Genomic DNA, 72,089 nt, shown 5'->3' on the forward strand with positions numbered 1-72,089 from the left:
GAAGAGGTAGGAAATTAATTTCACCACATTTTCCTCATCTAAGTAAATTCCTCTTATGAACGGTTGACATTATGGTACAAAACATTTCGGCATTGTAAACCACGCTTGGTTGTCATCTGTCTACGTCACTCACTTTGAAAAAGGCTGCATGTGGCAAACAGTTCGAAAGTTTCATTTCACTGTCACATGCCGCATAGTTGTATCATCTCTTCAGTATATAAAACCTCGGTAAAGTGGCGTAGTATAGCTCAAGTACAACGCTAGCTAGGACGTCTAACGGCCTTCAGGTCGAGATAATGCCCAGATACAATACAAAAAATTACTCAGATAGCGGGCTGATCTGCGTGTATTATCTTCTTACACTTCAGTAACTGAGCCAATCAATGAGGTGCCGCACACGAGTGTTATGTGCAGTTTTTGCTGCTTCTAGTGGACTTTGATTTCTAATCTATAGAGCAGGATGGAGCTTCTCACGTGCGACGCATAGTCACACTTCACAAAATTCTGACCCTTATAAAATTTAAAGAGAGATTCGATGAGATAAAGAAGAATCGTATTGACTGTTCTTTTTAATCATCAGCAGCAGAAAATTAGTTTTCTGACACTATAAATCGCCAAATCAGAAAACAAACATACTATTTTCAGTATTTAAATTTTGGCCAGTAATTTTACAGTGAGGGATATTACACACCTGTTTCAATTTTACGTTTCACAAGGAGTCCTGTATGCATTTCTGACAGAGTGTCCAACAACGTAGCGTTGAACGATGCAACTTAATATCGCAATTCAGTAAGTGTAATGCTCGTGTAAAGATTGCGGGATGTAGATGAGAACTTCAGAAACAATGTACGTTCCAGCAGCGATAGGCTATTATAACCAAATGCGACGGTATCTTACGTTAGTAGTTTAATGAGCTTCCACACTACTGCTCTAAAAGCGCTTCAGGCCACATAACACTTAGTTTCTTGTTACTGGGCGACATTTATCAAGTCTCAGCACTTTTGTGACAAAAATAGAAGTACAACTCGGGTAATTGTGTTCCACACAAACAGATAAAATTATTGAATGGAGTCAAAATGAAAGCATACAATAAAGAAAATATCTAGAATTACTGCCCTTGTGAAATATTTTCACACGTCAGAAACAGCAGCATCGTGCGTTAATATGTTATTAAGTAAAATGGACTTAAGCTAGATTTCACGCACAGTATTCGTATTTGCTACTACACAGTTAGGTAATAAGATTCAAATAATAAAAATTATTGAATATTTTTGTTATTATTATTAACAAAAAAACTGATTTTATGCAATGACATGTACGTATAGTAAGAGTACCCAGGGCAAACAAGAAACAAAGACGTCTGTTCTACATCACTCGGGAAAAGAAATAATTCCCTCTTAAATAGCCTTTATGTTTTAATGACTAGTTTCTTATGTTTACGAAAACTATATATGCCCGCAACCGTATTGAGCTTTCCATTAATTTTCTTATTTTTAGCCACTGATTCATTACTCGAATGTATTAAGTTTGATACACAGACTGAATCAAAATAACTACGTTTTACAATCATAGGCACCGAAATATGTAAATTCCTTATGAGCTAACTTGTTGCTTGCTCTACGAACGTTGTTTCTGCACGAGGTAACTCGTTTGGGCAGTATCATTATAATAAAAATTTATTGAAAAGTGAAAATATAAATTCAAATAAATATGTTGTTCTGGCTCAATTAATTTTATGGATCTGAAACTAACGCAATTTCGCATGAAATAATGCACATAAATAAGGCAGAATGAGTAAATGATTCAACAGCATTTCCTTTCAGTAAAACATATTAAATGTAATGTACCTTCGTTCATTTACAAGTAAATTCTATTAACAGCCGTTGGCGTTTATATCTCGGACACAAATTTGTCTTCCTAATTAACTGTAAGCTCTTCATGGTAATTTCCATTTTAATTGTACATTAAGAAAATGTTCCCATCCCATCCATCACCTATATATTTACATGACGTTTTCAGTGTCTGTATCTTTCGACAGAGAGCCCGAAACTCCGCGACTTATCGTACAATCCCTAACGTAATAGAAGAGCCTAGGGAGTGATTCTCAAAGTCTAAGTCTGATGTTCATAATGTTTTGTGGAGTAAGACGTTAGTTACATTTGCCTCAACGCAGTTTTTCACTAGGCAGAACATACGATAGCGAACGAATCAAAACATGGAGAACATGCCCACTGAGAAGGCTTCTGGAACATAGTAACGGGATTCCCACATTTTACTCTACACTACCACACAAACTAAGGAAAGGCACTTTTCTTGTTTATCGACTTCAATTACGTCGTTCTACACAATGAGTAATGAGTGAGCCTTGTTTTAAAATGATGATTAAAATTTAATTTCGCAACTATTTTATATCAATCATTTTAAAGTATTTTTGCGCGTTATTTGAGATTTCACCACAGAGTGAAAATCGCCAAAAATTGACAACCAGTTTTCAAGAGGTGCTCGAAATCATTGATATAGATATCTGTTACGACGAAAGCTATGATCGTAGGGACAAACACAAAGCAATACAGTTGACTTTTGAGTACACAGTTCATCTGCTGTATCGATGGCCTAATAGCAAATTTTTGGTAACGTTTACCATGGTCCTTCTCACGACAGTGCAATCTTAAAGCACGGTCGAAAAGTTGTCCGACCGTTCGAAGGCAAGCGCAGCAGCGCGCGGCCGACTTACCTGGGCGGCGGGCGTGCGGAGGGACGTCTTGCGCGAGGTCGCGGCGCAGCACAACTGACCAGCGTGAGCGCAGCGCAGTCCATTCAGTAGGAGCCCGCACCGGCCTGGACGCCTACGCGCAGTGCTTCTCCTCGCCGGCCTCCATTCACGGCTGGCGTTCCTCCCTCCAGACTGGACTCACTGGACCAGACTTGTCCGAGCGGACAGGCGGAGAGTGGAGGCGCCCGTCTCAAACGACGCGCGGCAGACGAAGGTACGCAGGGCCCAATTATGTCTAACATCTGGAATATTAACATTTAACGCTTTTAACAATACAAAGGTTTGATGAAATACACAAAACATATTATTACTTACTCTCGTTTAAATCACTGGATACCAACTGGACAAAATCCAGAAAATGACTGTCGAACTACGTATCATATAAAAGTGATGCTTCCATCACCCGTCAGTAGACGCTTTCTGTGACCTAATGAATGTTGTCACTGGAACGGGCGTTATGTCATAAGTTTTAGTCTTGCCTCCTCCCTTACATTGTGTTCAAACTTTGACTTGTTTTTTTACAGTTCAGTAGCCATAGGATGAATTTCACGTCGGTTTTCCTTGGAGTGCTCTGAATCACTCAAGTCATTTGGCAGTACGATTGCTACTAACAGGACGTGGCCATTTTCCTGCCACAATCTTGAGTTCCGGTTGTAATGATATCGTCATCGAGGGGAGATGGATGTCAAACGCTTCCTTCCTTTGCTCTTGTTACAAACGTAGAATAGGCGAAATGTAATACACTGACAGTAAAAGCCAAGCAAAATCGGGAAGACTCTTGCCATCAAAGTGATATCGTTGCCTAATAATTTGGTCATCAAAATAAAGAAACAAACTTAAGGTGATGTGAAATAATAAACTGATCTGTGTTCGTTATGAAGTATAATTTTCAAACAATACAACAAAAGCTTGGCAAAATACATCGAAATTTTAAAGAATACACTTCTATGCACAGCTGTAACTTCCGCATTTAGTTTTGTTTTTAGATCTTCTGTCAATATGAGAAACATTACGCTTGGAAATGTGACACTGCATCATTAGAACACGGTTACTTTTCCACAGAAGCAATTTCGAATACTTTTACTATGTTTTAAACCATAATTTTATTAAGAGCTGAATATGATGAATTCAAGTTTGAAATCAGTAGTTCAGTATTAATTATACTACTCATGACTGTGTTGCTGGTGGCACGACATTTTTTGTAGTTAGAATATTAAAACTATCTGTATTTTGACTTTATCACTTTCTAATTAGGGTTTTCCCTCTTTTTTTATATGCTTTTTAATTTTCTAAATGCAAATCTGCCGTGTCAAAGAAAGAGCCCAAATCTAATACGGATTTTTACGACGGCAAAAATCATTCTCATTTTTCACTCTATTTTCTCTCTGCTAAGAAAGTACAGAATTACGATGTAAGTGAGTCGATAGCGGCATTCAGAAGTTAAAGTGATTATATAGTAAAAACATTTTATCACTGCTTGTTGTGCAAATTAACGTCTTTGTCCAGCTAAAATTACCTTTGTCACCTCTTTCCTACATTCCTGGCAAAGTACAGCGGATGAAAGATGCGTATACTGAATGATGATGATGATGATGATGATGATGATGATGATGATAATAATAATAATAATAATAATAATAATAACTCGATCGGTAATACGTCTACAGCAGTCCATTCCTAATGACCATAAAGTTAAATTATCACGGATCCTATTACATAGCTATTAGAGATAATATAGGCGATAACAATAGGCTCAGCGAAGGAGATCCCTCTTGCTAGTGCCCATCATTATCATGTGTCATCCGAGGCCCATTCACAAATCAATCCAAATAATCCATAACACGTGCATTATTACTGTATAGGAAAAAAAATGACCTTTCAAATGACTAAGTACGATGCTCAATATGCAAGTTATCAATAAGAGCACCAGTGTGACAGGCAATTTTGCAGAAAAATTAAAATGCTTTCCGACAGAAGAAAAACCGTTCATACACCTAGCGTTATTTTAACTGCGTGTTTTTTACAACTTGATGAATTTAATCTTATAGCGTGGATGATAACAGCATTTCAAGTCTGCGTGTATGCGTAATGTCAACCTTTTCTGATTGCAAACTGTAGACACAGTTCAGAAAACTGAATGTTCTCACACGAGACATGAGATTTCGTCCATCGTAGATGAAAACTGGATTTATGAAGCGTATTACATCATACAATTTCGCATATGATTTTTAATAGTTTTTTGATATGTTAACATTTGTTCTTATCTGCTCTTCATTAACTGCAATAATAAAAATAAACGAGGAGAATCATTTACCTATTCCTGACAGCACGTTTACTGTGTTAAGTGCGAATGGGAGTTATATACTCTTCCGAAACTAATATATGCAGTAGTACAAATAGAATTTTTCTAACCCTAATATGTTAACGACTTACCTCATCTTAAACCTTCCTTCATTTTGCATACTTCACTCTTAATTCCCTTTGGTATCCAGATAGTTTTAGGAATCTTATATTGCTGGTTTTAAGATATTGACGAGTCGCTGGTTTCTCCTACTTCAAGCAAACTATCTTCCGTACGCGGACACTTGGGCACAGTTTCCAGCGTGATCGACTACCAATAGGTACTAGTAACTTTCTCTGTTATTTAATCCCACTGTTATCAATGATGACTAAATGTTAGGACCTCTTACCTCTGCTATGAATCATCAGTGGTATAACATGAAACGATATATTCCTCAGTTTTATTGACTTCATTAAACACCAGAAATCAAGACTTTTCAAGTGCAAGATTTTCTTTCCTCGGGGAGGCACTACATACTAAATCACCACAAAGAGTTCTGATCATAGTCCATTTGTGACACAAATAATCACACAGATTCAACTTTTTACTCTCGTTTTCTCTACACTCGCTCACTGTGTGCAAGGGAAGAACCACCCTGCACAACGCCAAAATAAAGTTGTAGAGGAAATGCCATAACAAATTTAGTCTTCTACAGCTTCATCTGTACTAATCAAAACACAGTAATGAGTAGCTTGTAAACAGTGACAGTGAAAGTTTAAAGTAGTGATGTCTTTCACCGCAAAAATAATGGGGAAACCAGAAAGTGAAACATACTGCATTCACAGAAACAGAAAACAGACACACACACACACACACACACACACACACACACACACACACACAAATTAATTAATGTTAAATGTAACATTCATAGTCGGAAATTTTCGATGTAAATAACTTTCCTACGTTAAGTTTTATGTGGTTGCAGATGACAAATTGTGAAAGAAAAACAATTGTAACGCGAAACATAAAAACATCACAAAAACCTCAGCATGTGGAAACAGCGTACGTACAAAAAAATTTCGGTTTTCGCATTTGTGAACACTTTCTTAAAAACTAGAATTTCTATATGTGCAAGAAACGAAGAGTTAGTTTAATAGAAAGAAACTAAATATCCATTGATGACGCTGTAACGTCAGTGAAATGTGTCTCTACTCCATCTTGTGCCGCACTCTTCATCTCTGAGTAACTACTGCAGCCTGTTTCCATTTGAAACTGCGTACTGCATTCATCCCTTGGTGTCCCTCTACTATTACTATCCCTAACACTCCCCTCCAGTGCATAACTGCCTACTTCTTCATGTCTCAGGATGTTTCCTATCAACGGATTTCTTTTTCTCGTCAAGTTGTGTCATAAATTTCTTTTTTCCCTGGTTAGATTCAGTACTCCCTCATTCTTCAGTAGCACCATATATCAAAAGCATCTATTCTATTCTTGTCAAAACTCCCGTACATGGCTACGCTCCAGAAAAATACATTCAAAAAATGTTACCTAACACTTAAAATCTATATCATATGCTAACAAATTTCTTTTTCAGAAATGACTACATTCCAGTAAATACCATCAGAAAGTACTTCCTAACACTTCATATTAGACGCTAACAAATTCCTCTTTTTCAAAACTGCCTTTGGTGCTATAGCCAGTCTGTTTACTTTGGCCTTCGTCAGTCATTTGCTGCCCAAATACAAAAAGTCATATACTTCTTCCATCGTCTCATCTCTTAAATGTAATTCCTTCAGCATCACCTGATTTAATTCGACTACATTCCATTACCCTTGTTTTACTTTTGTTGATATTCATCCAACAACCTCTTTTTCAAGACATTATCCATTTCATTCAAACTCTCTTCTAACTCTTTTGCAATGTGATTGAATAACGGTGGAGACAGGATACAACCCCGTCTCACGTATTTTTCAACTACTACTTCCCTTCCATGTCATTCTTCTCTCGTAACTACCGTATGGTTTCTGTACAAGTTGTAAACACCTTCTGTGCTCTGTATTTCATCCCTACCACCTTCAGAATTTCAAGTAGTGTTCGGTCTTCATTTCAATCACTGTCTACTAATTCCCGTCGTGGCTGGAATGTGAGGTTGAAATTTACATTTGTGTTCTGGTGGATATGTTTTGATTCTTGCTCGCAAAAACAGAATTATAGTACAACGCCAGTTGAATCAATCGCAGAGCATGGCCTACTGATAATGTGGTTCCCAACAACAACTTACACTGAAAGACACAGAGAATGACCGAAACTGAAGTAGTAATATGCCATGCTGGGAAGCGGAAAATATTGTACTTTAGTTATCTGCGAACATTATTTTCCATTGAAAAATATTCGAGTATGTGAAATTATAATAAAGAAAACAATAATTACAATGATGATAGTCTTGCTCTTAACATGTTCTACCATTCCATTCATGTACGAAGTAATTTCCTTTGTGTAAGCCTGCTGTGGCGCTCTAGTACGTATACACTCGCACAATTCGTGGAGATTGTGTTTAATAACAGTAAATATACACAAAAATAAGTAATTCACTAATAACACAAACTTACAATCTCTACAGGTTCTTTAGAAACCTTACGTGGAGAACAATCCAAATAAAAGAATTCTGGTAAATGGTTGCACATTTATTTTTAATGTGGTATGTAAGATAGCAGATAAAGCATACTATCGTCATGGCAGTCAACACGTGTGGAAAAGTTATTTCCTTGCGACTTGGTTTGGAAACAGCAAATGCTTAATGCTTTAATAATAAGCACGATAATTTCGACGACAAAATGTCGAAAATCGTCATCATACGACGGTCGCCTTTTACGTTTTTACACGCGACTGCTGGACGGCGTTACTACTGTGTTCAAAATTGTCATTTGTTATTGTTAAATCAATGGCAGTTTAGAAATTGGCGAAGAAATTTGCTTAAGCTGGGCGTTTAAGGAAACAACGTCACACGGCAGGGAACTGAAGTAGCTGCGATACTGGGGAGCGGGGGAAAAAATCAAATTGATGTTCATCTGCTTTATCACCTAATGACTTCTCTTTGTTCTTTTATACGAACAAATAATGCGTGGAAACTTATTGTCACCACCTCAAGAAACTGTAGAATCCTTCCAAAACCGTGTTTTTCAGAACTCTAGACCAGAGTGGAAAAAAAATGTTTCCAGAATTGTTCCGAACACACAAAAAAGTATATTAGTGTAGCAGCGAATATTGGGAGAAACAGAGAACGAACTGTAAAAAGAAAAAATTTTCTTTATTTGGTTTCGTAAAAACTTAAAAAAAAGCAGTGATCCTCATAGCGAGTATTCGAGAAAGCTGTGAAGCCTGAGCAGGAAACTTTGAGATTTTCATTTTGCCCACCCACAATAAAATCGAATGTAAGGCTAATTAAGGCCTTGACAGAATCCTGAAAATACTGTACTCGTTAAACTATGAACAAACGTAGCGAAGTGGGAAACAAAAAAGGAATGTGCTGGAAGATTTCCTTATCGACGTCAACAGTATGACGCCAGCCGTTTATGTGCGTCGAGGGCTAGTGTGTACTACATTAATACGACGACCTGTGGCGAGCCTAATGACCTTGCCCTCCCACACACCAGCAGGCCAGGTAGAAACTGGTTAGCGATACCATCGTCGCGCGCGGTCAGCAGCAAACTCAAACAAATTATCTTCCGTGGCGGAGCTGTTTCAAGACAATAACGTTAAGTGTAGACATTTCTGGCCAGATACATTCCATATAATTGGTGGCAAAAATGTCAATGTATTCACTGTGCTAGAGAAGAATCTACAGGGTGACAATTATTGAACTATATGAAACAAAACTATATGAAATAAAATCGTTTTAACTTCTGAACGTGTTGCGTTAGGACGTTCAAACTGCACGGTTGGCCGCGGGGCGTGATTGGAGTGTTGATATGAATATCGCTTCGATTAGCGACGAAGCCCACTTCCATTCGGATGGGTTCGTTAGTAAGCAAATTTGGAGCATTTGGGTGACTGAGAATCCGTATTTTGCGATTGAGAATTCTACTCACCCTCAACAGGTGACTGTGTCCAGTGACGGAATAATCAGTTCGGTATTCCTTGATAGCCCGGAGACTACCGAACTGTACGTGGAGGTTTTGAAAGATGTCTTCATCCCCATTATTCAAAGTGACTCTGATTTCGACAAGACGTGGTTCATGCAAAACGGAGCTCGATCCCATCGAAGCAGGAGAGTGTTTGATGTCCCGGAGGAGCACTTTGGCGACCGCATTCTAGCTCTGGGGTACCTAGAGGCCACTGGCATTGCCAATGAGGGCAGGCATATCGAAAATGTCATAACCTAAATCCGAATATGTACAGTGACGTTTACATATTGAATAAAGTGTATGCACGCCTTAGTTTGTAACTAATTTATGTTTTTTTCATATAGTTCAATAATTGTCACCATGTATTATGTGAAAGTGTCTCATATTCCGTTTTTTCTTTGACTGCCTCGAACAACGAACAGCACAACTCATTTCGTTACCTTATTTGTGGCGGGGAAAAAGAAAAAAACTGTTTTAACCAATTAGAACTGCGGGACAACGAGAGCAGTCCCTCAATAATGCTTTGCAGCTACCTGAGTCTTCTCATTATTACTTCTTCTCTATCTCCTAGTCCGGATAGCTTGGTCGAAAGGAGGTTAAAGTAGCGGTGCGGCACACATTTTTAAAGTGTCGGGATAAGGAAGTTTCCAAACGCGCACATTCCTCCGAAGAAAGAAAGATCAGCTCTCGCGGTACTTATAATTATTTATGCCAGTCAAATGTTCCATTTATTACGCCATTACAATATAGTCTATGCAACAGATTATGGAAATCCACAACACACAAAGCAAACAGGAAGTTGTGCTGACTGATTTAATCCTTTGTCTCTGTGTGCAATGCAGTGAAGGCAGTGTCACTAATACTGTCAAAGTTTGTCTTCTATTCTTTTATTATGTGAAACTTAGTGACTTAACTGTGTTTAGTTCCTATGTAACTATCAACTGCGTGGAGAAATCTTTATGTGTTACTTATGTTGCTTTATCAATTATGTTCTTTCTTTATGTGTACTTTAATTATGTGTAGTACTATATTGTATGTAAGTCTTAACTTGTCAATTATACATTATAAAACCTCTTGTACATTACTCATGACGACGTTGATTGTATTGCTTAAAGATGGATGAATAAACACACATAAAATAAATAACATTTATCTCATCTGTTTGGAGCTTGGGCGATCACTGTGGTCCAGGAATAGTGGCTTTACTAATTATACGATTGTGAGTTCTAGAGTCAGAGCAATCGAATAGTTAAATTTCGAACAACCATCATCAGTCATGATGGCCCAGGACTTCCTTCATAAGGAGTCACCCTTATTCTGGCTATGACCTCTTAAAAGTGAGAGGAACAGCGATAGAAGTTCAAGTGAACTATCTTTCTTTTGCAATGTAAGACTGTTCCAGAAAGCTGAAGGATCAGCAAAAATCAACAGAACGAGAGCAAAAGGGAATGAAAACCACTGGATTAAGGACGCATAAACCATCCCGATTTATGTTTTCCGTGTTTTCCGTAAATTATTTCAGACTTATGCTAGGATAATTCCCAGTATAAGTCCGACTAAATGTCCCAACCTTGTCATTCTGTAATCGTCTGTATATGCGGATTACTTTATTTTTGTTCTTAAAATGTAAACCAAAACATGTCGAACATCTTTGTAAAGTAGATCTACGGATAAAAAAAATTACTACTACTACTACAATTATCCGCAGCAAATGCGGTCTGTTATTAAAGTGTCATGATGATCTCCTCTTTGGAAAAAGATTCCCGATCAGTGCCTCATACGGATTTTCGGGAGGGAACTGTCTAGAGGTAGGTAACTGTAAGAAAAAATTGAAAAAAAAATTAGAAACATTCTACGAATAAGAGTGTGGAATTCCAGAAGTTTGAATGTGGTAGGAAAGATTAAAAAAGTCTGCAAAGATCTAGCTACAGCAGAAATCAGTGAAATAAAATAGAAAGAAGATAAGGATTTCTGATCAGTCGAATACACGTCAATATCAGTACCAGCAGAAAATTGTACAAAAGAGAGGGATACGTTAAGAATAAAAAGGGAGATCGAAGAATGAGTAAATGTAAACTGTTTAGCGATATGATTATTCTCATCAGAACCGACAGAAAAACATTAACAGCAACTACGGTCAAAGTATACATGCCTTGAGCAAAAGCAGATGACCAAGGGACAGAGACAGTATGTAAGGGCATCCAGTGGGTACCTCAGTGTGTAAAGAGAAATAAAAAATTAATAATCACGGGAAATGGAAGACTGTAATAGGAGAAGAAATAGAACACAAAGTTGCGGGAGTATACGACCTCGGTAGTAGGAGAGAAAGGGGTGAAAGACTCCTTGAATTCTGCGATAAATGTCGGTTTATAATAGCAGATACACTTTCCAAGAATTACAAGAGGCGGGGTATTTCGAAGACGCAGAGCACCCACCATTGGACTAACAATTTGAAAGTTTTTGGAAGAATTGCAATCAAACAAGGCAGAAGGGATGGAGGACATTCCTTCAAATTCCTAAAACCATTGGGAGAAGTGGAAACTAAGCGAGTACACAAATCAGTGTTTGGAATCTATGAGACAGGAGACAAGAGCAGATAAATGTGAGAACAATCACACAGTCAGCTTAAAATCTCAATGCACACAAGTTGCTGACAAGAAATATATAACTTACCGAAGAATGGAAATGAAAAGTGAGGGTCTTTACTGAAGGTAAATAAACTAGAAAAGGAGTTCTGATGTTGTATCTGGTAATGGAAGTAGCACTTAGGAAAAATCAAGAAAGGTTCACAGGATTTGTAGACCCAGAAAAAGCACTTGACAATGTAAAATGGTGCAAGATGTTCGTAATTCTGAAGGAAGTGCTCGGATTACAAAGGGTGTACGAGACTAGGATGCACTATTTCGACCCTACCGTTCAATCAATACACTGAAGAAGCAATGACAGAAATAAAAGAAAGGTTCAGAATAGGATTTAAAATTCAGAGTGAAAGGATACCACGGATAAAATACGCTGATGACATTGCTATTTACATGGAAAGTGAGGAATAATTAAATAACCTGTTGAATGGAATCAACAGTCCACTGAACACAGAAATGGACTAAGAGTAACGGAGAAATACATAAGTTATCTAGAGCAGCAGAAATGAGATTAGTGATAAACTTGACATCAAATGTTGTGGGCCATCTAGTAGACGAAATGATAGAATTTTGCTACGTTGGATGCAAAATAACACATGACATACAAAGCAAGGACATAAAAAGCAGGGCAGGTGAGACAAAGAGGGGATGTATCTGGCTACAGCCCACTTCACACAGGTCGGCGCTTCTACGCATAGGGGCGGAGCGATAGGGAGGCGTGGAGGGGATGAGGTTCGCGCATGCGTGGCGGCAGAGAGAGGGAAAACGCAGTCCGTGTTCCTGAACTGTGTTGCTGTGGACAACAATCATGCTTGTTTCCCTTCGGTACATTGTATTATACGTACAAATCGATGAGGGAATAATGTATTTTACAACCGATTTCGATCATTCGTCTGCATGAGAGAAATCTTACTTGTGAGTCTTGAGGTTGTGTCCATTGCTCTACAGCAACTATCTGTGATGTTGGAAGACAACAGCTAATACAGCTTTGTGAAGAAGTCAAGAACAATTTTTCTTAAAATGATGATTGTCTAACGACAAGATCATCGAAAATAGTTGCAATAATTGCCATTCATTGAGATTTGGACCGCATTATAAGTAAAAATGCAATATATAACAAAAAGCTTCAAATTTAAACCGAAATCATTATATTCGTTTGAAAATTGCTTCTACTCCGTATAATTTTGTAAATGTGAATACTTCGCATATGTGGGTGTGTTTCACTGCTGTTGAATGTAAATCACTATGTGTAAAAAAGAATTACTGGTAGTAAACGCTAGTGAAAAGGACTATCGTAAAAAACTTTTAGTATGGCATCACATTTTTTGGTGTCAACAGGCATTATGAGTTTAAACTAACTCGTTTGACATTACAGTGGAAGAACACATTTTCAATCCATTGAACAAGCTAACAACGGAACATCTTCTCTGAGTAACTCAACGGAATTCTAACCGATAACGTCCAAAACCACCGATATCTCGACAAGTAACCCTCCCTTTCATTTTAAGGCATTTTGCAATTCGTGCCATGATAACGACGGTGGTTAACGTGTCCAAATACTGGATTTTTTGACGAAGTTATCCAGACGCATTCTCGCTAGTAATACAACAGGCTGGGAAAAGCTAAACTTCTTGGCAATGGTTAAATGGCTCTAAGCACTATGGGATTTAATATCCCAGTCCCCCAGACTTAGAATTACTTAAACCTAACTAACCTAAGGACATCACACACATCCATGCCCGAGGCAGGATTCGAACCTGCGACTGTAGCAGCAGCGTGCTTCCGGACAGAAGCGCCTAGAACCGCTCGGTCACATTGGCCGGCCCTTGGCAATGTGTTGAACATTATAGTCTAAATACTCCACAGGCTACATATTGCAAATCAATAAAAGCTAGGAAAATCTCACGTACAGTGTATGCAATTGATATGTTGACAAAAATGTTTTTAAACCACGAGTCTTTAAATCCAAGGAAGATTATTACTTCACTTTATTTCAAGGTCTACTCTGTAATACCATCTGCTATCTGATACCATGGCCAAACAACCTGATTGTAAATACAGAATGATACGTTCAAGGCTTTTATCCATCTTCACCTCCCTATGAAAGTCTTACTTTTGAAACTTTTCAGCATGACACACACAGTGTGCCCTCGCTGAATGGGGATGCTGTCTACAGCTTCATGCACACGCCTTTCAGCGTCGGTTATCTTGAATGTTTTGTTTTTCTCCTCACATAGCTCGTAACCCGTGCACAAATTAATTCTATCGGATTATGCTGGTAGTAATATTTGGGTAAATGCAAAACTGAGTGACCACATTCACATGCAAGAAAGTCAATCTTACGCAGTCTTTCATAAATTAATGAAATGCAGGAGTTCAGCACCAGTCTGGCCCATATTGTCCAGAATATTTTTATTTTTCAGCCAGAGCACAATATCCCCTTTCCTGGTGCTCGTACCTGGTCATTTCTCTCTAACAGCTGAATGATAACTGGCGCGATAATTACAACGACCGACTTCGAAGCTAGGCATGACAAGAATTGTTGGTTTGTTGATTTGGGGGAGGGGATCTAACCGCGAAGTCATTGGCCCCATTGGGTTAGTGGAGGATGGGGGAGGAAGTCGGTCATGCTCTTTCAAAGGAACCATCCTGGCATTTGCCTGAAGCGATTTAGAGGAATCACGGAAAACCTAAATCAGGATGGCTGGCTGGATATGTGTATGAACCGTCATTCTGCCCAATGCGAGTCCAGTGTGCTAACCACTGCGCCACCTCGCTCGGTGCAAGAATTGTTCAGTGAATCACTTCTTAATTTCCGAATGGTAGTCACTACTGTTTTTCTTACAGATAAACACAAGTTTCCTCTCAGGAACCAAATCAGAAGAAGACACAGCTTACAGAATAAGTATCCGAGAATCTTTCCCTTGCGGAATTCTAAAACTGCCAGTACCATCACTCATTTTCCATCAGGTCCATCATGGAATAATTCTGATTCACCCATGTTTCATCGAGGTAATACACTGTTGAACTACCTCCTCCTCTTGTATCGTACACCTTTATAACAGACTCGCTTCGTGCTGCTTCTATGTCACTTCATTCAATTAAAAGCTCTCTTCTTAATATGTTTAAAACCAATGTATTTTAAAATTCTTTACGTTGACGAAGCGCTACCTTTAAAGCCAATTTGCTCAGGCGTAATTCCAACAAGTTTTTGGATGTTGGGTATTACCTTCTTTTATACATTTCAGACACGGAGCACTTTGAAATATCGTTGTCAAAACCATTTATTTGTGTTACAAGTTTCTTGCGATTTCGATTACTTACAGGCGACACGAAAACAAATTTTCCTGAGATTTCTAAAGCTTCGACACTTTTGTTTACTATTCTCTGTACAGTTCTCTTGCCGACACGTCTCGAGTCTTAAAAATGTCAATAATGGAAGTATCGCTTTCAGTTTTACATTTGAAAAAGTTAATCATGCGGGACATAAACCTCCTTGACTGCTTGTGAAACATCTGCATCTACATGATTACTGTGCAATTCACAAATAAGTGCCTGACAGAGGGTTCACAGAACCACCTTCAAGCTATTTCTCTACCGTTCCCCTTTCTAACAGCACGCAGGAAAAACGAACGCTTTTATCTTTCCATGTGAGCTCTAATTACTCTTATTTTATTATGATGAACATTCATCCCTATGTAAGTGGGCGTCAACAAAGTATTTTCACACTCCGAGCAGAAAGTTGGCGTCTGAAATTTCATGAGAAAATCCTGCCACAACGAAAAACGCCTTTGTTTTGATGTTTGCCACCCCAATTCGCGCATCATATCTGTGATAGTCTCTCTTCTATTTCGCGAAAAAACAAAACGAGCTGCCCTTCTTTGAACTTTTTCGCTCAATTCCATCTGATGTGGATCCCACACCTGACAGCAATACTTCAGAAGAGGGCAGAAAAGCATATTGTAAGTAGTCTCTTTAATAGATATGTTGCATGTTTTAAGTGTTCTACCAATAAATCGCAGCCTTTAGTCTGCTTTGCCCTCAACGTTATCCATGTGATAGTTGCATCTTAAGTTATTCGTAATTGTAATCCCGAAGTATTTAGATGAATTTACAGCCTTTAGAATCGTGTACTTTATCCTGTGAACCGAATTTAGCGGATTCCGCTTAGTACTCATGAGGATAACTCCAGACTTTTCGTTATTTACAGTCAACTGCCACTTTTCTCACCATACAGATACCTTGTCCAAGTCGTTTTCTAATTTGTTTTAATCTCTGATGACTTTACAAGACGGTAAATCATAGCATCAGCTGCAAACAGTCTGAGAAGGCTGCTCAGATTGTCTCCTAAATCGTTTATTATATCAGCAGCAAACAAACGCCAGATAGCACCTCCATCACTTCTGTTTTATCCGACGATTTTACATCAATTACTGCATGCAGTGATCTTTCTGACAGGAAACCACGAAACTAGTCGCACGACTAAGATGATACTCCATAGGCACGCAATTTAATTAAGTTGCTTGTGAGGAACTTCACATTTATTGCCGTCACATGATATTTTCATTTGGAAATCACACTGAAACGTTTACGGAAACACATTCGCAGTTATACTGCAACAAGAAAGTAACATCGACATCTGAGTGAATGAAACTGCATTGTAGCAAAATACGGCAACAGCACAGCATCTGGGAGAGATATTTTCGCAGTCCAGTTTGTAACTCGCGGCTAGCCGCTCGGAAAGAGAGTGAATCTTATTGGCTACTAGCAGTTAATCGTGGGGGATGCGCAGAAAGGCTGAAAATAAGGAGCCTTCCAATATGACTCCAGCTGTAATAGGACCTTACTAGTATCAAACATCGACCTTAACTCGAGAAATAAATTTCAGTGAATATATGTATGGAACACATCATTGTACAGATGTGAATGTGGACTGTGGGAAAAACAGAAAAGAAGAGAATCGAACCATTTGAGATGTAGTGTTACAGAAAGATGTGAAAATTAATTGGACCGATAAGACAAAAAAGTAGGTTCTACGCAGAATCGGCGAGGGAAGGGATATGTAGAAAACACTGTCTATAAGAAGGGATATAGGATGATAGGACGTCTGTTAAGATATCAGAAAAGTACTTCTGCAGTTCTAGCACAGTCTAATGATAGACATTAGACTGTAGCACGGCCGCCTAATACAGGCGGCCGTGACTGTAGTTCTGGTGCAGCGGTACTCATCAACCAGTCGAACGCAATCGACAGGTCGATCGCCATGGCTTAGTAAGTCGATCTTTCAAAATCTTTGTCCAGAATCTGCTTAAATGAGTTATTTTTGTAAAATACCTGTTTGTCAACAACGAGTGTTTCGCACGCTATCTGTAGGCGGTAAATCTGATGACATTGTCTCCGTCTCTTTAGTCTCCATCTGCATTTCAACACTTTTAATGCTGGCACCAAGCATCACTCTTTCTTCCTGCATGATGAAGTTATGTGTTTGTGAAAAACGAGTAAACCCAGGAAAACGTGCCACTTTTATGCTGAGAGGGAAGAACATAACCGATTTTCGGAATTCCAGCAATGTTCTAGCTTTCATACTACAACCTTTTCAAAAAGTAAATGTGGAAGATGGTTCTAGTAAAGCGAGTATTCCGTACTCTTGTTGTGAGACTGAACTTGAAGTGAAAATAATTCGATTTCAAAATATTTTCTTAAAGTCAAAATACAGCGAAATAACGTATGGAAATCAGTGAGTGTAAAAACCTACCCTAACGCTGTAAAAGTGGCATCGTATGTTTCACTGTCTTTTTGATCAGCTTATCTATGTGAGGCAGCGTTTTCATCGATGAACATAGTGAAATCTAAGTAAAGAAATAAACTGCATCGCTCTCATCTTTCAGACTGTGTAAGGTTAGCCCTAATAAATTATTCACCGATTAAAATACACTTGCCAGTGATATGCAGAGCCAAGTATCTCACTAAACGTTTTCAACATTTATGATTGTGGTGCCTGTATGTTAATTTTTACACACATGTAATATCTTCAAAATTAAGTAGTAAGTTAGTTGTGCAACTTCTGATGGAGGAATAATTACCCTTTATGTATTGTGTAATTAAAATGGTTCACAATAATGATGGAAGCTGAAGAAATGAATTAAAATTTGTGTTGCAGCCAGGACTCGAACATGGGTCTCCTTGCTCACTAGGCAGAAATGCCGACCATTACATCACTTCAGCACTATGGTCAACACTGCTGCATGGACCAGTCGAGTGTCCTCCCCAACACAAACTTCAACTCATATCTTCAGCTTATTTTCTCCCTAAATTGTATCTGCTGCTAGGGCTCTCCAGCATTAGAATAGCACCCCAGCACCGGATGTAATGGGGAAGTCCAGTGCGTCAGTGATCTTATAGTTTGTTCATTGTGGCTACAGGGTTTTTTGTGTTTAAAACTTAGTGAATTTTTAAGTCAGTAGATCTCTAAATGGACTAAACTGCATGTAGCTGACCTCAAGCCTAAAAAAGTTGAACACCCCTGTTCCAGACAAAGCCTGTAATAGAAGACATGGAATGGAATACATTCAGCAAATAATTGAGAAAGTTGGGTATAAAAGCTATTCTGAGGTGAAGAGGTTGGCACAGGAGAAGAAGTTGTGGCTGGTTGTATCAAACCAGTCAAAAGGAGGATGACCTGAACTTTTAACTAGATGCGTAGTTGATTCTGTGATGATCCAGGACACAATCGCTAACGAATGTAGGTCAGCCCTGCACTACACAGACAAAGCGATTAATTGAGAAGCAGAGTATGTGTAGCTTGCATATGGGAGTTTGTTGGGTTAAAAGAACTGCTCTGTTGGGTCGATGATGAACTGTGGACTGTAATCCGTGAAAGATGTAGAACAGTGGCATTATTCAAAGAGAACATTTGCTCTTGTGGATCGTGGTTCATGTAGAGAACATTTTAACACTGCATTAGTTAACAAGAGAAACAACTGTGATAAGATCCCAGATTACCCTTGCTCTTTTTTTGCGGTCCTTAGTCTTCTGACATTTGAGGTGCCTGGCACCACGATTTCCTATTCTGTAGCAATCTCTTCAGTCACACTTATCAACAGTAATAAGTCCTACATTAGAGTATGAACATAAAGCTGGCTGAAATCAGAAGGAAATAGCAGCGAAATCTAAATTTGTGATAGGAATATACATAGCAATGGTGGGCTGGACGACATTGGTGGTAGAGTATATTGTGACGAACTCTATATCTAGCGAGATTCTTACAGAGTCTGAATCTAAATAACATGGATAAGAGTAAGCTTTGGAGGTGAGTAAAGCCAGATACTGCCTCAAGAGTAATAAAAAGGTAGAATGCTTCAAATAAAAAGTATTGCTGGTAAAGTACCTGATCATGCTACTGGTATACAAAGAGATTTCAACTTGTTAGTTGTAGAATGGGAAAGGTGCCTGGAACAGGGATTCTTCTAAGATTATTGTCAATGTTTTTTTTATATATTTAAATTGTTTTCAGATTATTACCTCAAATATCTGGTTAGAAAAGCAATTCATCTGGGCAACATCTTTATTCTGCTAGGATCAAACAGAACTGAAATGTTCAAATCAATTAATGCTTGGAAGGGAACCACTGACCATAAGTCTGCTGCAGTAGCAATGACTACTGGTACATATGTTTGAAGGAACGTTAAGAAAAGTAGGAAAATAATTTTTTAGCAAGAATGACAGCAAACACACTGGAGAGTATTCAAGTAGTGAGCTTATCTCTGGGACAAAAATGTGTAAAAACAAGTAAAATTCAAAATGACTGCCCAGAATGCTTTAGACACACTTGTACCGTGCAAAAGTGTGAGAACTGGGAAAGATCTGCCGAAGCTTAATGGCCATGTTTCATAGTTGTTACAAAAGCAAAATGACAGATTTGAACGAAGTCACAAAATTCTTTGACAAACAAAAATGGAACACCGCCAAAACAATCGTCAAGAAAACAACGCAAATGTTCAATGAATGGTAAGCACAATTTTGTACACTAATCTGTCGACAAATCTTAAGAAGTTTTGGTCTTACGTAAATGAATAAAAAGATATAAACTATCTACACCATCACTCAGTGGTATTTCTGACTTTGAAATGGAAACCCAAAGAAGAGGGCTGAAATACTGAATTTGGTATTCCGAAACTGTTCCTGCAGAAGATCATAATATGGGTTCTCCTTTCAGTTATCACACGAAGACCAAAGTGACAGGTGTTAAAATAAATGACCATGTAATAAAAATTCAGATAAAATCAATCAACAAAGAAATCTGATATGATAAAAGAACCTGTACCAGTCTTCCTAGTAGTATGTGAAAGAACTTGGTTCACTTACAGCTGTAGTTTATGACAGGTGGCTGAAGTACTGAAACCAAGTGTTCCAAGTGATTGGAAAAAGTAGTTGACTGACAGATGGGCATAAATATAGGCTCTTGACATCAAGCTGTAGTAGAATTATACATGTTTTATGTTCACATATTACAACACTTTTAGAGACTGAAAAACCAGCTGAAAGAATGATGATCTTGAAGAGCTCAGCTGGGCCTGTGCATTCATAGGAACCAGAAGGCAGTTGGTAATGCCACACACATAGATTCCAAGGTCGTTGACTTTCAGCAGACGTTCTATGCAGTTCCACAATGTCGCCTAGTGAACAAAATATGAGCTTATGAAATATCAAACAGTATTTGTGGTTGTGTTCAGGCCTTTCTTGCAGACAGAACTCAATATGTCTTTGGCGACATAGCAATTATACCTTGCCTCTGACTAACATAATAAACATCGCTGCCCTGTGCAGAAGAGTGCAGAATAATGCCTGTGACGGTTTGGTATTTGTCGAACCTCTAACCGGTGCAGACCATCGATGTAATTCAGTCCAGCAAAATGAAGTATGGATTTATCTACCACACTCCGCATATTTTTTACAATGAGTGCACTCCGGTGGTACCTTATTTTGTACACTGGTGCCCCGTCTATCACGCTGCATCGTGATTTTGTGCAAATCTGTAGCGCATGTTGGGTACTTGACAGTGCTGCCGTTGTTCGCCGCATCGCCTCACAGCGACAACGTTGACACCGAGGATATTTCGCTAACAGTGCCACAATGTGATATGAACATTCCGTGTGACAATTTACAAAGTAACCTTCGAAAGAAACTTAAGTGCAGTGATTTAGACAGAAACAATGCCGAGTGGAGTAACGGATAATGGCGCCCTGTTTGTCCTGCAACTGTTACCTCGTGTGCACCTAGTTTCTCGTCTGTTCCAGCTCCCACGCCTACCCGCGGACTTCCGAACCTTTCCAGTGACTTTTCGAGCCACAACACTATACGGATGTTCCTAACGGCGTCTATACAATGCATCAACAATGGACTCTATCAAATAATCCTGACGTTATCCCGTCTATTGCTTGGATGTATGGACAGCAAATTGCGATGGCCAACCCCACCACAGTGTCCGCGTCTCTTGTTGCAACTATTTATGCATCGTTTGTTCCTCTCAAAAGTGATCCCAATGCATTGGACAGTGATGTCACGCTCGTTCCAGCTTTGCCTCCTGCACCACGTACTGTGTTTAACCTAGCCACTGCGAACACCTCATGTCTCACGACCCTCATGTGCATCCTGCGTACAGTGCTAACAAGCTCCACAGGCCCGACCTTCTGCAGCATTCACCGCTTCAGGTTCCATCCATGTTGTACCAACCCATGTCTGACATCATACCTGCACTAGCTGCGCAGCCTGCTGTTGAACTCTCGTACGCCATTGATGGAGGCAGGACACTTCCATTCAAGCGACTGAGCTTTATACATCCCACACCTGCCACGTTGGTTTTTGAGCCACACAACACCGCGCTTCTGCAACCACCTCATCAATATGGCACATCACCCAGTGTTTATGCTCTGTACAATGCGATGTCCACGTGATCCACATCACATGCTTCAACGTTGCCTCCAAACAGGTACTTCCGAGATATGCAGCAACCTCATACTACATGCTCCGGCACTCCTGCACCGACCGCATTGGTCAGTGAGATGATCTGGCCAGTCCCATGTGTACAACCCGTGCACCGTCTCCAGACCACCAAGCCTCATTTTAAACAGCCCTCATTCCTTATCAACCTCCTGGCAGTATGGTTCACTCTAAGCAAATGCTTGATGTCTGTCTATGGTATAGTTGATGATGATGCAAGATTTATGATCTTACTGAGCCACCTAAGTGATGACATGGACCTAATCAGCGACCTATTCCTGGCAGCATCATACACAAGAAGTACGATACAACTAAGGCTTTGCTGCTCCAGCGCCTCTCACACTCCCCAGAAAAGTAACTACACATAGTCATGTGCAACAAAACCCTCAGAAACAACCTGCCACCCTCACTGGTGTGGGTGTCAAATCCTTCACCTCTGGAATCAGTATGTAAGGCCTAAAATTACATGATTGTTGTTGGTACCAGCAGGAATGGGAGGGTGGAGAGGCAACACTCTCCACCAGGATTTAGGATCACTGGCTCATGCCCAACTCTGTCAGGAGGCCTTGACTAGGTCTGTGTGGATGGTGGAAGTGGCAGCATGCCCACAGTGAGAGACTGCTCCAGTGTCACTGGGATGAGGGATGGTTGCAATGGAGACTGGTACTGCATCCAAACCATAATACTTTCACCCATCCATGGACCAGCGACAGCACAGAGGCAGAGGTTGTATCATGGCACATGTGATGACCTCACCCCATAGCAAAGTCTGAACTGTGAAGTCACCCAAAATTCTAGTTGTAAAACCAAACTATTTGTTATATTTCTCAATAGATCACAATCCCACTTTATTTATGAACTGAAAAACCAAATGTTTACAAAAAACTGCTCCGTCAATAACCTAAGTCAACAAAATTGAATATATACTCTCTGAAACTTCAAAAACATCAAATACAATATCTGACAGAATTTAGAAAAGGTGAAAAAATTACATGAATGACATATAACACTGCTCTCAATACTACAACTTGTAGCAATACGATATCAAAACTTTTATTACAGTGTAAACATTCTCACGTGTTTTCAGATTTGCGCCCGCAGCAGGAAATGCACCAATGGTGAAATAGCAGCTTTTATGTCATTGGTTGGGTCTCCGGCAATTATGGCAGTCACCATAATTTACGTGTGCAGCTATATTTAGTGACAAAATACTCTTATTGGTCACTATCACATTGCTGCACTCATAACAGTACATAAAATCACCTAAAATAATACGGCTGCAATAATTCTGACATGCAAGGAGAAATAGTTCTAATGAGAGGAAGAAGTTTATATTTACTGGTGTTTCAGCAATGACTAACATGCAACTATTAGTTCATTAATCGTACTTTTATTTTCAATAACAGAAAGCAAACATTAACAAGCAAAGAACTGATCTGAACAGAGTTCATAATTCTACTGCTTGTAATGGAGAAAGTAAGTTTTTAGATCAGGGGATAGCAGTTTGGCAGAATATCGTAAATTTTCATTACATACAAAGTGTTGTGTTGGGCAGCACGTCTTTGGCGGTTTACAATGTTGTGAGCAGGATACAGGCAGTTCTGCTAGTTAATCATCTCCAGTGAAACGCGAACCAAGTTTCTGCACAGCTGTATCAGTAACCCAGTGGCGATTTACGAACCACAAGACTCTGGTATGTGACTGTTGTTGACATGTCCCTCTTGCAAAGCGCATTACATGGACAGTGTTTGTTTATATGCTTTGTGCACCATCCATGATACTTTCATCCATAACTACACATTCATACAGCTGTAGCCACAAATATATAGTTCATAGAATTGTACTTTTATGTGATGCATTCCGTAAAAATGTTCACTCTGTTCTCGCAGTTCAAATTTTTGTACTGTCATTGAAAGTCAGATATACTGCACAGTTCATTAGAGTCTCCATTTTCATGGCTTGATAGAATGTGAAAGACAATAGTTCCACCACATGAATATCTATGTCAGCATAGTTCATTCGCATAAAAGAATTGTTTGTGCCAGTCGCAACAAAGCCATGTTAGCAGCACTTTCACAGTCTGGTTTTTTTGCTTCTAAACTTCACTGGTGATGGCATTACGTACCACAGTGGTAAAGCGAATTGACATTCTCTTAGTTCGGTATCACTGTCCATACAATTCTGGATGCTTTTCTTAAAAACATTGTATCATTTTCCCGCACACACTTCATAGACACACCGTCTACCATACCTTCTACTGCACATCCTCTGTTCAACACTCGATATTGCTATCACTGTCCCCTGTCTGCAGATGTTATATCATTATCGCAAATTACATAAATCTTTCTAAATGTTCTTGACTGCATTTTTCACAATTAGTAATATACCAAACAAGAAATTTAGAAACTTTTCCACAATTATCCATTGGCAAATGGTATAATCGCAATTACATATTTACATTTAAAAACCACAGTACTACATTACATCATCATAATTACACATGCCGGTAAGAACAACAGAAAATAATAGAAAATGAAAGAAAATAATGGGAAAAAAATTTTATACGCATAATTCGCAATGCCTTCACACACAGGAGGCATGTGTAGAAGCCATGAGGCTTTGCTGGTGGTGGCCCTGGTGTCCCATCCAGAGATCAGCATCAGAGGGAAGGGCAGGGGCACAAAACCCAACTGTGGTCACAGCTGAAGCTGGTTGTAGTGACAGGTTAGGCAAATGTGCACAATCACATCATCAAAAAGCTGATGGTCCCTGTGACCTATGATGACCCCTTGCATCCATCCCACACACTGAGCGAACAAGTGTGCCTAGATACTGGTGCTAAGCATGGTATCAGGCCATTACATGGGATGGGCATGCTGCATGAGATGTAGGAGGTCTAACAGGGTCTGGTGCCTATGCCCATGAGGATTTCAGCCATACTAATCCTGTTGCAAGGGGTGGACCTTTATATTGTGTGGAAGCTGTACGATTCATTCTTGGTGGTCAATGACATTAAGGTCATTTCCATCCGAGTTTTAACGGGGTAAACAATCCAGTCAGCATCTGTATTGCAGACAGGGTGGAAAGGAGTGATGGTCAGATGGTAAATGCCACTGTGACAGCAGGAGGCCTGGAACTGAGTCAACAAAAATCCAAGTCTGTTGTCCAACACCAGGGCAAGAGGTGCCCCTCAATGGTTAAGATTTTCTCAAGGGCATGGAAGGAGGCAGTGGATGGCATGTTCATGCCAGACAAAAATTTGGAGACCAGCAATCACATAGCACCCTGAAACAGCTCCGTAAATTAAGCGTGGCTCCTCTTCCAATGGTGATCAGGATGGGGCTACAGTGAAAAACATTGAGCTGAGGACACCTGATTGAGAGAGCAGAGAAGACAGAAACAGAAAGTGTACTGAATGTTGGCATCAATGCCTGGACAGTAAACATGGCACTTGGCTGATTCCTCCATGCACGTTATGACCCAACATGATACATGAATGAGTTGAAGATGCAGGACTGGAGTGGGGGCATAATCATTACCTGGCAGCCAGAGTCCTTTTTGGCCCATGTTAATACATCCTAAATGACATTGGGTTTGTAACACAGCACAAAAAAAACTGAGAAACTGGGTTGGCCTGGCAGGTAACAAACAAAATCTTGCACAGGACTGGGTCGCAGGATGATCCCGAGGCAACCTTTTGTGCTGTCAGTGGGTATTTGTCCAAATTTGTTTACAACTGTTGATCCAGAGCTAAACAGACAGACAGACTTCTATTGACTGAATTCCATCTCAGGGCCAAGAGAGGCTGGAAAGGCCATCTGTGTTGGCATGCTGGCCCATGGGATGAAAATGTATTTCATTATGGCACCCACTTACAAACAATGCCCAGAAATCCAGACACTGTGCCGTCTTATCCCAGAGATTAGACTGATGCCCAAACAATAAAGTTACATGTTTGTAGTCAGTCAGCAGGTGAAATTTGCTGCCATACAAATATACATGAAACGCCTCATCTCCATAAAAGATCACTAAAGCCTTCTTCTAAGTCTGGGAGTAGTTAAGCTGCATTTTGCAGCAAAGGCAATTGGATGCTCTGAACCACTTGACAACTTAGACAAAACTGCTGCAATGCCATACTGTCCATTCATAGTGGCAATGACATACATGGTGTTTATGCAATCAGACATGAAGACACTTTGAGACTGTCCTTAAGGTGCTAAAAAGCCTATTGACAGGCAACCTACCACAGGGATTTGATTCAAATGAGTGCCTTCGTGAGTGTTGTGTGCCACTTGAGGAATAAACATCTACATCTATGTGACTACTCTGCAATTCACATTTAAGTGCTTGGCAGACGGTTCATCGAACCACAATCATACTATCTCTCTACCATTCCACTCCCGAACAGCGCGCAGGAAAAACGAACACCTAAACCTTTCTGTTCGAGCTCTGATTTCTCTTATTTTATTTCGATGACCATTCCTACCTATGTGGGTTGGGGTCAACTAAATATTTTCGCATTCAGAAGAGAAAGTTGGTGACTGAAATTTCGTAAATAGATCTCGCCGCGACGAAAAACGTCTTTGCTTTAATGACTTCCATCCCAACTCACGTATCATATCTGCCACACTCTCTCCCCTATTACGTGATAATACAAAACGAGCTGCCCTTTTTTGCACCCTTTCGATGTCCTCCGTCAATCCCACCTGGTAAGGATCCCACACCGCACAGCAATATTCTAACAGAGGACGAACGAGTGTAGTGTAAGCTGCCTCTTTAGTGGACTTGTTGCATCTTCTAAGTGTCCTGCCAATGAAACGCAACCTTTGGCTTGCTTTCCCCACAATATTATCTATGTGGCCTTTCCAACTGAAGTTGTTCGTAATTTTAACACCCAGGTACTTAGTTGAATTGACAGCCTTGAGAATTGTACTACTTATCGAGTAATCGAATTCCAACGGATTTCTTTTGGAACTCACATGGATCACCTCATACTTTTCGTTATTTAGCGTCAACTGCCACCTGCCACACCATACAGCAATCTTTTCTAAATCGCTTTGCAACTGATACTGGTCTTCGGATGACCTTACTAGACGGTAAATTACAGCATCATCTGCGAACAACCCAAGAGAACTGCCCCGATTGTCAGCCAGGTCATTTATATAGTGAAGGAGGAGAGATAACAAAATAAAGACAATATGGGATATAGTGAATAAGGAGACTGGTAGAACCAGACATGAAGAGGAACAAATAGCATTAAGAGTAAATGATACATTGGTGACAGATGTGTGTAGTGTTGCAGAACATTTTAACAAAAATTTTATAACTGTTACTGAAAAGATGGGGTTGTCAGGTTCGGTAGATGCTGCTATGGATTACCTTAGACCAGACATTTCAAGTAACTTCCATAATATGAATTTGACCCTCACTATCCCAACAGAAATAATGTCCATCATAAAATCTTTAAAATCAAAAACATCTAGTGGGTATGATGAAATATCAACAAAGTTAATTAAAGAATGTGATTCTGAGCTAAGTAAGAGTGTGCTCCCTGCCGCCGTTGGATAAGCAGCTGAGCAGCAAGTCGTATACTCCTAGCTCACTCATTTGTTACATAGTTTAATTCTTAATTTCTTTGCGTGTTTTTGGTACTTGCATTGTGTAATTCATAAATTTCGGGCGTATTATAGTATTTGAGAGTTGTAGCATCGCGTTTTAGTACCTGAATAGTGTAAATTCGCGTAGTCGTTTGTCTACTGTTTTGTTTTGAACGGCCAGTGTCGGTTGGTCGCAGTTAGTGTGCTCCCTGCCGCCGTTGGATAAGCAGCTGCAGCAGCAAGTCGTGTACTCCTAGCTCACTCATTTGTTACATAGTTTAATTCTTAATTTCTTTGCGTGTTTTTGGTACTTGCATTGTTTAATTCATAAATTTCGAGCGTATTATAGTATTTGAGAGTTGTAGCATCGCGTTTTAGTACCTGAATAGTGTAAATTCGCGTAGTCGTTTGTCTACTGTTTTGTTTTGAACGGCCAGTGTCGGTTGGTCGCAGTCAGTGTGCTCCCTGCCGCCGTTGGATAAGCAGCTGAGCAGCAAGTCGTATACTCCTAGCTCACTCATTTGTTACATAGTTTAATTCTTAATTTCTTTGCGTGTTTTTGGTTCTTGCATTGTTTAATTCATAAATTTCGGGCGTATTATAGTATTTGAGAGTGTAGCATCGTGTTTTAGTACCTGAATAGTGTAATTTCGCTTAGTCTCCTTCCGCCGCCGAGCAGTGTCAGCAGTGCGCAAGTAGCAGCATTACTGCATTTACTAGGCAATCTTGTATTTTAATAACCGTTTAAATTTTGTCGATTTGTTTGCGCTCTCTGTAGATTAGTTCAGACTTTCTTAGCAAAACAGTTTTTAGCATGGATAGGGACTGCAACTGCTGTGTTCGGATGCAGGCTGAGTTGGCATCCCTTCGCTCCCAGCTTCAGGCAGTGTTGGCTTCGGTCACACAGCTTGAGGCTGTTGCCAATGGGCATCACTGTGGGGGTCGGGATGGGGGTTTGTCGGGGACGGCCAGCTCGTCCCACGCATCCCCTGATCGGACTACGACTGTGGTTGCCCGGGATACTGCCCGCATTGAGGCTGATCCCTCGCCTGTGGTAGAGTGGGAGGTCGTTTCAAGGTGTGGCAGGGGGCGAAAGACATTCCGGAGGGCTGAACGGAAAGCCTCTCCAGTTTGTCTGACAAACCGGTTTCAGGCTCTGTCTCAGGCTGATACTGATCTTCGGCCTGACATGGCTGCTTGTCCTGTTCCAGAGGTTGCCCCTCAGTCTGCAAGATCCGGGCAGTCGCAGAGGGTGGGCTTACTGGTAGTTGGGAGCTCCAACGTCAGGCGCGTAATGGGGCCCCTTAGGGAAATGGCAGCAAGAGAGGGGAAGAAAACCAATGTGCACTCCGTGTGCATACCGGGGGGAGTCATTCCAGATGTGGAAAGGGTCCTTCCGGATGCCATGAAGGGTACAGGGTGCACCCATCTGCAGGTGGTCGCTCATGTCGGCACCAATGATGTGTGTCGCTATGGATCGGAGGAAATCCTCTCTGGCTTCCGGCGGCTATCTGATTTGGTGAAGACTGCTAGTCTCGCTAGCAGGATGAAAGCAGAGCTCACCATCTGCAGCATCGTCGACAGGACTGACTGCGGACCTTTGGTACAGAGCCGAGTGGAGGGTCTGAATCAGAGGCTGAGACGGTTCTGCGACCGTGTGGGCTGCAGATTCCTCGACTTGCGCCATAGGGTGGTGGGGTTTCGGGTTCCGCTGGATAGGTCAGGAGTCCACTACACGCAACAAGCGGCTACACGGGTAGCAGGGGTTGTGTGGCGTGGGCTGGGCGGTTTTTTAGGTTAGATGGCCTTGGGCAAGTACAGAAAGGGCAACAGCCTCAACGGGTGCGGGGCAAAGTCAGGACATGCGGGGACCAAGCAGCAATCGGTATTGTAATTGTCAACTGTCGAAGCTGCGTTGGTAAAGTACCGGAACTTCAAGCGCTGATAGAAAGCACCGAAGCTGAAATCGTTATAGGTACGGAAAGCTGGCTTAAGCCAGAGATAAATTCTGCCGAAATTTTTACAAAGGTACAGACGGTGTTTAGAAAGGATAGATTGCATGCAACCGGTGGTGGAGTGTTCATCGCTGTTAGTAGTAGTTTATCCTGTAGTGAAGTAGAAGTGGAAGTGGATAGTTCCTGTGAATTATTATGGGTGGAGGTTACACTAAACAACCGAACTAGGTTAATAATTGGCTCCTTTTACCGACCTCCCGACTCAGCAGCATTAGTGGCAGAACAACTGAGAGAAAATTTGGAATACATTTCACATAAATTTTCTCAGCATGTTATAGTCTTAGGTGGAGATTTCAATTTACCACATATAGACTGGGACACTCAGATGTTTAGGACGGGTGGTAGGGACAGAGCATCGAGTGACATTATACTGAGTCCGAAAATTACCTCGAGCAATTAAACAGAGAACCGACTCGTGGAGATAACATATTGGACCTACTGATAACAAACAGACCCGAACTTTTCGACTCTGTATGTACAGAACAGGGAATCAGTGATCATAAGGCCGTTGCAGCATCCCTGAATATGGAAGTTAATAGGAATATAAAAAAAGGGAGGAAGGTTTATCTGTTTAGCAAGAGTAATAGAAGGCAGATTTCAGACTACCTAACAGATCAAAACGAAAATTTCTGTTCCGACACTGACAATGTTGAGTGTTTATGGAAAAAGTTCAAGGCAATCGTAAAATGCGTTTTAGACAGGTACGTGCCGAGTAAAACTGTGAGGGACGGGAAAAACCCACCGTGGTACAACAACAAAGTTAGGAAACTACTGCGAAAGCAAAGAGAGCTCCACTCCAAGTTTAAACGCAGCCAAAACCTCTCAGACAAACAGAAGCTAAACGATGTCAAAGTTAGCGTAAGGAGGGCTATGCGTGAAGCGTTCATTGAATTCGAAAGTAAAATTCTATGTACCGACTTGACAGAAAATCCTAGGAAGTTCTGGTCTTACGTTAAATCAGTAAGTGGCTCGAAACAGCATATCCAGACACTACGGGATGATGATGGCATTGAAACAGAGGATGACACGCGTAAAGCTGAAATACTAAACACCTTTTTCCAAAGCTGTTTCACAGAGGAAGACCGCACTGCAGTTCCTTCTCTAAATCCTCGCACAAACGAAAAAATGGCTGACATCGAAATAAGTGTCCAAGGAATAGAAAAGCAACTGGAATCACTCAATAAAGGAAAGTCCACTGGACCTGACGGGATACCAATTCGATTCTACACAGAGTACGCGAAAGAACTTGCCCCCCTTCTAACAGCCGTGTACCGCAAGTCTCTAGAGGAACGGAGGGTTCCAAATGATTGGAAAAGAGCACAGATAGTCCCAGTCTTCAAGAAGGGTCGTCGAGCAGATGCGCAAAACTATAGACCTATATCTCTTACGTCGATCTCTTGTAGAATTTTAGAACATGTTTTTTGCTCGCGTATCATGTCATTTCTGGAAACCCAGAATCTACTATGTAGGAATCAACATGGATTCCGGAAACAGCGATCGTGAGAGACCCAACTCGCCTTATTTGTTCATGAGACCCAGAAAATATTAGATACAGGCTCCCAGGTAGATGCTATTTTTCTTGACTTCCGGAAGGCGTTCGATACAGTTCCGCACTGTCGCCTGATAAACAAAGTAAGAGCCTACGGAATATCAGACCAGCTGTGTGGCTGGATTGAAGAGTTTTTAGCAAACAGAACACAGCATGTTGTTATCAATGGAGAGACGTCTACAGACGTTAAAGTAACCTCTGGCGTGCCACAGGGGAGTGTTATGGGACCATTGCTTTTCACAATATATATAAATGACTTAGTAGATAGTGTCGGAAGTTCCATGCGGCTTTTCGCGGATGATGCTGTAGTATACAGAGAAGTTGCTGCATTAGAAAATTGTAGCGAAATACAGGAAGATCTGCAGCGGATAGGCACTTGGTGCAGGGAGTGGCAACTGACCCTTAACATAGACAAATGTAATGTATTGCGAATACATAGAAAGAAGGATCCCTTATTGTATGATTATATGATAGCGGAACAAACACTGGTAGCAGTTACTTCTGTAAAATATCTGGGAGTATGCGTACGGAACGATTTGAAGTGGAATGATCATATAAAACTAATTGTTGGTAAGGCGGGTACCAGGTTGAGATTCATTGGGAGAGTGCTTAGAAAATGTAGTCCATCAACAAAGGAGGTGGCTTACAAAACACTCGTTCGACCTATACTTGAGTATTGCTCATCAGTGTGGGATCCGTACCAGGTCGGGTTGACGGAGGAGATAGAGAAGATCCAAAGAAGAGCGGCGCGTTTCGTCACTGGGTTATTTGGTAACCGTGATAGCGTTACGGAGATGTTTAATAAACTCAAGTGGCAGACTCTGCAAGAGAGGCGCTCTGCATCGCGGTGTAGCTTGCTGTCCAGGTTTCGAGAGGGTGCGTTTCTGGATGAGGTATCGAATATATTGCTTCCCCCTACTTATACTTCCCGAGGAGATCACGAATGTAAAATTAGAGAGATTAGAGCGCGCACGGAGGCTTTCAGACAGTCGTTCTTCCCGCGAACCATACGCGACTGGAACAGGAAAGGGAGGTAATGACAGTGGCACATAAAGTGCCCTCCGCCACACACCGTTGGGTGGCTTGCGGAGTATCGATGTAGATGTAGATGTAGATTAAGCTATCTGTGTAACCAGTCGTTTATCAGTGGAATATTTCCTGAATGGCTGAAATATGCTGAAGTTAAGCCACTGTTTAAGAAGGGAGATAAAGAAATAGCATCAAATTACCGTCCAATTTCACTGTTGACAGCATTCTCAAAAATTTTAGAAAAAGTAATGTACAATTGGCTTTATAACCATCTTATCTCAAATAACATACTGTCAAAGTCACAGTTTGGATTTCTAAAAGGTTCTGATATTGAGAAGGCTATCTACACTTACAGTGAAAATGTGCTTAATTCATTAGACAAAAAATTGCAGGCAACTGGTATATTTTGTGATCTGTCAAAGGCATTTGACTGTGTAAACCACAATATCCTTTTAAGTAAACTAGAATATTATAGTGTAACAGGAAATGCTGCAAAATGGTTCAAATCTTATATCTCTGGCAGGAAACAAAGGGTGTTATTAGGAAAGAGACATGTATCAAGCTATCAGGCATCATCCAACTGGGAACTAATTACATGTGGGGCCCTTACTTTTTCTTGTGTATATCAATGACCTTTCATCAGTAACATTACCAAATGCCAAGTTTGTTTTGTTTGCCGATGATACAAACATTGCAATAAATAGCAAATCAAGTGTAGTCTTAGGATGATCAGCCAATAAAATATTTGTGGACATTAATCACTGGTTCCTAGCCAATTCTTTGTCACTAAACTTTGAAAAAACACACTACATGCAGTTCAGAACTTGTAAGGGGTGTCACAAGAGTATATGTCTAACATACGATGACAAGAAGATAGAAGAAGTGGACAGTGTTAAATTCTTGGGATTACAGCTTGATAATAAATTCAACTGGGAGGAGCACACCACAGAACTGCTGAAGCGTCTTAACAAATCTCTGTTTGCAATGCGAATTTTGTCAGACAAAGGGGATATAAAAATGAAAAAGCTGGCATACTATGCTTACTTTCATTCCATAATGTCATATGGGATTATTTTTTGGGGTAATTCATCAAGCCAAGCTAAAGTTTTCCGGGCACAAAAACGTGCAGTAAGAGTTATATGTGGTGTGAACTCAAGGACATCCTGCAGAAGCCTGTTTAGGGAACTAGGGATACTAACTACTGCTTCCCAATATATTTATTCCTTAATGAAATTTGTCATTAAAAATATATCACTTTTTCAAACCAACAGCTCAATTCATGGAATCAATACTAGAAATAAGAATAATTTTCACAAGGATTTAAAGTCACTTAGTCTTGAACAAAAAGGTGTGCATTATTCGGGAACACACATTTTCAATAACTTGCCAGCAGCCATAAAAAGCTTAACAACCAATGAAATTCAGTTTAAGAGAAGCCTAAAGGATTTATTGGTGGCCAACTCCTTCTACTCCATTGATGAATTTCTTAGTAAAACCAACTGATTTGTATATAAGTACAACATAACTTCTGCACAATTTCAGTGCAGTAATGTGTTCATTGAAAATTTGTGTGTGTGTGTGTATGTGTGTGTGTGTGTGTGTGTGTGTGTGTGTGTGTGTAAGTATAATCTAACTTCTGCACCATTTCAGTGCAGTAATGTGTTCATTGTAAATAAGTATTGCAGTAGTTGTATTACATGTTTATTACCTTATAAATAAATAAAAAACTTTTTTATTTTAAATTCAGTGCATTAGTATTTGTAAAATGACTCTTAGTGTTCATTAAAAAATTACGATCATTCCACTTGGGACCTGTAGAATGGTACATTAGCTTATTTGTTTTAGTTGTAAATATTTGTCATGTATTGTTGTTTTTCTGACATGTTCCACATCCTGGAGGACCTCCTCACTATGGATCAATTCGAATGAAAGTAAATCTAATCTAATCTAAAAGAGGTCCCAGGACACTTCCCTGGGGAACACCTGATATCACTTCAGTTTTACTCGATGATTTGCCATCTATTACTACGAACTGCGACCTTCCTGACAGGAAATCACGAATCCGGTCGCACACCTGAGACGATACCCCATAGGCCCACAGCTTGATTAGAAGTCTCTTGTGAGGAACGGTGTCTAAAGCCTTCCGGAAATCTAGAAATACGGAATCAGCTTGAGATCCCCTGTCGATAGCGGCCATTACTTCGTGCGAATAAAGAGCTAGCTGCGTTGCACAAGAACGACGTTTTCTGAAACTATGGTGATTACGTATCAATAGATCGTTCCCTTTGAGGTGATTCATAATGTTTGAATACAGTATATGCTCCAAAACCCTACTGCAAACCGACGTCAATGATATAGGTCTGTAGTTCGATGGATTACTCCTGCTACCCTTCTTAAACACTGGTGCGACCTGCGCAATTTTCCAATCTGTAGGTACAGATCTATCGGCGAGCGAGCAGTTGTATATGATTGCTAAGTAGGGAGCTATTGTATCAGTGTAATCTGAAAGGAACCTAATCGGTATACAATCTGGACCTGAAGACTTGCCCGTATCAAGTGATTTGAGTTGCTTCGCAACCCGTAAGGTATCTACTTCTAAGAAACTCATGCTAGCAGCTGTTCGTGTTTCAAGTTCTGGAATATTCCATTCGTCTTCCCTGGTGAAGGAATTTCGGGAAACTGCGTTCAATAACTCCGCTTTTGCGGCACAGTCGTCGGCAACAGTACCATCGTCACTGCGCAGCAAAGGTATGGACTGCGTCTTGCCGCTTGTGTACTTTACATACGACCAGAATTTCTTCGGATTTTCTACCAAATTTCGAGACAATGTTTCGTTGTGGAACCTATTAAAGGCATCTCGCATTGAAGTCCGTGCCAAATTTCGCGTGTCTGTAAATTTTAGCCAATCTTCGGGATTTCGCGTTCTTCTGAACTTCGCATGCTTTTTCCGTTGCCTCTGCAACAGCGTTCGGACCTGTTTTGTGTGCCATGGGGGATCAGTTCCATCTCTTACCAATTTTTGAGGTATGAATCTCTCAATTGCTGTTGCTACTATATCTTTGAATTTGAGCCACATCTCGCTTACATTTGCATAGTCAGTTCGGAAGGAATGGAGATTGTCTCTTAGGAAGGCTTCTAGTGACAATTTATCCGCTTTTTTAAATAAAATTATTTTGCGTTTGTTTCTGGTGGATTTGGAAGGAACGGTATTGATTGTGATCACTAATCCCTGTATCAGTCATGATGCTCTCTATTAGCTCTGGATTGTTTGTGGCCAAGAGGTCAAGTGTGTTTTCGCAACTATTTACAATTCGCGTGGGTTCGTGGACTAACTGCTCAAAATAATTTTTGGAGAAAGCATTTAGGACAATCTCGGAAGATGTTTTCTGCCTACCACCGGTTTTGAACAAGTATTTTTGCCAACATATCGAGGGAAGGTTGAAGTCCCCACCAACTATAACCGTATGAGTGGGGTATTTATTTGTTACGAGACTCAAATTTTCTCTGAACTGTTCAGCAACTATATCATCAGAGTCTGGGCGTCTGTAGAAGGAGCCACTTATTAACTTATTTCGGCTGTTTAGTATAACCTCCACCCATACCAATTCGCACGGAGTATCTACTTCGACTTCACTACAAGATAAACCGCTACTGACAGACACAAACATTCCACCACCAATTCTGCGTAATCTATCTTTCCTTAACACCGTCTGAGACTTCGTAAAAATTTCTGCAGAACTTATTTCAGCTTCTGTGCTTTCTATTAGCGCTTGAAGCTCAGGGACTTTCCCAGCATAACTACAACAATTTACAACTACAATTCCGACTGTTCCTTGATCCAGGAACGTCCTGTATTTGCCATGCACCCTTTGAGATCGCAGCCCACCCCGTACTTTCCCGAGGCCTTCTAACCTAAAAAATCGCCCAGTCCACGCCACACAGCCTCCGCTACCCGCGTAGCCGCCAGCTGAGTGTAGTGAACTCCTGACCTATTCAGCGGAACCCGAAACCCCACCACCCTATGGCGCAAGTCAAGGAATCTGCAGCCAACACGGTCGTAAAACCGTCTGAGCCTCTGATTCAGACCCTCCATCCGGCTCTGCACCAAAGGTCCGTAGTTGGTTCTGTCAACGATGCTGTAGATGGTGAGCTCTGCCTTCATCTCGTAAGCAAGACCGGCAGCCTTCACCAAATCAGATAGCTGCTAGATCCAGAGAGAATTTCCTCAGATCCAAAGCAACACACGTCATTAATGCGACATGTGCCACCACCTGCAGCTGGCTGCACCCTGTGCTCTTCATGGCATCTGGAAGGACCGTTTCCACATCAGGAATGACTCCACCTGGAATGCACACGGAGTGCACACTGGATTTCTTCCCCTCCTTAGCCGCCATATCCCTAAGGGGCCCCATTATGCGCCTAATATTGGAGCTCTCAACTACAAATAAGCCCACCCTCTGCGATTGCCCAGACCTTGAAGGCTGAGAATCATCCTCTGAAACAGGGCAGGCAGCTGCATCTGGCTTAGCCAGAGACAGTGCCTGAAATCTGTTTGTCAGACGCACCGGGGAGGCTTTCTGATCAGCCTCCGGGGACGTCTTTCACTGTCTGCCATGCCTTGGAACGATCTCCCAATCAAACACAGGCGAGGGCTCAGCCCCACTGCAGGCAGCAACTGGGGCAACCACAGCGGCAGACCGATCTGGGGACAGACAGGACAAGGTTGACATCCCCGTGATACCCAAGTCCGGCTCCCCACAGTGGTGCCCATTGGCAACAGCCTCAAGCTGCGTGACCAAAGTCAGCACTGCTTGCAGCTGTGAGTGAAGGGATGCCAACTCAGCCCTCATCCGAACACAGCAATCACAGTCCCTGTCCATTCTAGTCTATGTTGAACAACAGTTACTGAAACACGGGTCCCTGCCTAGATAATGCAAGGGAAACACGCAAAGAATGTATGAACTAACCTGTACAAATGCCTAACGACTAATTTGGTATAGTATGTGATTTGAGTCTTTAATGTTATGTCAGTGATCTTGTTGACACTGTTGCACATAGGTATGACACCTTTGTAATTCACACACACAGACATTAAATTCTATTTTCAATTTGAAACTTCCACTACCAAAAACTATTCTCTCATTGGTCCACCACCCCCTTTTTTTTCAATGTTTATTTTCATTATATTATAGAGTTAAATATATATGTGACCCAAAAACACTTGTCTTCTTCCCAATGTGGTCCATAAGTATATTATGAGCAGCCCAGAAACAATCATCTTGTTCCCTAAGTGGTCCAGGTAAGCTAAAAGATTGGACACCCTGGATCGAGAGGCAATTGCAGATAGGCATCCTTCAAATTTAACTTAAAATAGTTGTGGCTCCCAGCCAGTTTAGTCAACAGTTCCTGTGAGCGAGGCAATGGGTACAGGTTAATGTTACCCTGTGAATTAATAGTGAAGTTAAAATCACCACAGATATGTAATGACTTGTTTGGTTTTTTAATGACCACCATAGGCTCTGGCTACTGACTGGTTGAAACAAGAGAAATCATGCCTCACTCTTGTTACTGCATACTGAACTCCTTTCTGTGCCATGGACAGCTTTAACAATGGGCAATAAAATTCATTTTCCCTCTAGTGTTGTAGTTATATACATCACTGTTCTCCTCAAATTGTGATGGATTAGATATGATGAACTTCATTAGCAAATATAATTATATACTTTGATGGCATGCTTAAAATACCTACCTCCTTGAAGAGGTACCTGCATGATGTCACTGGGTGAACACCACATATTATCATCACTGCTCACCTTTGTGAAATCAGTACTTTCTTTCTAAGTGATCAGTTATCCACGAAAAGTTTTCTGTACTGCATCGCTGAGTGGAAATTTATGTCAGGAAGTTGATACATTTGTTTCGAAGATTAGCACTTGTACAAAGAGCAAAACTAGATGAACTTAAATGTCTGAGAATCTCAGAAATATGCTTCCTCTAGTTCAAGTTTTCATCAGTGTGTACACCCAAAAATTTGGAGCATTCTGCCTTATTTGCTGACTTCTGCTCATGTGTGATATGACTACACTTGTACAGAACTAAATGTAGAGCATTTTTTTGAAAATTTTGGGAGAGTCCAGTTTCACAGAATCATTTGATAATTCTTTGTAAAATATCATTTACCATATTTATGATGCTTCCTCTCTAATAGGATTCATTATAACACTTGTATTGTCTGCAAACAGTACCAATTTAAGCAAGATCATTCGCATGTAGAAGGAACAGGAATGAACCCAAAATTGAACCCTGTGGCATTCCCCTCATAATTTTTACCCTCAGTCACTAAAATTTTCTACTTTTCTGATATTGTCTGAATTAATCAGTACAACTTTTTACATTCCATTTGTTAAGTATGAGTCAAACCTGGCGTGTGTAAAGCCATCAATTCTATTAAGCTTGTGTTTTTCTAAGAGATTATCATGATATAAAAATGCACTCTGTCGTAAGGCCACGAGTGGCCTACCGGGATCATCCAACCGCCATGTCATCCTCAGTGTAGGATGCGGATAGGAGGGGCATGGGGTCAGTACACCGCTCTCCCGGTCATTATGATGGTATTCTTGACCGAAGCCGCTACTATTTGGTCGAGTAGATCCTCAATTGGCATCACAAGGCTGAGTGCATCCTGAAAAATGGCATCAGCGCATGGCAGCCTGGATGGTCACCCATCCAAGTGCCAACCACACCCGACAGCGCTTAACTTCAGTAATCTCATGGGAACCGGTGCATCCACTGCGGCAAGGCCATTGCCATATTATCATGATATACGCAGTCAAATACCTAGGACAAAAGATAACAACTCGTGAAATATTGTACTATTTGATGAGTAAATGTATAAGTAGTATTCTCAGTCAGGCAAGACTTCTGGAATCCACTTAAGTGTGCAACTGCTATTGAGTCCATGAATTTTTTTAATATTTTGGAGAAAGATGTCACAAAGGTAATTGGACAGTAATTATTTAAATCTGTCTTGGAACCTTTCTTATGAAGTGGTTTAATAATTGCATATTTTAATCTGTCTGTAAAAATTCCCTGTACCTGAGATGCATTGCATGCATCACTATTCAGAAAAGAAACTTTGAAATAAGGAAATTGTGTTCACAATACGCTAAGAACAACATACTGAATACAAGCTGCATCTAAATCTGCACACAAAGCATGGAATGCATTTTAACTATGAAGGAAAAAAGGTTTGTTTGTGATTGAATCAGTGAAATAATTAACGAAAGACTTTTAAGAAATTGAACAATCTGTCAGCTTCCCGTATGTCTTACTGACAACAGAGAGGAAAGTAAAATGAGCCAGAAAGAAGCATGAAAAGACAACAAAGCTGGTGATCCCAATTTAAACTAAAGTATGTGATGCTGTAAATATGACTCCCAAATACCAAGTCATGAATACATCTGATGTAAAAATTTATGACCATAATGTGCAATCCCTGTCTAACAAGCTCAATGGAATTAACATACCATTAACTGATGAAGTAAAAGATATGTCAGCGTTACACATTTCTGAATGGTGGTTTAACCCAGAATTAATTCAGAATACGAAAATAAATAGATTCATTTTGTCTTCCTACTACTGCAGGAAAAACAGCAAACAGTTTGGGGTGATAATTTACATAAAGGTAAATATAAATCTTACTACCCTACCTAACTTCCTGTTGTTGTGGTCTCCAGTCCGAAGACCAGTTTGATGCAGCTGTCCATGCTACTCTATCTTGTGAAAGGCTCTTCATCTCCAAATAACTGCTGCAAGTGTGCCTAATACAAAATTTCTGGGATAATCTTAGATGGGAAACTCACTTTGACAACATATTAAAGAAGCTAAGTACCATGTGTTATTTAATGAGAGTGCTAGAAAACTGCTGTCATAAGGACTGTCTAATGACAGTTTCCTATTCTAATATACATTCAGTCCTAAAATATGGGATCACCTTCTGGGGTAACTCGCCATCCTGCCTAAAACTCTTCAGGATGCAAAAAAGAATAGTGAGAATCATGGCTGGAATAAAAAGGAACAAACCATGTAGACCATTATTCAAAAGGATGGGGATTCTTCCCCTTCCATGTATTTTCCTATTTGAAAGTGCAATGTTTATACAGAAATACACGATAACAAATCCTAGTATCCTCCCCAAAAATGAAAATGTTCATCATCATAATACAAGACAGAAAACTGACTTTCATGTACTCCATACAAAAACCAGTTTGTGCCAAAAAGGAACATTACACCATGGAAAAATTATCTACAATAAAGTGCCAAGAGAAATTAAAGTAAAGACTGATGTAAAAAATTTTAAAGCAGCATTAAAAGAATATCTGTTGACACATTGCTTTTATAGCGTGGAAGAGTTCCTCCAAAATCCTCGAGAGTCTAAGTGATGATTATGCAAATACTGTAACCATTAATACTGGCATATAAACACATTCAGATGTAATTCTCAAGTTTCTAATGGGGTTCAAGTATAAGTTGTATACCGACTTGCCCAGTATATGAAGTAAAATTCTGTGAATGTAATTCTCTAGAGTACATATCAATTCATAGTGTAGAAGAGTTCCTCAAAAATCCTTAGAGCTTAAGTGAGGATCATGCAAATACTGTGATCGTTAATACTGGCTTATACATATATTCAGTTGTAAACTTCAAGTTTCTAATGTGGTTTAATTATAACTTACACATTGACTTGCCCAGTATATGAAGTGCTGTAAAATTTTGTTAACATAATTTTCTAGTTTCTAAAGTGTTTTAATTGTAAGATCTACTTCGACCTGTCCAATATCTGATGTGCTGTACTGTACATGTAAGATCTACTGGACCAATAAATACAATACAATACAATACAACCTATACCATTCTGAATCTTTTTAGTGTATTTATGTCTTGGTCATGCTCTATGATTTTCACCACCTACAATTCCCTCCAGTACTAAATTGGTGATCCCTTGATATCTTAGATAGTGTCCTATCAACCAATTCTCCTTTTTGACTGGTTGTGCCACAAATTCCTTGTCTCCTCAGTTCTATTTAGTACCTCCTCATTAGTTATGTGATTGCTCCATCTAATCTTCAGCATTCTTCTGTAGCACCACATTTCGAAAGCTACTATTCTCTTGTTGCCTAAACTGTTCAGTGTCCACATTTCACTTCCATACATGGCTACACTGCAGACAAATACCTTCAGGAAAGACTTCCTAACACATAAACCTATATTCAATGTTAACAAATTTCTTGTCTTCAGAAATGCTCTTCTTGCCATTGCCAGTCTACATTTTATATCCTCTCTACTTCGGCCTTCATCAGTTACTGTGCTGCCCAAATAGGAAAACTCATCTACTACTTTAAGTGTCTTGTTTTCTAATCTAATTCCATTAGCATCACCTGATTTAATTTGAATAAATTCCATTAGATTTGTTTTGATTCATCTGATGTTCATCTTATATCTTCCCTTCAAGACACTGTCCATTTCATTCAACTGCTCTTCCTACCAGTGGCAGGTACATACGGGGGGCACGTGCCAGCCCCCTCCCTCCCTCCCCCCCCCCCACGCTGCAGGGCCACCCAATTTGCCCCCTCCCCCCATCCCACCCCCCAAACCAGGCCACAAGCTATTCATTTGTTTCTTTTGTCAGTCGATTCGACTGAATCGAGTTATCAAGTAATTGTACTTTCCTACGTAGCACACGCATCCGCATCATCACATTTGATACGTTTGTCTAGCCAATAGATAGCTAACACATACCTACGAGAAAAGTCGCGGCCATTCTAGTGATCTCGATGCGTTATTCTGTCTGGTGCTTGTTTGAGAAAAGTCATGAATATTCTTGTGTTTTCTTGTACAGAGAACCTTCGATATGTAGCATTATAAATACGGACTATTTGCCGAATAGGTGAAGAGTTAGACGTGGAGACAAGTGTTCCTCATCTTACAGGAAGTCAAAGACACATGGAAAACAGTGACCATAATGATGCTTTGTCATATTGAAAAAGAACTGTTTTTATTCCAACTCTCAACCATGTTGCCTTCAACCCTTCAGAGCAGTATCTTATGTCATCTTCATCTACCTACACTTTCCTTTCTACACTATTTCTTTCAAGTTCATCTCCCTTGTATAGACACTCTATATAATTCTTCCACTTTTCAGCTTTCCCTTCTTTGCTTAGGACTGGCTTACCACCTGAGCTCTTGATATTCTTAGAGCTGTTTCTCTTTTCCCCTAAGGCCTATTTAATTTTCCTGTAGACCGTATCTATCTTTTCCCTAGTGAAATACGCTTCTAAATTCTTAGATTTGTCCTCTAGCCATTCCTGCTTGGCAGTTTTGCCCTTCCTGTCAAGCTCATTTTTTTAAACATTTGTATTCCTTTTTGCCTGCTTTATTTGCTGTGTTTTTAAATTTTCTCCTTTCATCAATTAAATTCAATAGCTCTTGTGTTATTCAATGATTCCTACTAGGCCTTGTCTTTTTACGTATTTGATCTTCTGCTGCCTTCATTATTCCATCTCTTAAAGTTACCCAACATGATCTACTGTATCATTTCACGTGTTCTAGTCAGAACCTCTGGTTCTTTCAACTTATCCAGGACCTATTTCCTTAATTTCCTGCCTTTTTCCAATTTCTTCAATTTTAATCTACAGTTTATAACCACTAAATTGTGGTCAGAGTCCACATCTGCCCCTGGAAAAGTCTTATGATTTAAAATCTGGTTCTTAAATCTCTGCCTAACCATTATATAATCAATCTGAAAACTTCCAGTGTGTCTGGCCTCTTCCACATATACAACATTATTTTACGGTTCTTAAACCAAGTTTTAGCAATGATTAAATTATACTCTGTGCAAAATTCTACCTGGAGGCTTCTTTTTTTGATTCCTTTCCTCAAGTTCATATTCATTTACTATGTTTCCTTCTCCTCCTTTTCCTACTATCAAATTCCAGTCCCCCATCATGATTAAATTTTCATCTTCTTTAACTATTTGAAGAATTTCTTTTATCTCATCATATATTTCTTCAATCTCCTCATCATCTGCGGAGCTCGCTGGCATGTAAATTTGTACTACTGTGGTAGGCATGGGCTTCGTGTCTAGCGTGGCTACAACAATGTGTGCACTATGCTGTCATAGTAGCTTACCAGCATTCCTATTTTCTTATTCATTATTAAATCTACTACTGCATTACCCTTAATTGATTTTGTATCTATAACCTTGTATTAACTTGACCAGAAGCCCTGTTCCTCCTGCCACTGAACTTCACTCATTTCTACTATACTTAACTTCAACCTATCCATTTCCAGTTTTAAATTTTCCAACTTATCTGCCCAATTAAAGGATCTACGATTCCATGCTCCGACCTGTAGAGAGCCATGTTTGTTTCTCCTGATGACAACATCCTCCTGAGAAGTTGTGTCCCCCCCCCCCCCCCCCCCAATAGATCTGAAAGGGGAACTATTTCACCTCTGGAATATTTTACCCAAGAGGACACCGTCATCATTTAGCCACACAGTAGAGCTGTAAGTTCTTGGGAAAAATTACAGCTGTAGTTTCCCCTTGCTTTCAGATGTTTGCAGTAACAACACTGCAAGGCTGTTTTGGTTGATGTTACAGGGCCAGATTAGTCACTCATCCAGACTGTTGCCCCTGCAACTTCTGGAAAGGCTGCTGCCCCTCTTTAGGAACCACACTACCTGCCTTAACTACAACAAATGCCAAAAAGGATTATAAAATTGCAGCTATGAAAATTACTCAGTTCAACATGGTTATTGATACAGTTTACTGATCACCATCTGGAAATTTTGAACTTTTCTTAAACAAACAAAGTTGAGCCATTGTTAAATAAAGAAAATAAAATGGATTGTGAGTTGACAATCTGTGGTAACTTCAATATTGATTTCCTTACAAATAGTAGAAACAGAGAGACCTTTTTGAACCTTGCAACATCCTACAACTTAAAAGTTGAAGTAAAAGCTGCTACTAGAGTAACCGAAACCTGTGAAACAGCTTAGATCAATTTATAGTCACGAAAAGCTTACACAGCACTTCACTAAAATTTTCAGTGCAGGTTTTATAGACCATCTTGCTCAAATATTAAGCTTAAAAATGAAAGGCAATATTATTAAAAACATGTCTTTAAGAACCATGAGTAGAAAGTATAGTCAGCGTAATGTAAACTACTTCATCAGCTTAGTACAGAAAGAAAAATGGTTACAGGTTTACAAAATTAATGGCATCAATGAAAAATTCAACACCTCATTGATACATTAACTAATTTTTTTTTTTTTAAACTGCCATCCTATTGAAATATGTAACTATAAGGGGGAATACTAGAACAGACAGCTGGAGTACAAGTGAAATAAGGGTTTCATGCTAGAAGAAAAAGACAACTTCATGAAATAAGTCAAAAAATTCTTCACTTGAAATATATGTACACTATAAAAAAAAGTACTCCAATGTACTAAGGTAAGTAATGAGTGGTAAAAATAATGCATAATGATGAATAATTTTATAATTCAGATAATAAAGCGAAGGCTACGTGGAGTATTATAAAAAAAGAATCTGCTGAACACAGACCATCCTGCAAAAATATATCATCATAAAAAAAATTTAATAAATAAAAACATAATAAATCCCTTAAAAGTGGCCAACACTTCTAACAATTTTTCACAGGTGTTGCTGATAATATGATGCACTCAAACTTACATAAGAGTACACAAGCTAATGAATAAAAAATAAGCATTTGTAGAAAGCCAATGTACATCAGTTCTGTCTCACAAGAGGAAGCAGCTAATGCAATAAAAGAACTAAAAAATTCCAACTTTGCAGGCATTAATGGTCTCCCTGCAATGATCTCCCTGCAATGATCTTAAAGAAGAGTGTATCAAACCCAACTGAAATACTTTAAATAAAAACAACATGCACATATTCACCTAGAAACTGAATCTGAGCACTTATCACTCTATAAACAAATGAAGTATGAAACTTCCTGGCAGATTAAAACTGTGTGCTGGGCCGAGAATCGAACTTGGGACCTTTGCCTTTCACAGGCAAGTGCTCTGCCAACTGAGCTACCCAGGCACAACTCACGGCCCATCCTCACAGCTTTACTTCTGCTTCTGAGTAGCTCAGTTGGCAGAGCACTTGCCCGTGAAAGGCAAAGGTCCCGAGTTCGAGTCTCGGTCCGGCACACAGTTTTAATCTGCCAGGAAGTTTCATATCAGAGCACACTCCGCTGCAGAGTGAAAATCTCATTCTGGAAATTAAATATGGTGTACCCCAAGGACCAGTAACGTATATAAATGACCTCAACTTAAATGTGGATGTATTAGTAGTAGTAGTAGTAGTAGTAGTAGTAGTAGTAGTAGTAGTTTATTCATCCAGCGATGTGGATTTCATCAAAGAGCACAGTATAGCAAAAATAAGATAAGGGTATACAGTTCTCTACATAATGCAATGGTTCACTGTATTAGGCAATACAACTTTGATTACTGTAATAATATAAAAGTATGAGAAGCATCTTTTACATGAAATACATTACAAGTAAATAATTGATTTTACACTACTGTTCGGGGCCTTTTACATGAAATACATTACAAGTACAAGGTTTACAACTTTGCTTCCACCGTTTGCCGATAGGTGGCAATAACGGTAAGTAGCGGTTGAATGAAACAGATTGCAGATGTCAGGCAGTTAGCTTGGACCTCGGTCAACGTAATCTCATTCGAACATTAGTCGATTTGCATCTGCATCAAAAAGTTGTCCTTGAGTGAAAATGTCAGTTTATGAGCCTAATTCTCGTCATTTGCAGGAGGTGTTACTGTTTTGTTTCCATATGAGTCTCATCGAACGCTATTAGTGAAAAAATGTATCATGAGTGGTTTCAATGCTTCAAGATTGGTGATTTTTACGTCGTAGACCAGTTTAGTAGTGGAAGAGGTAATGTTTTTGAAGATGCAGAATTGGAGACATTGCTAAGTGAAGACTCACCTCAAACTCAAGAAGAATTGGCACGTAGTGGGAGTGACACAGCAAGACATTTTAAAACATCTTGAGGCTATGGGCATGATTCAGAAATAAGGAACTTGGTTCCCGTGTGAGCTGAAACCAAGAGACATTGAACGGTGCTTGCGTGTTTGTGAACAGTTGCTTCAGAGACAAAAATGGAAGGGATTTCTGTATCAGATTGTGACCAGGGATGAAAAATGGGTTCATTACAATAACCTTAAACGCAAAAAATCAGGAGGATATCCCAGACATTCTTCCACATCAACGGCCAAACCAAATATTCATGGCTCCAAGATAATGCTCTGCATTTGGTGGGAACAGCTTGGCGTTGTGTACTATTTGTTAAAACCAAGTGAAACAATCACAGGTGCTTGTTATTGAACACAATTAATGAATTTGAGCAGAGCATTAAAAGAAAAATGGCTGCAATACAGCGAGAGGCACAACAAAGCGATTGTGCAGCACGACAACGCACGATATCACATTGCAACAGCTCAAAATAAAATTAGAAACGATAAAATGGGAAGTCCTACCCCACCCGTCGTATACCACACATTGCTCCCTCTGACTATCACCTATTTAGATCAATGGTGTATGGCCTGGCTGACCAACACTACCAATCTCATGAAGAAGTCACAAATTGGATCAATTTGTGGATCGCTTCAAAAGATGAACAATTTTTTCAATGTGCGATTCGTACAATGTACATGTGTAAACAACTTGTTTCATTAAAGCCTCAAATGTTGGCGAAAACCAGCAGAAGCAAAGTTGTACACCTTGTAAATAATTGATTTAAAACTTTTGTTCAGAAAAATTAACATTGAAACTGTGAAAAGCATTTGATTTATTGTTGTTGTTGTTGTTGTCTTCAGTCCAGAGACTGGTTTGATGCATCTCTCCATGCTTCTCTATCCTGTGCAAGCTGCTTCATCTTCCAGTACTTATTGCAACCTACATCCTTCTGAATCTGCTTAGTGTATTCATCTCTTGGTCTCCCTCTACGATTTTTACCCTCCACGGTGCCCTCCAATGCTAAATTTGTGATCCCTTGATGCCTCAGAACATGTCCTACCAACCAGTCCCTTCTTCTTGTCAAGTTGTGAAACAAATTCCTCTTCTCCCCAATTCTATTCAATACCTCCTCATTAGTTATGTGATCTACCCATCTAATCTTCAGCATTCTTCTGTAGCACCACATTTTGAAAGCTTCTATTCTCTTCTTGTCCAAACTATTTATCGTCTATGTTTCACTTCCATACTTGGCTACACTCCATACAAATACTTTCAGAAACGACTTCCTGACACTTAAACCTATACTCGATGTTAACAAATTTCTCTTCTTCAGAAACGCTTTCCTTGCCATTGCCAGCCTACATTTTATATCCTCTCTACTTCGACCATCATCAGTTATTTTGCTCCCCAAATAGCAAAACTCCTTTACTACTTTAAGTGTCTCATTTCCTGATCTAATTCCCTCAGAATCACCCGACTTAATTCGTCTACATTCCATTATCCTCGTTTTGCTTTTGTTGATGTTCATCTTATATCCTCCTTTCAAGACACTGTCCATTCCTTTCAACTGCTCTTCCAAGTCCTTTGCTGTCTCTGACAGAATTACAATGTCATCGGCGAACCTCAAACTTTTTATTTGTTCTCCATGAACTTACTCCGAATTTTTCTTTTGTTTCTTTTACTGCTTGCTCAATATACATATTGAATAACATCGGGGACAGGCTACAACCCTGTCTTACTCCCTTCCCAACCACTGCTTCCCTTTCATGCCCCTTAACTCTTATAACTGCCATCTGGTTTCTGTACAAATTGTAAATAGCCTTTCGCTTCCTGTATTTTACCCCTGTCACCTTTTGAATTTCAATGAGAGTATTCCAGTCAACATTGTCAAAGCTTTCTCTAAGTCTACAAATGCTAGAAACGTAGGTTTGCCTTTCCTTAATCTATTTTCTAAGATAAGTCGTAGGGTCGGTATTGCCTCATGTGTTCTGACATTTCTGCGGAATCCAAACTGATCTTCGCCGAGGTCGGCTTCTACCAGTTTTTCCATTCGTCTGTAAAGAATTCGCGTTAGTATTTTGCAGCTGTGACTTATTAAACTGATAGTTCGGTAATTTTCACATCTGTCGGCACCTGCTTTCTTTGGGATTGGAATTATTATATTCTTCTTGAAGTCTGAGGGTATTTCGCCTGTCTCATACATCTTGCTCACCTGATGGTAGAGTTTTGTCAGGACTGGCTCTCCCAAGGCCGTCAGTAGTTCCAATGAAATGTTGTCTACTCCCGGGCCCTTGTTTCGACTCAGATCCTTAAGTACTCTGTCAAACTCTTCACGCAGTATCGTACCTCCCATTTCACCTTCACCTACATCCTCTTCCCTTTCCATAATATTGTCCTCAAGTACATCACCATTGTATAGACCCTCTATATACTCCTTCCACCTTTCTGCTTTCCCTTCTTTGCTTAGAACTGGGTTTCCATCTGAGCTCTTGATATTCATACAAGTGGCTCTCTTTTCTCCAAAGGTCTCTTTAATTTTCCTGTAAGCAGTATCTATCTTACCCCTAGTGAGATAAGCCTCTACATCCTTACATTTGTCCTCTAGCCATCCGTGCTTAGCCATTTTGCACTTCCTGTCGATCTCATTTTTGAGACGTTTCTATTCCCTTTTGTTTGCTTCATTTACTGCATTTTTATATTTTCTCCTTTCATCAATTAAATTCAATATTTCTTCTGTTACCCAAGGATTTCTACTATCCCCCGTCTTGTTACCTACTTGATCCTCTGCTGCCTTCACTACTTCATCCCTCAGAGCTACCCATTCTTCTTCTACTGTATTTCTTTCCCCCATTCCTGTCAATTGTTCCCTTACACTCTCCCTGAAACTCTGTACAACCTCTGGTTCTTTCAGTTTATCCAGGTCCCATCTCCTTAAATTCCCACCTTTTTGCAGTTTCTTCGGTTTTAATCTACAGTTCATAACCAATAAGTTGTGGTCAGAGTCCACATCTGCCCCTGGAAATGTCTTACAATTTAAAACCTGGTTCCTAAATCTCTGTCTTACCATTATATAATCTATCTGATACCTTTTAGTATCTCTGGGGTTCTTCCATGTATACAATCTTCTTTCATGATTCTTGAACCAAGTGTTAGCTATGATTAAGTTATATTCTGTGCAAAACTCTACCAGGTGGCTTCCTCTTTCATTTCTCTCCCCCAATCCATATTCACCCACTATGTTTCCTTCTCTCCCTTTTCCTACTCTCGAATTCCAGTCACCCATGACTATTAAATTTTCGTCTCCCTTCACTACCTGAATAATTTATTTTATCTCATCATACATTTCATCAATTTCTTCATCATCTGCAAAGCTAGTTGGCATATAAACTTGTACTACTGCAGTAGGCATGGGCTTCATGTCTATCTTGGCCACATTAATGTGTTGGTAGTAGCTTACCCGCACTCCTATTTTTTTTATTCATTATTAAACCTACTCCTGCATTACCCCTATTTGATTTTGTATCTATAACCCTGTATTCAACTGACCAAAAGTCTTGTTCCTCCTGCCACCGAACTTCACTAATTCCCACTATATCTAACTTCAACCTATCCATTTCCCTTTTTAAATTTTCCAACCTACCTGCCCGGTTAAGGGATCTGACATTCCACGCACCGATCCGTAGAACACCAGTTTCCTTTCTCCTGATAACGACGTCCTCTTGAGTAGTCCCTGCCCAGAGATCCGAATGGGGGACTATTTTACCTCCGGAATATTTTACCCAAGAGGACGCCATCATCATTTAACCATACAGTAAAGCTAAATGCCCTCGGGAAAAATTACGGCTGTAGTTTCCCCTTGCTTTCAGCCGTTCACAGTACCAGCACAGCAAGGCTGTTTTGGTTAGTGTTGCAAGGCCAGATCAGTCAGTCATCCAGGCTGTTGCCCCTGCAACTACTGAAAAGGCTGCTGCCCCTCTTCAGGAACCACACGTTTGTCTGGCCTCTCAACAGATACCCCTCCGTTGTGGTTGCACCTACGGTATGGCCATCTGTATCGCTGAGGCACGCAAGCCTCCCCACCAACGGCATGGTCCATGGTTCATGGTTCATGGGGGTAGGTCATTTATTGTACTATTAACGTATAGTACCTGAATGTAGTTACTTGCTACAAGGTTACTGCAGATATTCATTTATACTATAAAAGCAATTGGTCGTTAAGAATTTAAATATTGCTTCCTTGAATGTAGACAATGTTTTTATTTCTTTTAGCTGAGTTGGAAGTTTGCTGTACAAAATAGTGGCTTGAATGTTGGTATGTTTATGTGTTAAAGCCCTGTTTACTCATGTGGATGTCATTGCACTTTCTTGTATTGTAGGAATAAAGATCTGCGTTGCTTTTATAATTATCAATGTGCATTTTTATACACTCCTGGAAATTGAAATAAGAACACCGTGAATTCATTGTCCCAGGAAGGGGAAACTTTATTGACACATTCCTGGGTTCAGATACATCACATGATCACACTGACAGAACCACAGGCACATAGACACAGCCAACAGAGCATGCACAATGTCGGCACTAGTACAGTGTATATCCACCTTTCGCAGCAATGCAGGCTGCTATTCTCCCATGGAGACGATCGTAGAGATGCTGGATGTAGTCCTGTGGAACGGCTTGCCATGCCATTTCCACCTGGCGCCTCAATTGGACCAGCGTTCGTGCTGGACGTGCAGACCGCGTGAGACGACGCTTCATCCAGTCCCAAATATGCTCAATGGGGGACAGATCCGGAGATCTTGCTGGCCAGGGTAGTTGACTTACACCTTCTAGAGCACGTTGGGTGGCACGGGATACATGCGGACGTGCATTGTCCTGTAGGAACAGCAAGTTCCCTTGCCGGTCTAGGAATGGTAGAACAATGGGTTCGATGACGGTTTGGATGTACAGTGCACTATTCAGTGTCCCCTCGACGATCACCAGTGGTGTACGGCCAGTGTAGGAGATCGCTCCCCACACCATCATGCCGGGTGTTGGCCCTGTGTGCCTCGGTCGTATGCAGTCCTGATTGTGGCGCTCACCTGCACGGCGCCAAACACGCATACGACCATCATTGGCACCAAGGCAGAAGCGACTCTCATCGCTGAAGACGACACGTCTCCATTAGTCCCTCCATTCACGCCTGTCGCGACACCACTAGAGGCGGGCTGCACGATGTTGGGGCGTGAGCGGAAGACGGCCTAACGGTGTGCAGGACCGTAGCCCAGCTTCATGGAGACGGTTGCGAATGGTCCTCGCCGATACCCCAGGAGCAACAGTGTCCCTAATTTGGTGGGAAGTGGCGGTGCGGTCCCCTACGGCACTGCGTAGGATCCTACGGTCTTGGCGTGCATCCGTGCGTCGCTGCGGTCCAGTCCCAGGTCGACGGGCACGTGCACCTTCCGCTGACCACTGGCGACAACATCGATGTACTGTGGAGACCTCACGCCCCACGTGTTGAGCAATTTGGCGGTACGTCCACCCGGCCTCCCGCATGCCCACTATACGCCCTCGCTCAAAGTCCGTCAACTGCACATACGGTTCACGTCCACGCTGTCGCGGCATGCTACCAGTGTTAAAGACTGCGATGGAGCTCCGTATGCCACGGCAAACTGGCTGACACTGACGGCTGCGGTGCACAAATGCTGCGCAGCTAGCGCCATTCGACGGCCAACACCGCGGTTCCTGGTGTGTCCGCTGTGCCGTGCGTGTGATCATTGCTTGTACAGCCCTCTCGCAGTGCCCGGAGCAAGTATGGTGGGTCTGACACACCGGTGTCAATGTGTTTTTTTTTCCATTTCCAGGAGTGTATTAACAACACTTTTTTTACATAGAGGCATGGTAAGGGTAGAATATTTAGGTGTTGAAATAACTGTTTGGAAGGGGTTAGCCTTGTACTGTTTGAAATTATTCTAACAGCACGTTTTTGTAAGATGAAGATGGTTTTCATGTTTCCTTGTTATGGCCCCAGAGGGTTAGGCCATAGGTGATAGCAGAATGGATATAAGCAAAGTAGACAGTTCTGCTACACTCTCTACTATGCACAGAACTAATTATGTGTAATGCAAAGCAAGCAGAGCTTAACTTGTTAGTGAGGTAGAGAATGTGGGCTTTCCAGTCTAAATTTTCATCAATTTGCCTTCCCCATGAACCATGGACCTTTCCATTGGTGGGGAGGCTTGCGTGCCTCAGCGATACAGATGGCCGTACCATAGGTGCAACCACAACAGAGGGGTATCTGTTGAGATGCCAGACAAACGTGTGGTTCCTGAAGAGGGGCAGCATCCTTTTCAGTAGTTGCAGGGGCAACAGTCTGGATGATTGACGACCTGGCCTAGCAACATTAACCAAAACGGCCTTGCTGTGCTGGTACTGCGAACGGTTGAAAGCAAGGGGAAACTACAGCAATAATTTTTCCCAAGGGCATGCAGCTTTACTGTATGGATAAATGATGATGGCATCCTCTTGGGTAAAATATTCCGGAGGTAAAATAGTCCCCCATTCTGGTCTCCGGGCGGGGACTCCTCATGAGGACGTCGTTATCATGAAAAAGAAAACTGGCGTTCTATGGATTGGAGTGTGGAATGTCAGATCCCTTAACCAGGCAGGTAGACTGGAAAATGAAAAGGGAAATGGTTAGGTTAAAGTTAGATATAGTGGGAATTAGTGAAGTTCGGTGGCAGGAGGAACAAGACTTTTGGTCAGGTGAATACAGGGCTATAAACACAAAATCAAATAGGGGTAATGCAGGAGTAGGTTTAATAATGAATAAAAACATAGGAGTGCAGGTAAGCTACTACCAACAGCATAGTGAATGCATTGTTGTAGCCAAGATAGACATGAAGCCCACGCCTACTACAGTAGTACAAGTTTATATGCCAACTAGCTCTGCAGATGATAAAGAAATTGATGAAATGTATGATGAGATAAAAGAAATTATTCAGGTAGTGAAGGGAGACGAAAATTTAATAGTCATGGGTGACTGGAATTCGAGAGTAGGAAAAGGGAGAGAAGGAAACATAGTAGGTGAATATGGATTGGGGCTAAGAAATGAAAGAGGAAGCCACCTGGTAGAGTTTTGCACAGAATATAACTTAATCATAGCTAACACTTGGTTCAAGAATCATGAAAGAAGATTGTATACATGGAAGAACCCCAGAGATACTAAAAGGTATCAGATAGATTATATAATGGTAAGACAGAGATTTAGGAACCAGGTTTTAAATTGTAAGACATTTCCAGGGGCAGATGTGGACTCCGACCACAATCTATTGGGTATGAACTGTAGATTAAAACTGAAGAAACTGCAAAAAGGTGGGAATTTAAGGAGATGGGACCTGGATATACTGAAAGAACCAGACGTTGTACAGAGTTTCAGGGAGAGCATAAGGGAACAGTTGACAGGAATGGGGGAAAGAAGTACAGTAGAAGAAGAATGGGTAGCTCTGAGGGATGAGGTAGTGAAGGCAGCAGAGGATCAAGTAGGTAAAAAGACGAGAGCTAGTAGAACTCTTTGGGTAACAGAAGAAATACTGAACTTAATTGATGAAAGGAGAAAATATAAAAAATGCAGTAAATGAAGCAGGCAAAAAGGAATACAGACATCTCAAAAATGAGATCGACAGGGAGTGCAAAATGGCTAAGCAGGGATGGCTAGAGGACAAATGTAAGGATGTAGAGACTTATCTCACTAGGGGTAAGATAGATACTGCCTACAGGAAAATTAGAGAGACCTTTGGAGAAAAGAGAACCACTTGTATGAATATCAAGAGCTCAGATGTAAACCCAGTCCTAAGCAAAGAAGGGAAAGCTGAGAGGTGGAAGGAGTATATAGAGGGTCTATACCAGGGCGATGTACTTGAGGACAATATTATGGAAATGGAAGAGGATGTAGATGGAGATGGAGATGACATGGGAGATACGATACTGCGTGAAGAGTTTGACAGAGCACTGAAAGACCTGAGTCGAAACAAGGCCCTGGGAGCAGACAACATTCCTTTAGAACTACTGATGGCCTTGGGAGAGCTAGTCCTGACAAAACTCTACCATCTGGTGAGCAAGATGTATGAGACAGGCGAAATACCCTCAGACTTCAAGAAGAATATAATAATTCCAATCCCAAAGAAAGCAGGTGCCGACAGATGTGAAAATTACCGAACTATCAGTTTAATAAGTCACAGCTGCAAAATACTAACGCGAATTCTTTACAGACGAATGGAAAAACTGGTAGAAGCCGACCTCGGCGAAGATCAGTTTGGATTCCGCAGAAATGTCAGAACACATGAGGCAATACCGACTCTACGACTTATCTTAGAAAATAGATTAAGGAAAGGCAAACCTACGTTTCTAGCATTTGTAGACTTAGAGAAAGCTTTGACAATGTTGACTGGAATACTCTCATTGAAATTCAAAAGGTGACAGGGGTAAAATACAGGAAGCGAAAGGCTATTTACAATTTGTACAGAAACTAGATGGCAGTTATAAGAGTCGAGGGGCATGAAAGGGAAGCAGCGATTGAGAAGGGAGTGAGACAGGGTTGTAGCCTGTCCCCGATGTTATTCAATATGTATATTGAGCAAGCAGTAAAAGAAACAAAAGAAAAATTCGGAGTAAGTTCATGGAGAAGAAATAAAAACTTTGAGGTTTGCCGATGACATTGTAATTCTGTCAGAGACAGCAAAGGACTTGGAAGAGCAGTTGAAAGGAATGGACAGTGTCTTGAAAGGAGGATATAAGATGAACATCAACAAAAGCAAAACGAGGATAATGGAATGTGGTCGAATTAAATCAGGTGATGCTGAGGGAATTAGATTAGGAAATGAGACACTTAAAGTAGTAAAGGAGTTTTGCTATTTGGGGAGCAAAATAACTGATGATGGTCGAAGTAGAGAGGATATAAAATGTAGACTGGCAATGGCAAGGAAAGCATTTCTGAAGAAGAGAAATTTGTTAACATCGAGTATAGATTTAAGTGTCAGGAAGTCATTTCTGAAAGTATTTGTATGGAGTGTCACCATGTACGGAAGTGAAACATGGAGGATAAATATTTTGGACAAGAAGAGAATAGAAGCTTTCGAAATGTGGTGCTACAGAAGAATGCTGTAGATGAGATGGGTAGATCACATAACTAATGAAGAGGTATTGAATAGAATTGGGGAGAAGAGAGGTTTGTGGCACAACTTGACTAGAAGAAGGGATCGGTTGGTAGGACATGTTCTGAGGCATCAAGGGATCACAAATTTAGCATTGGAGGGCAGCGTGGAGGGTAAAAATCATAGAGGGAGACCAAGAGATGAATGCACTAAGCAGATTCAGAAGGATGTGGGTTGCAGTAAGTACTGGGAGATGAAGAAGCTTGCACAGGATAGGGTAGCATGGAGAGCTGCATCAAAACAGTATCAGGACTGAAGACCATAACAACAACAACAATTGCACAACTAAGAATTTTGTGGTGACTACCCTTTCAAATTGTTTATTTTGAATTTTGAGCTTCACATAATGAGGAAACATTGTTTTCCTGTAATGTATATAATTAGTTTTTGAAATATTTAAGGTTAGCCTGTTCAGTTGAAACCAGTTTTGTATGTATTCCAAAACTCTGGTTACAGATGTTGCCAATACCCTACTATGTCTGTTACAACAATATTTGTTTCATCAGCAAACAAAGTTATGTGCGTACCACTGATTGGGATCTTGATATCATTAACATAAATAAGAAATAAGAGAAGCTCTAGGAAGCTGCCCTGAGGTACTCTGATTGGTACAGTCTGCATGTCAGATTGGTACACAATGCTTTCGTTTTTATTGTTTGCTGAGGTAATTTCTACTACCTGTTTCCAATTGTGGAGATATGACTGAAACCATTTTAGTGCAACTCCTCGTATACCTATAGCTTCTAGTTTGTCTAGCAAGATATCATGTCCAACAGTATCGAATGACTTCAATAAGTCCAAGTTTATTCCTATTGTATTGTCATTTCTGTCAAGTCCCATTACAATGTTTTCGATGAATTGGGTAATTGCTAATTCTGTACTCGTGGCTTTGCGAAAACCATGTGGGTTTACAGACATGAGACTGAAGTTTTTGCGGTAATTTGTAATTATATTTTTCATGCCAGTCTCTATTATTTTTGAAAATACTGATAACAAAGCTATTGGTCTATACTTTCCCACTTCATATATATATTACCCTTTTTATACAGGGCTATTACAAATGATTGAAGTGATTTCATAAATTCACTGTAGCTCCATTCATTGACATATGGTCACGACACATTACAGATACGTAGAAAAACTCATAAAGTTTTGTTCGGCTGAAGCCACACTTCAGGTTTCTGCCGCCAGAGCGCTCGAGAGCACAGTGAGACAAAATGGCGACAGGAGCCGAGAAAGCGTATGTCGTGCTTGAAATGCACTCACATCAGTCAGTCATAACAGTGCAACGACACTTCAGGACGAAGTTCAACAAAGATCCACCAACTGCTAACTCCATTCGGTGATGGTATGTGCAGTTTAAAGCTTCTGGATGCCTCTGTAAGGGGAAATCAATGGGTCGGCCTGCAGTGAGCGAAGAAACGGTTGAACGCGTGCAGGCAAGTTTCACGCGTAGCCCGCGGAAGTCGACAAATAAAGCAAGCAGGGAGCTAAACGTACCACAGCCGACGGTTTGGAAAATCTTACGGAAAAGGCTAAAGCAGAAGCCTTACCGTTTACAACTGCTACAAGCCCTGACACCCGATGACAAAGTCAAACGCTTTGAATTTTCGGTGCGGTTGCAACAGCTCATGGAAGAGGATGCGTTCAGTGCAAAACTTGTTTTCAGTGATGAAGCAACATTTTTTCTTAATGGTGAAGTGAACAGACACAATGTGCGAATCTGGGTGGTAGAGAATCCTCACGCATTTGTGCAGAAAATTCGCAATTCACCAAAAGTTAACATGTTTTGTGCAATCTCACGGTTTAAAGTTTACGGCCCCTTTTTCTTCTGCGAAAGAAACGTTACAGGACGCGTGTATCTGGACATGCTGGAAAATTGGCTCATGCCACAACTGGAGACCGACAGCACGGACTTCATCTTTCAACAGGATGGTGCTCCACCGCACTTCCATCATGATGTTCGGCATTTCTTAAACAGGAGACTGGAAAACCGATAGATCGGTCATGGTGGAGATCATGATCAGCAATTCATGTCATGGCCTCCACGCTCTCCCGACTTAACCCCATGCGATTTCTTTCTGTGGGGTTATGTGAGAGATTCAGTGTTTAAACCTCCTCTACCAAGAAACGTGCCAGAACTGCGAGCTCCCATCAACGATGCTTTCGAACTCATTGATGGGGACATGCTGCGCCGAGTGTGGGAGGAACTTGATTATCGGCTTGATGTCTGCCGAATCACTAAAGGGGCACATATCGAACTTTTGTGAATGCCTAAAAAAACTTTTTGAGTTTTTGTGTGTGTGTGTGTGCAAAGCATTGTGAAAATATCTCAAATAATAAAGTTATTGTAGAGCTGTGAAATCGCTTCAATCATTTGTAATAACCCTGTACAATGGTTTTATTTTTTAAATTTTTAATCTTTGTTGGAATGCCCCTTCTGTTAATAATATGTTTATGATATGTGAGAGTGGTTCTGCTATGATAATAGCACATTTAATTATGACCGAACCTGGTACCTTGTCAATTCCAGAGGACATTTTATTCTTCATTGTTTTTTTATCTTAAGAACTCACAATTTATTTGTGGGACATAGCAATATTGAATTACCACTTTGCTCTCATTGATCTGTGGTACTACCATTAGTAGCAAAATTTTTACTCAGATTGACTGGAGGGTTTATGAAATAGTTATTTATGTAATTTGTAGAGTACCATTTCTTAGTAACATACCACGATCATCTTTTAATACAATGTCATCTTGCCTTTTAACACTTTTGTTTGTTTCCTTTTTTACTATATTCCTTACTGCTATTGACTTGTTTGTTGTCCCTATGATTACTTTGTCATTGTGCATTTTCTTGGCTGCTTTAATTACTTTCTTATATGTCTTAACATATTCTGCAAGGTGTTCATCTTGGTTGAAATCATGCTGTAGCGACAAAACAGTAATGAATGCATATCATGCCTACTTCCATTCTTGCCTTAAATAAGGAGTCACTTTCTGGGGAAACTCTAAAACAGAAAACAACTAACAGCACTCTCAAACTATAAAAAAAGGCTATTAGAATCATGTTTGGACGCAAACCTAGAGACTCTTGCAAACCTGTGTCTAAGATAATTGGTATACCATGTGTATACATTATGAAAATCTTTATATTCTTTAAAATAAATGTAATAGGTAAGAACTGCAAAAACTGTGAAATACATTATTACTTTACCCGACAAACTCAAAATTCACATATAACCAAAATCAACACTTTTCTGTGCTAAAAAGGTACTTTCCACATGGGAGTTAAACTTTATAACAAACTTTCTGGAAACATAAAAGATCGAAACATTTGGAAAATCTCTGAAGTCATGTTTACAGCATCACTGCTGTTACTCCATCGAAGAATATTTAAATTTATGAAGTGTATTACATAAATACTTAATGTATAAAGTGTTTTATTGTAATTTTAAATAAGTATGCCTAGAAACCACTTTCAGAAGTGCACCTGTAACTTGACTTGTACAGTGTCTTATGCAAAAGATGCTTTTGTGGACAACAGGACCAATAAATACAAGACAATGTTAAGGAAATTACTTATAACTTGGAGTAACTGTTTTGAAGCATGTTTGAAATTCTATCAATCTCACATGAGCCTTTTTTTAAGATTTTTGTAATTGTATTAATTACAGTGAAGGATGCTGGTGTTACTTCTAGTTGATTGAAGTTTTGTTGGATGGCATTTTTTATAACCTCTTGTTTCTTCAACTGTACCATTTAATCCTCTGTTTGCTGCTACGTTTAGAAAGTGATTGTTAAAAGCACTTGCACTACAGAGGGCTTCAGAGAAATGTAAGCCATAAGGTTATGTGTATAACCAAGTGACTGTTTAAAGATATCCTTATATGTCATGTACATTGCTCCAAGAACATACTAAGACATTGTGTCTGCCATTATATTAAGTAGGTCATCTACTTTGAATCCAAAACTGGTAAGGGTGTCTAAGCCAAAAATGTAAGTAGCATCAGGGAAGCACAGAACTAAGAAGGTTTGAATGTGTTCGACATTTTTGTACTTAACTACCAGTGACAGTTCGCACAGGAGACGAATAGCTATGCAGTAGTAAGACAGGACCTGACGCCAGGCCAGTTGCAGGTGAGGGAAACTGTGCCAGCTATGTGTGTCTTCACTGACCAAAGACTCACAGCACCAGAGTCCATTTGGAATTCCATGGACTGGCAAACAGTGGCAAGTCCAAAGGGAGCTGCTGCACTGCAGGAAAACAATTACACATGCTGTGGTAGATTTTATTTTGCTTTAGACATAAAGTATATGTTGTTCCAACATGTGGGGCAAATATCCAATATAAACATTCCTGTACCAAGAAGGAATAAGTACAAAAAAATTGATATGTATCTGCATTCTACTGTTTTCCTAAGCCAATATCAAATTTTCACACTTCAACTATGTGACTCTTCCTGTCTATGATTCTGGATGGACATACTGCTTGTGTGTCAGACCATGGAAAATAGATATATAACAAAGATGCTGTAACTTACCAAACAAGAAAGTGCTGGTATGTTGATAGACACAATAAAAAACACACACACAAATATTCAGGCTTTCGCAACCCAAGGTTCAGGAAAGAGGGAAGGAGAGGGAAAGACGAAAGGATGTGGGTTTTAAGGGAGAGGGTAAGGAGTCATTCCAATCCCAGGAATGCAAAGACTTAACTTAGGGGGAAAAAGGACAGGTATACACTCGCAATCACATACATATCCATCCGCACATATACCGACACAGGCATGCATATACAAAGATGCTGTAACTTACCAAACGGAAGCGTTGGTTTGTTGATAGAGACAATAAAAAACACACAAACACACACACAAATTTCAAGCTTTCGCAACCCAAGGTTGCTTCATCAAGAAAGAGGGAAGGAGAGGGAAAGACGAAAGGATGCGGGTTTTAAGGGAGAGGGTAAGGAGTCATTCCAATCCCGGGAGCGGAAACTTACCTTAGGGGGTATACCTGTCCTTTTTTCCCCCTAAGGTAAGTCTTTCCGCTCCCGGGATTGGAATAACTCCTTACCCTCTCCCTTAAAACCCACATCCTTTCATCTTAAAGCTTGAAATTTGTGTGTGTTTGTGTGTTCTTCTAGAAAGGGTGGCAGTTTCTTTCATTTCTAAATTGCTCATCCTGAAAGTAATACCTGGGTACACCGTAGCCTGCAATCTTTGGATATAACGGCAACATTATTTATGATTCTATTATACTGCATTCATTATCACGGAGACGGATGGTGTATCTTTTTCTTCAAGAAAGAAGAGATGAATATCACTATGTTCAAAGGAGCATTAAAATATCAACCATTTTAGAATGTTATAGTGGTAATCATAGCAAGAGACTGTGGAGGTGTGGACTTAGATGCGTGAATTGCTGCTGGTGAAAGTATCCACCAGTCACATATCTCGAAATAATCCACATTTTTGCACCTCCTTATGGCACCAGTACTGAAACATCAATATAACTGGCAACCATAAAAAGGATGATGCCAGGTGTAGATAACTGAAGCAATCAAAATATTTAAGACAGGTAGCAAAAATTTTCAGTTCTATTAGTAATCTTTTGTTTTCTTTGTTACATGAGACAAATAAAATTGCCAAGAGAAAGAGATGAAGGACCACAAAAGGATATGCATGGAGAGAGAATAAAATTTGTATAGAAACTATCAGGGGAAAAAAATTGTGAAACCCATCGAGAAGGTAGAAAAATTCTAATTCATAGCTTGCATGGCTGCACTTGGTAGTGCCCCACTCATATCTAATAGCAGTAGTACTTCTGCTCTCCCATCCTAAAAATTCGAGCATTTTAAATTGTAGTAAAATAGTGTGTTTATTTAAAATCATTTTTGGGTGATAATTTTGAGTAAGTGTAAGTGTGACAACAGTGAGTTGCAGTGTATGTTCGCAACACATCGAAGGATAATTTAGAATATTTTCTCAGAGTAAATAAGAAAGGGATATTCATTTTAAAAGTTTGCACTTAGTAAATCACAAAAACAGAAATGGATACAGCAGATAAAACCATTGCTGGCAAATCAGTAATTAATGTACAAGCACAAAATGTTGTTGCAACTAATGTGATGACACTAGTGAGTGAACATATCAGAGTGTCAGATGACAACCACGAGTATTATTTAAGCTTAGCTATGACTGAGGATAGCAATGTTGTGATTAATGACATGACTTTACTTATGGTAGACAAAATAAATTTGCAGATCTCACTCAGAAGAATTTTTTCACATGAGGGTAGTGAAAGGTGAGGTAGCACATTTTCTAATAGATCTAAAATTTCCACATCAGGTGAAACGGACCTGAATGTAATCAGCTATGACTCAGTTGGTGTTCAAAATGATACCCCAACACTGATACAACTTATGCAAGTGGTGATGAAACTCTAGACGGTTTTAGGAATGAACAAACACAAAAATTTAATAATTTATCACAAAAAGTTGAATATTCTGCAAAATAACACACACAAACATTTAATGTTTTTAGGAATCATGTGACACAAAAATTTCAAGAACTTTCAAATGAACAATTTCAAAAATTTGATGATCTAAGTAAAAAGTTGCACACTGACATGTCAGACGATTTAACAGGCACTGCCAATGTCAGTATCATCAATATCAGTTGCACCAGCATACACAGAGTATACCTATATTCAGCAGTAGCAGTTGGTACCTGCTGGCTGTCTACTCTTCTAGCTGATGAAGTGTTACTCTATCATGGGCAGTTTCTGACTTTTACTACAGGAGGTAAAAGAACGAACTCCATGGCATTCATCAGAGACTTCCATAACTTGTTACCATGCAACTGGACCAAGGCACAGAAGATCAGGTTCATTGTGGGGACACACAAGGTGATATTTTTGCTATGGGCAACCAAGATGGCTGAGTTTGAGTGTACCTTCTTGGACAAATTCTGGCCCATAGCAGTTCAAGAGAGGCTACGGCAAGAGGTATTTACACTAGCAGCATTAAATAGTAACCTTTGGGGACTACAGAAGTATTTTGAAAAAGACCTGCACAAAACAAGGTATTGGACAAATGTAGTCTCTCATGTGGGTGTTGTAAAAATACTCAAAAGTCACTTATTAGCACATATATATATATATATATATATATATATATATATATATATATATATATATATAATGGAAGGAAACATTCCACGTGGGAAAAATTATATATAAAAACAAAGATGAGGTGACTTACCGAACAAAAGCGCTGGCAGGTCGATAGACACACAAACAAACACAAACACACACACAAAATTCAAGCTTTCGCAACAATCTGACCCGATTTGTGTACCATGGGGGATCAGTACCATCACTTATTAATTTATGTGGTATATATATATATATATATATATATATCTCAATTGCTGTCGATACTATCTCTTTCAAAACATTCCACAACTTTTCTACACTTACATGATCAGATCAGAAGGAGTGAATACTGTCTCCTAAAAAGGCGTTAAGAGCATTTTTATCAGCTTTTTTTTAAATAGATATACTTTGCATTTCTTTTTGATGGTTGTAGGAGTTACGGTATTCAGCCTAGCAGCAACTGCCTTGTGGTTGCTATTGCTGTATTCATCACAATTCTCACTGTTTGTCCAGGATTATTTGTTGCTAAAAGGTCAAGTATGCTTTTGCAACCATTTACGCTTAGTGTGGGCTCATGAACTAATTGTTTAAAATAATTTTCTGAGAAAGCATTCAGTACAATTTTGGATGACGGCTTTAAACGTATAATTTTTCCAGCATATTGAGGGTAGATTAAAGTCACCACCAACTATAACTATGAGTGGGGTACTTATTTGAAGTGAGACTCAAGTTTTCTTTCAACTGTTCAGCAACTACATCTTCAGAGTCAGGGGGTCGGTAAAATGATCAAATTAATAGTTTAGTCCAATTGTCAGGTATAACCTCTACACATACTATTTCACACAAACTATCTACTTCAATTTCACTATAAGTCAAACTACCTCTGACAGTAATAAATGCTCCACCACCAACTGTATTTAATCTATCCTTTCTGAACACTGTTAGATCGTTAGAAAAAATATCAGCTGAACTTATTTCCAGCTTTAGCTAGCTTTCTGTACCATTAACTATTTGCATTTCACTGCTTTCTATAAGGGCTTGGAGCTCTGGTTTTTTTCCAACACAGCTATATTACCAATCGTTTCTACAATTACCTTACCTTACTGTGTTTTACCTGCCCACTTTTAGGTGGATGTCCTTTTTGTGGTTCCCGGAGACCCTCTAACCTAAAAAAACTGCCCAGTCCCTTCCACACATCCCCCGCTAACGGTGTAGCTGCCTCCTGTGTGTAGTGGACTCCTGACCTATTAAGCGGAACCCAGAAACCCACCATCCAATGGCGCAAGTCAAGGAATCTGCAGCCTACACGGTCACAGAATCACCTGAGCTTCTGATTCAGACCCTCCACAACTGCTGGTAGATGGCCAGGCAGTACTCCTCCTGGTAACCACAACCAGTGAAACAACAATTATGTACCGGGTGGAGGTCAAGTTCAAAGAGAAGGACTTGTGTCAGGAAAATGTGGACAAGTTGGAAGAGAACAGAAGGGAGCCTTTACAAGCCTTAATAAATGTCAGTATAACTGATTTAGATATGCTCCTTGGACTGGATACAGGAGCAGGAACAAACATAATCACACAAAGTATATTTAACAAGTTACAAAAGCAAACACACATACAAACCTTTCCTGTGCAGAACTGTCGAATCTTGACACAGTAATGAGCAAATCCAAAGGGGTGAAATTTTAAACATTAATACCCATTGCTATCAAAAAATTTTCTTTAAAATGTATTTTTCTAGTGGTGGCAAAACTTGTAGTTAAGTGTCCTATTGACGTGGATACCTTCCAAGTGTACGTGGTACAAATTGACATAGGACAGGAAAAATGTTTCTTTACAATTAATGAACAAAGGTTATCAGTTGACTTAATCAGAACCCATACAAAAGAAAACAAACCTTTGCCAAATATAGACATTAGAGTACAATTGTCTTATCCAGATGTATTGTTCCATGAAGCACAAAAAGGTGTGCAGCTACATGGAAGAACAATGCATCTAGCACTAGTACAAGCAAAGGTAAGTCAATGAGTTTGTTTGTCAGAAAACCAAAAAGAGGAGTTACAGGAATCATTTCGGCATTAGACAAAAATTTAGCTCCAGCACTACTTAATAATGTCACTGTCTACATGGATGACTTGCTAATAGTAATGCCTACCTGGGAACAGCATCTGTGACTTTGGAACAAGTACTACACCGATTCTCAGAATCTGAAGTTACAAAAAATTTAAAGACATCTGAATTTGGAAAGGAAAAGGTGAAATTCTTAGGATACAATATCACCACAAGGAATTTTGCCAGATCAAGGAAATTGGATCTGATCAGACATTTTCCCCCACCTCAGAACAAAAAACAACTCAAAGCTTATTTGGCCTTAGTGTCTTTCTTTAGAACATTTATTCCTAACCAGATGCTGAACAGTGATGCCCTGTTAAACTTGTTATGGAAGAATAAGCATGGATATGGACTAATCAATGTAACTGACTTAGAAAACATAAAAGAAGCTCAGCACTGATCCATCCTTGCAGGGTCTGGAAGCATGCCTATTCCAAATCACCGACACAGATGGACAACAAACACCGAAGATAATTACTTTTGCAAGCAAAACTCTTACTGAATGTGAGCTATCATATGCAGTAACAGAGATCAAAGTCTCTCTATAGTGAGGGCTTTTAATATATTTGAATATTATTTGTGGGGAAAACACACCAGAGTATGTTGTGACCACCAAGCACTTTCTTCTCTCTTGATGTGCAAACTGCTGCACAGAAGAATAGCCAGATGGTGTCTTTATCTGCAGGAATTCAGTTTCAAGGTAGTGTATATCCAAGGTGAATAAACATAGTTGCTGATACCTTTTGAGGCTACCCCAAAGGTTAAATGAATTTTTAGAACTCAACTCACCAAGCAGAATTCTGAAATCCACACCCTACTTACTCAAGACAAAACACACAAACCCTAATACGTAAAAATATGCAATAGCCTGAAGCATTTGCAAGAAGAAGATACATGCTGGAGAAAGGTAAGACTCAAACTATGTGAAGGAGATGATGATAATAACTTTTAAAAAATTATACTATTTATAAAGTAGTACCGTTTCGCCAACATACACGTAGCCAAGAATGGTGGTGTTCGTGTCTTCCTGAAAAGATTGTAAATGAATTCATTCTTTACATTCACAATGTAAGGGGTCATTGTGGTGTTTCTAAATGAACTGATAAGTGCATACTGCTACTTCCCCACCATGTGGCATCATATTCTCCAAGTAATTCAAAAGTGTATAACTGGTCACAAGACCAAACACTCCAATGAATCAAATCAATTGAACTGCATCCAATAGTTTCCACAAAACCTTTAGAATTAGTATCTGCATTGGGTGCTCCTGGGCCTTATCCAAACGGAAAACAGGGTGTTAAGTATGTAGTTGCCTTATATGACATTTTTTTCAAGTATGTTTGTAAAATACACCACTACTGTATACTGTTATCCAGTAATCATGGACAATGTCAGTACACTGTATGAGGGCAGTTGTGATAGATCTTATTTTGGTTTAGCCATGAAGTATTTGTCATTTAATAAATATCAGAACACTAAGCCGATAACAAATCTTTCACTCATCAACTATCTCTCTCTTCCCCTTTTGTGACTCTGAGAAGATGTACTGCATGCATGTCAAACAACAATATATATATATATATATATATATATATATATATATATATATATATATATATATATATATTTCTGTAAAAGATTCACAATACATCTTCTGAAAAGGGAGGCAGTTTCTTTTATAGAATGAGATTTTCACTCTGCAGCAGAGTGTGCACTGATATGAAACTTCCTGGCAAATTAAAACTGTGTGCTGGACCGAGACTCGAACTCGACACCTTTGCCTTTTGTGGGCAAGTGCTCTACCAGCTGAGCTACCCATGGCAGTGGTGGTACAGCTATGACTACCAACTAACATGGCTATTGTTATTGTTGTTGTTGAGCCACAAGCTGCAGGAGAGCAATCTACTGTTCTTGATAAGCAGCTGTTGCTGCCAAAGTTCCATGGACTTGGGATCCATAACACAAACACAGGTTGCGAATGTGTTGCTGTAAACACGATAGATTAAGAACTCATCACCACTAAAGCATACACATCTGATATGAAAATATAACCCAAAAACAAAGCCAAGCTAACCATGAGAAAAGCACTGTATAAACAGCAAGAATGAAAGTCAGAAAGTCAATGTCCAAAGTGGAGTCAGCATCCAAACAGCATCTAGGCAGTGTGTAAATGAACTCATGCAGCATACTAAAACAGACTGAGGTGTGATTGTTTACTAACTCTGTGCTGCAATTGGTGTCACCCATGCGACCCAGCAGTGGCTACATGCAGTGCCTTCTATCAGCTATCAATCAATCTGCTGGTGGGGATGTTGTTTGTTGTGGTCTTCAGTCCTGAGACTGGTTTGATGCAGCTCTCCATGCTACTCTATCCTGTGCAAGCTGCTTCATCTCCCAGTACCTACTGCAACCTACATCCTTCTGAATCTGCTTAGTGTATTCATCTCTTGGTCTCCCTCTACGATTTTTACCCTCCACACTGCCCTCCAATACTAAATTTGTGATCCCTTGATGCCTCAGAACATGTCCTACCAACCGATCCCTTCTTCTGGTCAAGTTGTGCCACAAACTTCTCTTCTCCCCAATCCTATTCAATACTTCCTCATTAGTTATGTGATCTACCCATCTCATCTACAGCATTCTTCTGTAGCACCACATTTCGAAAGCTTCTATTCTCTTCTTGTCCAAACTATTTATCGTCCATGTTTCACATCCATACATGGCTACACTCCATACAAATACTTTCAGAAATGACTTCCTGACACTTAAATCTATACTCGATGTTAACAAATTTCTCTTCTTCAGAAACTCTTTCCTTGCCATTGCCAGTCCACATTTTATATTCTCTCTACTTCGACCATCATCAGTTATTTTGCTCCCCAAATAGCAAAACTCCTTTACTACTTTAAGTGTCTCATTTCCTAATCTAATTCCCTCAGCATCACCCAACTTAATTTGACTACATTCCATTATCCTTGTTTTGCTTTTGTTGATGTTCATCTTATATCCTCCTTTCAAGACACTGTCCATTCCATTCAACTGCTCTTCCAAGTCCTTTGCTGTCTCTGACAGAATTACAATGTCATCGGCGAACCTCAAAGTTTTTATTTCTTCTCCATGAATTTTAATACCTACTCCGAATTTTTCTTTTGTTTCCTTTACTGCTTGCTCAATATACAGACTGAACAACATCGGGGAGAGGCTACAACCCTGTCTTACTCCCTTCCCAACCACTGCTTCCCTTTCATGTCCCTCGACTCTTATAACTGCCATCTGGTTTCTGTACAAATTGTAAATAGCCTTTCGCTCCCTGTATTTTACCCCTGCCACCTTTAGAATTTGAAAGAGAGTATTCCAATCAACATTGTCAAAAGCTTTCTCTAAGTCTACAAATGCTAGAAACGTAGGTTTGCCTTTCCTTAATCTTTCTTCTAAGATAAGTCGTAAGGTCAGTATTGCCTCGCGTGTTCCAGTGTTTCTACGGAATCCAAACTGATCTTCCCCGAGGTTGGCTTCTACTAGTTTGTCCATTCGTTTGTAAAGAATTCGTGTTAGTATTTTGCAGCTGTGACTTATTAAACTGATAGTTCGGTAATTTTCATATCTGTCAACACCTGCTTTCTTTGGGACTGGAATTATTATATTCTTCTTGAAGTCTGAGGGTATTTCGCCTGTTTCATACATCTTGCTCACCAGATGGTAGAGTTTTGTCATGACTGGCTCTCCCAAGGCTGTCAGTAGTTCCAAAGGAATGTTGTCTACTCCGGGGCCTTGTTTTGACTCAGGTCTTTCAGTGCTCTGTCAAACTCTTCACGCAGTATCATATCTCCCATTTCATCTTCATCTACATCCTCTTCCATTTCCATAATATTGTCCTCAAGTACATCGCCCTTGTATAGACCCTCTATATACTCCTTCCACCTTTCTGCTTTCCCTTCTTTGCTTAGAACTGTGTTTCCATCTGAGCTCTTGATATTCATACAAGTCGTTCTCTTATCTCCAAAGGTGTCTTTAATTTTCCTGTAAGCAGTATCTATCTTACCCCTACTGAGATAGGCCTCTACATTCTTACATTTGTTCTCTAGCCATCCCTGCTTAGCCATTTTGCACTTCCTGTCGATCTCATTTTTGAGACGTTTGCATTCCTTTTTGCCTGCTTCATTTACTGCATTTTTATATTTTCTCCTTTCATCAATTAAATTCAATATTTCTTCTGTTACCCAAGGATTTCTACTAGCCCTCGTCTTTTTACCTACTTGATCCTCTGCTGCCTTCGCTACTTCATCCCTCAAAGCCACCCATTCTTCTTCTACTGTATTTCTTTTCCCCATTCCTGTCAATTGTTCCCTTATACTCTCCCTGAAACTCTGTACAACCTCTGGTTCTTTCAGTTTATCCAGGTCCCATCTCCTTAAATTCCCACCTTTTTGCAGTTTCTTCAGTTTTAATGTACAGGTCATAACCAGTAGATTGTGGTCAGAGTCCACATCTGCCCCTGGAAATGTCTTACAATTTAAAACCTGGTTCCCAAATCTCTGTCTTACCATTATATAATCTATCTGATACCTTTTAGTATCTCCAGGGTTCTTCCATGTATTCAACCTTCTTTCATGATTCTTAAACCAAGTGTTAGCTATGATTATGTTGTGCTCTGTGCAAAATTCTACCAGGCAGCTTCCTCTTTCATTTCTTAGCCCCAAGCTGGTGGGGATATTAAACAAATATTGCACAGAACTCAGACGTACTAGTGGGGGAAATATAATCAATTACAGATATGAATAACAAACTGTCAGACATGGTGTGCCAAAGGTTCCGTATTCAGGCCAATACACTAGGTGGTTGAATTAAACTAATGGTGTTCCAAGTGCTGCAATGCAGACTGTATGCATAGCAGGGCACTGAAATGCCGAGTGTATGTTCATTAATTGGTGCACTCACACAGTATGCTGGAAAAAATTACTGTTCCACTTCCTGCAAACAGGTGAAAATATGACACTGTAAGCAATCAAAATGTGAAATGTTTCCTGTTTTGACATCAGTACACTGTTTGTCACTTGGCGATGTGTGTTGATTTCTTTTGTGAAATGACCATTGGTGTAAAAGGTTAATAAAGTTGGAAGTTTTCCATTTCATATGGCTATTGAAAAGAAAGACCATGCACTGCTGGTAAAATTGTTTTAACACAACGGCAGCAATAGCAGCACTGCATTGTGGGAATTCTGCAAACAAAACAGCTGTGAAGAGGCTCCATGTCAATAAATGAGCTAAAGGATATGATAAAGAAATCTGAAGAAACAGATGCAGCAGGGAACGGGAGACAGCCCATTCTCATGGCAGTTGTTGATGAAGTTGTTGCAGCTATAGTTCACCATGCAGCACAAGCCTCAAATTCTGCAGCCAGTGCTCAAGCTGTGCTACCAGAATTGTCTCTCTGCTTGTCAACAGTTTAAAAGACTTTGTGGTATATTTTACACTGGTATCCCTAGAAGATTCAGAATGCACACCAAATGAATTTCCAAGATAGGTTACAGCACTGTAACTTTGCCCTGCATTTTTGGCAGACATGGAAATAGATGATATATGGTCAGGGAATATTCTTTGGACAGATGAGGCACATTTTACTCTGGGCAGTGCTGTGAATTAGTTTGTTTATTTTTCATGAATCAGGTCACTGTCAGCTGGTCCATCAGTGACAGAGTCCACCTTCCACTGCTGCTGCAGAAAAGGCAAGTACACTGTTTGTTTACAAATTATTTTTATGAGCTTCAAACAGGAATGACCTTTTTCAGTTACTTGTGCAGATACTAGTTAACTTAACATCTTGCATGTTTGTGTGCTTACCATGCACAGTCTAGCATTCTAAAAACTGTGTAGTGTACTGTTTTGCTGTCTTTGGTATGGATAGGAACTGTGATTGCTCTGTTCAGATGCGAGCTGAGTTGGTGATCCTTCACATACGGCTTCAGGTGATGTTGGCTTTGGTCACACATCTTCAGGCCATTGCCAATGGGTGTCATTGTGTGTGTGTGAGGTGTGAGGGTGGAGGGAGGGGGGGGGCAGATGTGGGGATCCAGGGGACATCCAACACATCCCACATATCCTCCAATCAGTTCACTTTTATGTGTACCCAAGATGGCGGCTACAGTGAAAGTTAAGCAAGTGTCCTTCCAGAAAAACTTAAATTTTGCCCTAAAAAAGAAATTGTGTGAAAATTGTAAAGACGAAATCAAGAAACTGAATGAACGCATAACGAGCTTACAGTTCATAATCGGCAGTTTGAAAACGGACATTTCGAAAATACAACAAGAAAATAGTGAACTGAACACGCTAAAACTTGTGCGAGATAGTTCGTCCGTTACGGAAAAGTGGTCAAATGTAAAGTGCAAAAACAGCAAGTCCAAAGTGCAAATTCGGAAAACCTGCGAAAGTTACGCAAGCTTTGTGCACGAAAACACATTTCAAGTACTTTCGATCGCCGATAGTGAAAATGCAACTTACAGTTCGCATGAACGTTGGGAAAAGCAAAATGGCACTTTGGGGAATAAGGTAAGAGAAGAAAATTTACTGACGCAAACAACTGTGAAGGAGGTCAATATAAATGTGCCGACCAAAAATTGTGTCGAAGTGTGTGGTAAAACAATACAAAACGATTCGCAAATTGTGAACTCCATTAACAGGAAACTGTTTGTGTTTTCAGACAGCCATGGTCGTGGACTTCCTAGTAAACTAAAAGAAACAACTGAAACATTTTCGAGTGGTATAGTGAAACCGGGAGCCCCACTTAGCGAAATGAAAAAAATGACCGAATCCGCAGAGGCAAAAAATCTGCATGATAAAGACTTCGTTGTACTTATGGGAGGCGCAAACGATGTCTACAAAAATGAAACATTGAGTGCAACGCGCGATCTTAAACAGTGTCTGAGGAACCTCACTCACACTAACGTAATACTTGTCAATATTCCGCATCGCTATGATCTTGTAAGATGGTCATGTGTTAACAGGGAAATAGAAAGTGCCAACAGTCAGTTTGCAAAAATCTGCAAACATTTTAAAAACGTGAAATGCGTTGATATAAGCAGTATTGGACGTAGATTCCACACGCAACACGGACTTCACCTGAATGGCTTGGGGAAAGAATATCTGACAAGCCTGATAACCAGGGTAATAAAAAACCACCAAAACAAATTCAAAACCAAAACGATAATTGCATTGCCATCGCCTGACTCCATTACGAAAACACTTCAAAAAAATTCATTAGAAACTTCATCAGCAGCAGCAAAACATGTAAAAAAAGACCAAATTTTAACAGAAAGAACAGTGGACATCGATTTCAACAACAAAAGAACTACTGTTCCTCATCAGCCAAGTATTATTTTAGACGAAAATAACAAAAACGAGAAGACTCCAAGTTCACAAGGAAACACAGCAGTAGTGGTAGAACCAACATTTGAAGTGTCAGAAACAGCACCACCATCAACAACAACAAATAGAAGGCTGTTGGACAGAAGAAATGCTGAGCCTCCTTCTCATCTCAACGATTTTTTATGTGTGGGC

The sequence above is a fragment of the Schistocerca americana genome, chromosome 1 (assembly GCF_021461395.2).
Source record: "Schistocerca americana isolate TAMUIC-IGC-003095 chromosome 1, iqSchAmer2.1, whole genome shotgun sequence".
NCBI classification, from domain to species: Eukaryota; Metazoa; Arthropoda; class Insecta; order Orthoptera; family Acrididae; genus Schistocerca; species Schistocerca americana.